Here is a 72,089-nt window from a genome sequence, read left to right as displayed (position 1 = left end):
ACTTGGTTTTAGTCTTAATTTCTTCCTCTGTAACATGAGGTTAATGCTAGTCCCTTCTTCAGAAGTTTCTTATGAGGATCAGAAGAGTTAAGATATTTTAAACCACACAGTTGATGCCTGTTAACACGTGTCTGGCACACAGTGTGTGCTCAAATCCTAAACTATTATTATTTTTAATGAAGCCTACTTTTTACTTGATTTGCACGATGTTGGAAAGAATCTTATGAGAATTTTTACATTTTTGAAATTGTAAAATATTATTTTAAGTTTAAGATATAACAAATTTAAGATATAATTATTCATTACATAGGGGATTGGTCTAAACATAGTTTGAAGATGGTAATTTTGAGCACGCCAAGAAGCCATACCAATCTTGGATTGTTGGATCACTACATAGCGTTATAACTGACAGTGAAAGATAAAATGCAAGATATTATTTTATTAATTAACTATATTATCAGTCAAACTATAATATCATAAAATGTCCAGTTATTCTAGTTTTTTAAATCACATTTTTCTTGATTATATGGTTTGAAAAGTAATATATAGAGGAGCATACCATATTTATATCATCTAAATGATAGTTTCAAGAGTTATTCCACTTTACAAAGTTACTTTAAAGTCTTTAACACATAGTGGGTGTTTAATGAATATTAAAATTTTCTGACTACATAAGTGAGACTTGTTTTGGTCAAAATTATGGCATAAATTAGGAATCAAGCACACAGAAATAAAATCTTAGTTATTAATCATTTTTAAGTAAATGAAAGTCTTTGTAAATATAAATCATACGTCTAGTTAAAAAGATGAACAGATTTTGAGTATTGAATTGAGTTTGTCCCAAGAAAAAAATCATGACACAGTCCACATTCTTATACCACAGCCCTGCCCAATTCCCTCCTCCAACAAATTAAGGTTAAGCCAAAATCTATTCTTGTTTAAAGTACTACATATTACTGTGGAATTTTCTTGCTTAACCTTAACAAGTATGATTTTTGAGTCAAAACATTGAATTGTTTTCCTATTCTTTATTCCTATTTTCTCTAGAGTCTTTGTAGAAAAATGTCTGAGATATATCTTTTTTATGGAAAAAAGGCAAAAGGATGAATGTATTGGGGAGTACTTACTAGAGGTCATTGAGGCTGCAATGAGCTCAGAACATCGGGTGTGGCTCCGTAGTGACTTTCCTAGTCCTTGCGACAGCACAAACTGGTAAAACATGAAGAAATATTTGAGCTGTTTTAATGTAGAACAATATCTATTCTGTATCTAGAACATCTGTAAAATTAATTCAATGTTATTCTGTCCTTATGTCCCTGAATAAAATGGCATGTGACACTGTCTCACTATAGAAGTGGTATTACTTCTAATTTGAGGTGTAAGAGGGAAGCCAAATGGATCTCTAATTTTAAAAGACCACCAAGTGATGCTACTGAATACTCCTTTTGCTGCTGTCTTCCTGCTAAGAATCTCTGGATGAAAACAAGGACCTCAAGGGTGTTAAATGGGAAATGCATCTTATGAAAAGTCATAAACACACGCACACACACAAGCATACAAAAAATATTTAATCTTCATAAGCTAAAAGTTACTGAGCACTTACTTTGTTAGATATACTTTTGAACACTTTACATGTATTGCCTCATTTGGGATTCAAAACAAGGGGGTGGTATAATTTCCAAATTTATAGATGAAGTACGTAGGCACTGAGAGGCAAAAAGACTTAACTAAGATTGTAGAGCAAGTTAGTGGTTGAACTGAAGTGTAAACTAGGCTGTCTGGCTGCACTCTAAACCATGATGCAATGTCACAGTGAAAAATGTGTTTTGGTTAAAATATGAGTAAATCTGATTATTTTACATAAAACACATAATTATGTTGCTTGATACCACTCTGTTCTTGCTAAGGCTGCCACACCTGCCCTTCTCTTTTCTTTCCTTGCCCAACTTCTATCCATTCTCCAAGACTCACCTGAGTCACAGCCTGCTATGACACTTTCAAAGGATGAACAACAGGCTCTGTCTGAATGCCCAAGCAAACCCACGAGTAACTGCATCAGAGTTCTTTATTCACTCCTGTTTCCAACAAAGTCACCGCAGCTGCCATGAGTCAGGCTCTGTGCTAGGCATATATATCATTTAAATTGCTTGCTTAAAAATCACTATTTTCAATGGAAAGTCTTTATTCAATTTTGCATCTCCTGAGTCTGGCCAAATGGCTGGCACATGGTCTGCTTATTATTTTTAAAACTAAAATAAAGATTAATATATTGTATCTAGGAACATCAATATCAATGATCCACAGTAATAGATAAGGCCTATTCAGAAGTCCGAGAAAATGTAGGTAGAGATTCAGGCAGAACCGTAAGCCTCTGCTAAACCAGCTTCCTGTCATTTGTTTAATTAATATGTCCAGCATTTTAAAGTACTTCTATATGTCAAGTCCTATGTTAGGCACTAAAGAGAATATAGATGCCAAAAATGAATGAGGTCTATTCCCAGCCCACAAAGAGCATATAGCTTATTGTAGAAAATAGAGCATGCAGCAGCCCATTTAAAATGAATGTGATATGGACCATCTAATAAAGTTAGGGAAAAAAAGGCGCTTTAGATTAGAGTGATTAAAATGTACTTCCAAGATGAGGAGGCAAACAAATTCCTAACTGAGCATATAGGACTCTAACCGCGGCAAAGGGAACTTACCGGGACAGAGAGGAGCCTAAACAGAAACATTATAGAGGAATAATATTTTGAGATATTAACTAAGATTTACCTCCTCTAATACATTTCCTTTTACTTTCTGTCTTCTTCCCTATCCCTCCTCTCATGTTAGGGGAGAGATACAATATAACAATATTTGAAGAAAAATCTTTTGATTTTCAAAAGCTAAAGCTTTTAAATCTCCAAGGGCAAGGCTTTTGCATTAGAAGAAGCTACGCCCTGAGCCATTAAAGACAAAGTTTATGCTGTAAACAAGGAATAAAGAGCCAGACCTCTCTACTCACAGGACAGAAAGATTCTACTGACTAAGGCAGATGGAAAATAACCTGGGAGGAAGCTAGGGTTTAGATGCTGGTAGGTTCCTGAAAAGCAGCCTGAATTCTGCTCCACCCTAACTTTGGAAGGTATAATTAAACCCTTAGATAGGATTGGGACACCAAAAACAGGATGGGACCTATTCAGAACCAAGGACAAGAACAACAAGAGCCAGCCTTGGTTAAGCACTTACTAGGGCCAGGAATTATTCTTACCAAATTTTATTTGAATGAAGACCAGATTATGAAGGACTCACCCATTATAGTATCACTATTTTTATAGATGATAAAACTAGGTCACTGGGAAGTAATTTTCTCAAAGTCATTCAATTAGAAATAGCAGAGTTAGGCCAGGCACGGTGGCTCACGCGGGTAATCCTAGCACTCTGGGACATGGGAGGATCGCTTGAGCTTAGGAGTTTGAGACCAGCTTGAGTAAGAGTGAGACCCCGTCTCTACTAAAAATAGAAAGAAATCAGCTGGTTAGCTAAAAATATATAGAAAAAATTAGCCGGGCATGGTGGGGCATGCCTGTAGTCCCAGCTACTCAGGAGGCTGAGGCAGGAGGATTTCTTGAGCCCAGGAGTTTAAGGTTGCTGTGAGCTAGGCTGATGCCATGCATTCTAACCTGAGCAACAGAGCAAGGTTCTGTCTCAAAAAAAAAAAAAAAGAAAGAAAGAAAGAAAAAAGAAAAGAAAAGAAAAAGAAATAGCAGAGTTGGTATTTAAACCCCAGTAGTTTGATTCTAGATAGTGTAAGGGCCAAAGGAAAACTTCCCCTTCAGCCTCTGAAGATTCACTAAAAATGAACTGACAATAGACAGACTAATAGGAGAAAAAGGCATAAAAATTTATTTGGCATATGCGAACATGGGAGCCATAAACAAAATATGAGACTTAAACAAGGGCCAGGTGGTTGAGGCTTTATAGGGAAGAGATGTATGGACCCAGCAGGCAGACATTGTTTTTAAAATAATTCTCTTTGGAAGCTGGATGGGCCTGGCTGGTTAGGGAAGGGCAGGGGTGGAGCTGCACAGTGACAAGGGTTGTCTTATTATGCAGATCAGGTTTCTCAGGTCCTCTCTCAAAGCTGATCTCAGAAAAATAGGTTGACAGTCTGAGCATGGTGATGACTTTTCATTCTCTTCTCCAATGGTTAACATTTCCTGGTTTTTTGATGAGATTCCTTGGGAGGGGAGGTCTTAAGACAATTGCATTTCTTTTGGAAAGACTCTTTCTTAGTCAGATAAGGAAATTTCAGACAGAGTCCACTTGGTGTTTCAGGAAAGTAAGAGGACCAGAGAGACAGGGAAGTGTTTCGAGGTATTGTTTTCTAAGCTCCAACAATAGTGGCCACAATCATTGTGTTATCTGAAGAAGACACAGAATTACCTAAGATCTAGTTTCTAAAACCAGCTAGGATTAAGGATCCACATGAAAACAATAAGTTTGTTATAGAAAAAGAAAACAAGGTACATTTTTTTCCAAATGACTATCCTATGTGATCATTTTGAATGACTCATCTGTGGACATCATCACAATGGCAGCTCTTACATGAATGAAATTTTTATTTGTTCTAACTGCCTCTAGGAGTGAAACTAGCATTATCAATTTAAGTATGAAAAAGTGCATAATATATATTAACCTGTTTAAGATTTCATAGTTAGTAGGTGGCCCGGCAGTATTTGAACTTGGACAATTTGACTCCCAAACCAAGTCTCCAATGACTGTGCCGTTGGCGTGTTTAGGGAACGACAGCTGCAGTGACCTCGGGAACGCGACGTCTACACCTCCTGCAGGGCAGACGCCAGGGACCCGCCTGGCTGCCGCCCTGCTCGCCGCTGACTCTCCCGCTGCTCTTCCTGCCCGCGGCTTCCGTCCAGCCACTGAGCTCGAGAAGTCGGCAGGTGGCCCCTGAAAGGTGGCTTTTGGCCCATGGAGGCTCCCAGTGGCCTTCCCAGATCTTCGTTGGACTGAGCTGCAGTCTGAGACCCTTCCTGCCCGACCCCTCCCTCTCTCCCCCCGCACAGGGTCTGAAGTCCACGACGCATCTCAGACGCCCAGCCTTTCTTGATGTCTGCTTCTCCCTAACCCAGAGGTGGGGTGGCCTGTAACAAACGAAGCCTGACCATTTATTTTAAATAATATATTCCATTTAGATTGAAATCATTCGTTGTCACAAATAAAAGAAAGCATAAATTTCGTACAAGAATATTTAAATGTCATACTACTTAGATTTTTCATGGCAGTGTCTAAACTATTCGTGTTGAAATCTATAATAAAGTTCCACCTATTTTAATCCAAAAATTTGTTGCTTACTATTTGAATCTAAACAGAAACCTAAATTTTTTAGTCTGTTCTTTCTTAGCATTACCTATCTTAGATGTTTTATTTTTATGCATCCATGTTTTCATCCGTCTACATGTCTATATTCTCGTAAATTATCTAAAATTTTACAGTTTCTTTTCTATTCCAAATTGAAGAGCATGAAGAAGTAACATTTATATGTACACAAGAGCCGTATCTTCATAAAGCAAACATATAGTTTTAGTCACTCAAGGAATTTTTTCCATGTTAAATATTTGTATGTTGAGCAACAAATAGAAAATGGATTCAAACAGTTGTAAATACTGCTCTGTTTTTCTAGCAACACCACAGGGCCCACGTATCGTGTGCTTACTGCCGCACTCTCTGCTCCAGAGATCTCAGTGACAGCAACATGGTGAGTTTCTGCCTCCCGTGTGAGGACAGGGACTGTGTTTGCGTGCCCTGTGTCCCCTCCCCCTTATGTGGTTCTGACTCTCCACTTTTTCTCCAGACATTGAGCCTCCTCTCTTCTCAGTCCCTGTGTGTCAGGTGGACTGATTTCATACCTGTAGCTTTGCAGGTAGGGAGTGGGCACATTTTACCTGCCCCTCCTGATTAATAAATATATTCCATCTGCTTGGATCAGTGATTTGGGGATAGGTGCAAGATTCATAAGGATCCCAAACCAGGAATTTTTTTCTCTTTCTCTTGGAAGCCACTGGAAAAACAAAAACACCTTTTTGCTGAGTTGCCAAAACGGAATATGGTCTGACTGGAACAGCTAGCGACCATGTTGCCACCAAAAGTGAGAACCTGACTGAAAATGAAATTTAAGAAAGTAAAACCTGGGTGAAAGACAGAAGACACCTGATGACACACCCTAAACACCCGGACTCAGCCCTGTCTACTGCTGGGCTGTTCAGTTACACAGGCCAATAAAATCTTATTATTTGTTAAGCCAATCTATATTGACATTTTCTCATTTTAAATTTAAAGAGGTCATTTTAATTAGGTTCATCTTTAGAAAATAAGGAAAAAAGGAAAGGAAATAATCACCCAACAAACTTCAGTGGAACTACACCATCTTTGTGTTGAAACTCTTCAAGTTCAGCATTTATTCCTGCGGTAAAGTAGCATAAGTTAAATGCTTCCCTTGTCTCTTTGTGGCTCAGTGCAAGTTGACAGCTGTCAATCAAACAAGCCACACATGCCTGAGTTACCAAACATTAAGTACCCAAACTACTAAAGAAATCGCTGTGTCTTGATTTTAAAGGAGATTCTTGTATCTGCTTTTTAAGCTAGAACCAAGTCATTCAAATATTAAAGACAGTTTTCTATTTTATACATGTGAGTTGGCTGCACTCAGCCTTTCATACCAAATATTATATACTGTTATCTCGAAATATCTTTTGTATGTTGGATTTTCTGTTTTTCCCCTTTCTCTGGTTCAGTTTGGGAAGTTTCTAGGGATCTTTCTTCGTCATCATTGATTCTTCTTCAGCTCTATCAAATCTACTGAGGAGCCCATGCAAGGCATTTCTTTTTAGTGCAGTAAAATATATACATAACAGAATATTTACTATTTTAACCATTTTTAAATGTACAGTTTTTGGCATTAAGTGCATTAATGTTGTTGGGCAGACATCACCATCATCCACCATCAGAATATTTTTTTATCTTCCCAAACTGAAACTCTGTACCCATTAAACAATATCTCTCCATTACCTCTTTCTCTCCAGCCCGACAACCACCAATCTATTTTAAGTCTCTGAATTTGTGTGTGTGTTCATTTTTTTTTTCAAAGTATTAAGGGAATACAAATGTTTTGGTTCCATGTATCGCTTTTTTAATGCTTGAGTCAGGGCTATACATGTGCCCATCACCTAAATAGTGTTCATTGTACCCATTAGATTGGTCTTTGCCCCTCCCATCCCCACCTCTTCCCCTGCTTGATTTCCACTAAGTTTTACCTTCCTCTGTGCACATGTGGGCTCATCAGTTAGTTTCAGCTTAACAGACAGCGCATATGGTGTTTGTTTTATGGAAGACATTCTTAATCTGTTACTGTAGGTATCATTTCTAATATTTCCATCTGATCATTTCTTATAGTTTCCATCTCTCTGCTGAGATCACCAGTCAGGCCTTGCATGTTGCCCACCTTTTCAATTAGAGACAATGTCCATCTACACCTTGTCTTGGTGAGTTGGTGCTCAACGTCTCTTCTGTCTGTAGGCATCTCTCCTTAGATTGGAGGCCAGGTGGTTGTCATGTGACATCAGCTCTCTGATAGGCTCCAAAGAAGTTTATGAGTTTGCTGTTTATCTAGGGTTTTTTCCATTATAAATTAGGGAGTTATACTCTAAGGCACTATATTCTTAAGTGGAAACTACAAGTTCTCTATGCAGGCTTTAGACTTTGGCCTATTCAACAAAGAATAAACATATTAAGCTAGTTAGCACTACCAGCCACGGTTCAGCTTCTTCAATTTTGCCATCTTTGTCTTCATAGCCATGCTGGTATAGTCATTAAGTATTGTATTACATATAGTTTTATTATTTGATAAAATAATAATAAAATAAATAAAATAAAAAATAAATAAATAAAATAATAAAATGAGAAGACAACTGTTGTTCCAGAAATAATAAATAAGAATTTTCTCATGAGCATAAAGTCATTGAGCTCAAGGCGAAAAACAGTAAAGTGTGCTGAAACTGGTAAACCTTTTGCTCCAATCATCCTCATTGGGCTGAACCAAGTGAAATGCAAGGTCAAAGAAGAGGCAGCAACTACAATGAAAGAAACTGTGTGAAACGCATGTAAAGCTGGTGGCTAAAGTCTGATTTGTGGTTTGGGATTTTGTGATCTTCTTGTCTTAGTTCTCTTAAAACAAACGCTTTTGGCTGGACGGGGTGGCTCAGGCCTGTAGTCCTAGCACTCTGGGAGGCCAAGGCGGGCGGATCGCTCGAGGCCAGGAGTTCGAAAGCAGCCTCGGCAAGAGTGAGACCCCGTCTCTACTAAATTAATTGGCCAACTAAAAAATATATATAGAAAAAATTAGCCAGGCATGGTGGCACATGACTGTAGTCCCAGCTACTGGGGAGGCTGAGGCAGGAGGATCGCTTGAGCCCAGGAGTTGGAGGTTGCTGTGAGCTAGGCTGACGCCAGGGCACTCTAGCCCAGGCAACAGAGAGAGACTCTGTCTCAAGAAAACAAAAACAAAACAAAACAAAAAAGCTGCTTTCATATATAAGCATATTGCTCATCTTTTTCAAAATCACATTTGCACGCATTTCTATAAAGAATGAGGTGATATAAAGCATAGAATTTTGCCGGAAAGCCTGCCAGACTCATCGTAAACTGTTTTCTTCATCCCTGAAATCGTATTGTGCTCAGCTCATGTTGACCCAATCATAGCTAGAATGGTATTGTGCATGCCGGTGTGTTGTGTGCGTGTGTTGATGCATATACATGACTAATTAATAAAAATATATCTTTCCAGTTAACCAAATAGAGTTATCACATAATTATACAGAAATTAATGATCCTATTAGAATTCCAGCTAAGATCTCAGTCCCTCTGCCTCCTCCCTCTTGCTGCTCCCGGTAACCCTTTGATATAACACGACGCGGGAGCCGTTACCATTTCCCTCCCTCCCTCCCTCCCTCCTTTCATTCTTTCCCCCTTAACCTTATTTTCTCTTTCTCCTCATTTAGTCCTTTCTTTCCCTCCTTTCACACACTTTCTCCTGCCCACCATCAATGTCCACTTCTGTTTCCAATAGTCACATCCTGATTTTCTCTGAACAACCACTCTTCTTTCATTTTCAGTCAGTGTGGTGAGGAGAGCTACTAGCTCCACCTGGATTTTCGGGACAGGCTAAGATTAACCAAAACTTTGCTTAGCCCTCCATACAGCTGGCTACGGGTTGAATACATGATCCTATTGGATCCACCAAGAATTAATTCTGGGATTTTGGCTGAACTTGCCAGGAAAGAACCTTTTCCCTATATAGGAATTCCTAGCAATGGAAAAAACACTGGAGACACTGAAGGCCACAACGTGCACAGAAAAAGCCTCAGAATCAGGCCGACAGAGCGCTGTAGGGACAAAGGGAACAAGATAAAGCAGCATTATTTTTGCTTTAGCCTTTTCTTAGAACTTTCAGTCATCCTAGATAAATTTCCCGTTTATTGTTTAATCCATTGTGAGCAGTTACATGTTCCACCTTCTTTACAGAATAACTGACTATGAAATAAAAGATTCTAAATAGTTCCACTCTCATAGAAACCATTTAATCCTCTAGAAAACAGGAAGGCTGATTATTTGAGTCTAATCGTCTGATTTAGTGGTTCTATTTTAGCAAATCAAGAAAAGATTGGTAAAGTTGAGAAAAAGATTAAGATAAAGATAAATTCATTTTTTACTGTTTTTTTTTTCATTCTTTCACTTCACAGCCCTGCTGTACCTTCTAATTTCACATAGGCATCAAAGTTAAAGAATGACACACTTTATTTCTTTTTAAACACTTTAGAACTTCTAATGAAATGCCTTTTCAAACTATAGCCCATCATTTAAAAATGTATTAACTCACTATTCTATAAACCAGGCGTCCTCAAACTACGGCCCATGGGCCACATGTGGGTGTTTTTTTTACTTCAAAATAAGATATGTGATAGTTTAACTATAGTCCGGCCTTCCAACGATCTGAGGGACGTGAACTGGCCCTCTGTTTAAAAAGTTTGAGGGCCCCTGCTCTAAACAAACTAGTAAGTAATCTACTAAATAAGGCTCACCTAGAAGTCATTTGTTACTTCTCTTTTTAAAAATAAGTAGATGAGATAGTCACCTACAATATAAGTATCAAAATGACCAAAATGGGCTATTTTAAGGGAGACTCCAGTCGCATTGAATAGTTTCATTGCTTAAAGTCCATAAAGTAAGATATATTAACTTCGTGAATAGAATGCAAATTTATATTCCAATTACAATTGATATTTTAGAGTTTACTACGGGTGGCAGCTGTAGGGACAATTAAAGAATTCTAATTTAAGCTACTTGAAGTAAATGAAGGCTATACCAGATTCCTCAATCTAATAGAATTTCTATCTTTTAATGACAGAAAAGGATCAAGGGTCATTGTTCATCTAAATCAAGGGTGGGTTAATTTACCTATTAGATGCTACTTCCACTAATAACATAAGGGAAGTAGACATAGACTATGAAATGGAGGATAGAAATGCACAACACTGGCAGCGTGTGTGATGATCACTGACAAGAATTAATCAGCATCCCTCATGCCATACACAATGCAGTCAGAATAGAAACAGCAAATCTGTTCAAGGAATGCAAACAAGCTGCATAAGAGGCTAAACAAGCAAAAGTATATCATCAACTATGACTCAAATTACATCTTTAAATTGTGTGCCAGCTTCCTTTAAGTTAGCTGTTTAAGAATTTGGTCCCCAACAGACTTTATAAACTGCAAAGTACTACATCTTCTCAGGTTCACCATTTTATTATGGCATCGGTGTAGGAATACATTTAATAATTCAGCTTGTAAATTAACCCTTACTTGATGCAACTGATATATTGCTGTATATTTATGTAATGTTTTTCTTAGTTATAGAATCTGTTGATAAGACTCAGAAGTTCTATAGCCACCCCTGGAAATAATGTTAATGGGATGAACTAATTACTATGTAGTTTTTTGGTTTTTTTTTTCCAGATTTGTAGCTAGTTTTTCGTTAGTCCTCAGAACTCTGGTTTTAAGGATTCAACCGAGATCTTGAGGTATGTAGAGGCTTCTGTCTTATGGTAGGTTTTAAACTGAAACTTAGGTCTAAGGAAATTCTCGTACAAAATGCTTTTTCTCTTTGCACACAAAATATAAAGCAGCACTTCTCACCACGCTTCCTAGAATGCATGTTGGCTATGAGTGAAGATGTTTATTAGTAACTCTGTAAAGAATGAAGGGTATGGCCGGGCGCTGTGGCTCACGCCTGTAATCCTAGCTCTTGGGAGGCCGAGGCGGGTGGATTGCTCAAGGTCAGGAGTTCAAAACCAGCCTGAGCGAGACCCCGTCTCTACTATAAATAGAAAGAAATTAATTGGCCAACTGATATATATATATATATAAATTAGCCGGGCATGGTGGCGCATGCCTGTAGTCCCAGCTACCCGGGAGGCTGAGGCAGAAGGATCACTTGAGCCCAGGAGTTTGAGGTTGCTGTGAGCTAGGCTGACGCCACGGCACTCACTCTAGCCCGGGCAACAAAGTGAGACTCTGTCTCAAAAAAAAAAAAAAAAAAAAAGAATGAAGGGTAAAAGAATGAGAACAATAACTGATGAAAAAGTTACACTAATATTTTTATAGTCATGAAGGAACTTCTCTTGTGAAGGAAAGTTTAGACACATTTGAAAGCCCTTGAATCCCTTTCCTGTGCCTGGAAGTACACCGAAAGTAATTTCAATTCTCAATTTGCAATTTTTAACATCTACGCACTTTCTGCTCAGACATTTTAGTGCCCAGAGATTTAAAAAAATAATGATCTCATCTCCATCAGCGGAATTGCCGACAAATTGTGTTGTATCAAGTTCAGTACAGTTGTGCTTAATTTTTTTCAACACACAATTTATAGTCAGCATTAAACTTTTAGCTCCACTTATTTACATATGTGTTAACAAAAAAGGTTGTCATGCACAATCTATGCTTGTTGCATCAGAATATTGTGTGTGAATAAACATAAGAATGAATGTAAGCCTTTGCATGCAATGGAGAGGAAATAAATTGAGGGTGATAAACAGTCACCTGCGGATAAAGGTTAAAGACTGGGGTAACTAAAGATCAAAACAGTAGGGTCATTGGGAAGAGGGGGAACTGGAAGAATTCACTTACAGATTTTTTCCCTTGGGTTTCCATTTGTGCTGTACCTTGGAGAATGGCCGAGATGGGCACTGATCAGATAGTGATTATGATGAGGGTCAGGTGATCCAAGGTCTCAGCCTTCAATCTTCCTCTCTTGCATCTATCCACAATCACTTCTTTAATAATCTCACCCAGGCTCATTATTTTTAAATATCATATGATTCTCTGGCCTATAAATATACCTTAAACTCCACACCCATACATCCAGTTTTACACTCGATATCTTTATTTGAACATCTAAGCAGCAGCATGAACTTTGTACGCCCAAAGCCAGAATGGAGTCTTCCCCGTCTTAGGAAACAGCAACTTCATTTTTCAGTCATTCACATCAAAAACCCTGAAGTCCTTATTACTTCTTTTTCTTAATACTTAATCCCTACCTATCTACACATCCTATTGCCTTTATCTCATATCACGTGCTGGATCAACCTCTTTGCGCTCATAGCCTGCAGTGACTTCTTGGACGTGATGGCAGCAGTGGCCTCCTCAACCCGATCTCCTCCCCTCATCCTCCACCTTCTGCAGCTTAGTCCCAACACAGCAGCCCAAACAGACCTTTCATAACATATATTAGATTGTGTTTTCTTCCAATCAAACCCTCCAACGATTTCACTTCTCACTCTGAGTAAAAGTCAAAGTCCTTAACATGACACTACACGATCTCATCTCTCTTCTTTAACCATATTCTTTTTACTATTCTCTCTTACTCACTGCGCTTCAGATACAACGGGCTTCCTGCTGGTCCTTGAAAATGACAGGCCCATCCTTGTCACCAGGGTCCCTCCTTGCCGTTCCCTTTGCCAGCTGAGCTGCCCCTAAGATGCCCATGTGGCTACTTCCCTGCCTGCAGCGGGCCTTATCTCTAACGTCACCTTCTCAGTTGCTTTTCCCTAAATACTCATTTAAAATTCCAATTCTCTTCCTTATCTTCTTACTGCACACGCCTTCCTAATCTCATTTCTCCACCTAAATTGTATTCACAGGACATACTACCATGTGACATTTATATATGTATTGACTTATGTGTTAACAACTTCTTTCCTTCCACTGGAATATAAACTCTATGAGAGCAGGGACATATTCTAGTTGCCTACAAAAGTGGAGAGCACATGAAAAATATTTTCTTATTGAAATAATTCATCAATAATTGCTACGAAGAGGTACAAGGTACTCTGAGAACCTATGATAGATAAATTTGACAGTCACGAAAATGAGACAGGTCTTCCTTTCAAAAAGTTAATCTTTTTAGCGAAGTTCTGAAGAAGGAAGATGCATTATCCAGGGTAAAAGAGCAGGGAAGAAGATTCTGGGTATTAAGAACAGCACAAACAGAATGTTCTGAGGTGAGAGGAAAAACCACAGTTGTTATTTATTTGTGTAAATAGGGATTCATAAGGAGTAGAAGTGACTAGAGCTTAGAGAGACACAGGGGTGACTTCATATGTGATGAGAACACAGGGCCAGACCACGGAGATCCTTGCGGGACCACATTTAGGGCTTTATCCTGAGAGCAATGGGGAGCCATTGACAGTAAGCGTGCGTGCGTGTGTGTGTGTGTGTGTGTGTGTGTGTGTGTGCATATGTTTCAAAAGGATGACTCAGGCTGCAGCATAGAAAATATATTGAAGAAAGATAAGAAGTAATGGCAGTAGAATCCTGCGGTAGGAACTAATCTCCATGAGAAATGGCAGCAGGTAGGACCAGGGTGGTGGGACCTCTCAGGTCTTTGGGTCCATCCTCTTTTCCTTTCCTGCCATCCTGATCTTGTTGCCTTCAGTACTTTACCCTCAGGTTTCCCATGCTGGGAGTGCTCCAGTCTTGCTCCCTTCTCTCTGCTGGGGGAAAAAGTTTGAAATGAAAGAGCTTTACCATTTCCTGCCACTTCTCCATGATGCCTGCTCCACTCACAACAAATGTTTTCCACAGGTTTCATCTGGATATTTATTTTGGCCATTTGACTGAGCTCCATGGTGATGGTGAATGTATCAAGAATCACGTTTTGTTCATCATGATCTCCCCAGTAGCTGGTACATTGGAGATATGCAATAGTACTTGTTGAATAAATGAGAAATTAAATTAACTGCTGATCTGCCAACCCAGCATTCTTCTCATTGTGCTCTGCAGACACCATAAATTCTTTTGAGGTAAAGCCTTTTTCTGTACAAAGTATATAAGCTACAGACCAAGTTATCTAGTAGTGATTGTGCACTTGAAGTTCAAATATGCAAGTAGCTCAACAGAATATAAATATAGCACACATTTTCAAATTATATGAAGATAAACAATGAATTTAGGAAGTAAATTGTACATATTATTTTCAACACAATTCCTTGCATGACTAAAAGGGGGACACAGTGAACTGAAGTGGTAACTCATTAAAGAGCATCTAAAAAGCCCAAAAGAGTTCATGTAGCTCCCTCAAGTTTTCTGATTTCCAGAGAACAGGTTAAGTATTATAAAATGCTGAATCATCAAATTGAATAGTAACTGTATAATAGCGACAGAATCATTTCCATTAAAGATTCTTAATTATCTACACTGATCCTTAGCTATTCTTGAGCATGACCTAAATTCTGTCTACTAAACATGCACACACGCATAGATTGATCTACCTACATACACAAATACATACACTGTATGTGATGACTTTATGTGTATATATATATGTATATACACAAATATACACATAAATTCAATATTAAAGTTAAAATTGTAAAGCAAGTCATGGAAAGGTGAGAAAAGTTCTTAAAGGGCAATGAATAAGAATTTTCACCTATATGTGTTTTTTTTTTTTTTATTTGTTTTATTTATTTATTTTTTTTTTGAGACAGAGTCTCACTTTGTTGCCCAGGCTAGAGTGAGTGCCGTGGCGTCAGCCTGGCTCACAGCAACCTCAAACTCCTGGGCTCAGCAATCCTACTGCCTCAGCCTCCCGAGTAGCTGGGACTACAGGCATGCGCCACCATGCCCGGCTAATTTTTTGTATATATATTTTTAGTTGGTCAATTAATTTATTTCTATTTTTGGTAGAGACAGGGTCTCGCTCAGGCTGGTTTCGAACTCCTGACCTCGAGCAATCTGCCCGTCTCGGCCTCCCAAAGTGCTAGGATTACAGGCGTGAGCCACCGCGCCCGGCCAAAGAATTTTCACCTATATGTGTTTTATGGTCGTATTGAAGGTTAACTAGTACCATTTAGATGTTCTTTTTCAGCCTCCCTTCCAACTGTGCAGTTTCCTGAAGCCACAGACTTTTAAATAGAAGATCAATTTTCAGAAAAGTTGTAAACGGAAGGTCATAATTCAAACAGTGCAACTGGATTTTCCTACCATCCAATTATTGATAATAAGGAAGTAATATAATTCAGTTCTGTATTAAAAATGGCTTTCACTTGTTAGATATGATAAGAGTAGCTTTTAAAAGTAGTGTTCTTAGAGAGAATATGTACATTGCTTCCAATTTATGAAATTGTAACACTTGTTAACTGGAATAATTTTTGTCACATAAGGAACATACAAAGTACAGACCTGACTAAAAGGATATTTGGTTGATGCTTCATTTTATATAAAGAAACACTGACCTAAAACTGGCCAATAAATATGATTTTAAAAGACACAAAAATAGAACTCAAATCAAAATATTAGAATAAAGGATTAGAAACAAAATTTCCAAATAAAGAAAAAATGCATGCATGACTATGCTAATTATGTAGTATATGCAAATAAAACCTTAAACTTGTATTCATTGTGCTTACTTCAAATAACATTTTTCTCCATGAAAACAACATAAAATAACAAAAAGAGTGGACCAAATGGAAAAACATAAAACACAGAAATAAGACCAACTTTCACCAATGAACATACTTGAAAAAATATAGGCTTGTGGAGAAACCAAATGAAATTATTACCTGGTTCAATGTCTCAATAGGTTATAGATATTCCCCACACCACCCCTTGCTTTTTTGGTTTATTGAAATTGTCTTAAAGAATTATCCTTTTATCATTACACATGAACCTCCAAATATTTGTATCTTTCATAATCTCAAGTAAAAAAATTATCTATAAAAATTCAGTTTAATATATTTGCCATACTGTTGCTAAAGCAAAATACAACCAAGAAGCACAGTGACTCACCTGCAAAGCTGCTGCGGATTCAGGAGTTCCCTGAATTCAAATCACCTCATTCTTCTTTCTTGCCCTATATAATCCAGTTCCGTTGCTTTAGACCAGATATTTTATATTTGTGATGTTATACTAACAAGACACAAGCTAATGGTTAACAAATTTATAAAAATCTTCTAATATTATATTATATGGATAAAAACTCTTTCAATTGTATAAAATTCTGTTTGTTATCATAGTAAGGATTTCCAAGATATAAAACCATGCTCTACATTTCTTGTAGTTTATAAAACATTAAAAACATAAGCCTTGTACTGAGAAGCAGTGAAATGAGGGTTAAGCACATTCACCACCAACTAATAAGCAGACCACAATATTCCATAACTAAACACAAACACATAAAAATTTCATCTCAGGGTATTGCTGAGAGTGGCTAAACACAATTCCAGTGTTTCACATTTCTTCTTGCACATTAATGCTTTGAAGTATCAGCACCAGGACTTTTCATTCATGGTATAAGGAACGCATGGAATATTTTCTCTTAGCACACGTATGACAGAGAAGGAAGGAAGAATGTTTGGGTGCATACAGTTCTTCCTCTACTTAGGAAGTAAGTTTTAAGGAAAATATATCCTTTAGAAATGTACAAGGAAACATGTTTTTTTTCTTTTCTTTAAATATATGAGGAAGAAAGAATATGTAAGGAAAACCAAACATGAACATCATTTTATGAAACCAAAAATAAACATATTTTATGAAATATTTTTACACAGCATTCATTTCATGGACATAAGGGCAAGTGGAGAATTATAAACTTTTTATCATAAACAAAATAAGATTTTCATAATCATAGGCTCATTACTTAAAATCCCACAAATAAAATTTGTCCATGGAAAAATAGATATTTTGAATACTAAAGTCCTTTATTCAACAACACAGAAATTTCACAAAAACAACTTTACTGGGCAAATTGAATGTGATTTTTTAAAGTTTTTTTTTTTTTTTTACAGTTTTGTACATGCCCCATAAGTGATTTTCTTTAATAAATACACTGTTTTCCAAAACTGCTTTTTAAATAATTGCACAAGCATACATACACCTTACACAAATATCTATTAGAAAATTTAATAGATAACTGCACAGTTCAGAGTAGAACACTGTGAAACGAGTACATTTTGTGGCCCATGTTCTTAGAAGATCTCTATTTTGCAATTGTAAAAATGGAATCCCTCCTAACATAGTAGCTGTATTTTATTCGTGAGGAATACAGATCTCAGTGTAAAATGCCAAATTTAATAAAAACAAAATCTAAAACTTTTAGCTGTTACATGAGAACCAACTGTTTGATATCACTGTGACTCTAACCATGATCAAAGACCCACTACAGCTTTTTGAACATATTTGACCCTGAAATGTGTGTTCATTTAACTGCTTTCTTTTTTTCATTATTTGGTCACAGATACTATCAGCTTAAAGACTTTATATGCTTTAGCATTAATTGCACAACTTGCATGCCAGGAGTTCTGAATGAAAGTAAAGGAATAATCCTTTCTTTTTTGTGATTGCTTAATATTAATTCATAGCAAGCCCACCATCTCTTGCTCCCTATAAATGTATTCAGAAGAAGAAATTTGAATGTTGGGATTAGGCAAGAGACATTTTTATATACTCTTACATTGGGGGATGACTGTTACTATTTTCTCTCCCAAGAATGGGTACATTTCTCCTCTGTGAATATGCCCCGCTTGTCCACAGACAGGCAGAGTCCACCAGAAAACCATTTTGGTCTGAAGACCTGGAAAGAGAGAGGTTTGCACTACGATATTCTTGTGATGTCAGGGTGGCTGAGTATCAGCCGAAAAGGACGCTGGCTCACAGCACCATGTGCCAACATCACAAGTCTTTTCCCTGTTCTTGCCAAATCCTGGCAGGGCATGGCATCTTCTTGACTGCACCTACAGAAGACAAGACCCTGCCTATGTGGACCTCTCTCACCAAGTGTTTTATTCAGATGATCTGATATATGATTTTTTTTAAGTTGTACAGACAGTCCACACAATCTGTTGTATAGTCAGTCCATACAATCTATATTTTGAATCTTTTTGATATTGAATATGTAACATACACTGAGGAATTTTTAAAGGCTACATTTCATTGGTATTTTAGAATTACAAAAAATGTAAACCTTCAAATGACTGCCTTAGGATAATGATATGCTTTACAAATTTTCATCACATGGACATAGTGGGGGGGTGGAAAACTAGAGGGAGGCCAGAAGAATAATATCTTTCTTCAACATCACCAATGAGAACTTTATATTCACCCTATATGACATAAATAGAGTTTAATCAAAAACATTAAAAAGTGGGTGATATAAAAGAATATCAATAAGAAAAACATAAGAAAATTAAAGAAAAGCTACACTTTCCCATTTCAGTAATCAACAAATTTTCTTTCCTTTAAAAAAATGAATTGACAGGTAAAACACCACATTTTACAATATACAAATTCATTAGTTCTTTTAAAAAGCAAACAAAGAAAAACACATTGAGACATGCAATACTAGAATGTATTTTAGATTCTCAGTACATTGTTATGAGATCTGTATGTCTAACATAGCCTGAATAGAAGTTTGTTTCACTTCTGAAATAACAATCATCGTTTTCCAAAAAGCAAGGCGAGCTTACCATTCAAGTGTGAAAGTAAGTTTTCACTTACTTCTAGTTAATTAGCAACTTGGTAAACAAAAGAAGTACAATAAAATAAAAATGGAACAAGAGAGAACTCATATAGCTCTCACTGGTCCAATAGCAGAAATAGAAATTCTAACTAGAAACCCTCCAAGGAATATACAAGTAGAAAGTTATCACAAAATTAATACAGTATATCGCACATTTTAGCTCGTTATTACTTAATTCTCATCTCTAAGTATGGACAGGAGTGATACATAATGAATTTTTCTCAAAGAAGGCTTTTGACCATGACTGTAGACCACATACTCATCCTCTGGGCAAGGGAAATCAAACTTGTTTTCACACTGGCATTCGTCCCTGCTTTGATCCATCCCTCCCCTGGGCCTCTAATGATGAAGCGCTCCTTCTGCTTTTTTAAAAAATCTTTTCTGCCACATCCTTTCCCATTCAAAACTACAACTAGATTTTAAAAAATATTCACCTGCTAGTCTTTCCAGCATTTCCTAGCTCCTTTCACTGTCCCATCGCTCTCTTCTCAAATTATGTTCCTTCTAACGATCTGCTTTGCTAACGTCTTCAGAGGCAATGGATGTGGGGGCGCAAACCACTGGCGAGTGGATAAGGAACAAAAAGCTGCAGTAAAACGTCATGTATTTTTGCTAGCCTCTGTTCTACTCCTAAAACTGAAAAAAGTTTTTATACTCTGGAAACAAAAAACAAAATGCAAATAATATCTGTCTTACTGGGACAGATTTCAGAACCTGACTGTGATAAGAAAACCAAATCCTACATGAAAGGTAGCACAGGTTCTAGGAAGCAGTAGATCCTTTGTGTGTCTGTGTTTGGCGCAGGGGCCGGGGGTGCTATCTTGCATTTATCAAATTCCACAGACTGTGGCCCTGCCTTCTCAGGAATCAAAGCATCGAGGGACAAGAGCAGGAGTGGGATCAATGGAGCATTACTACAGTAGAGGAAGACTACTGGTCCAATAGGGAGGCTCTGAGAAAGAAAAGACCAAAAAGAGATAAAACACTTCACTTTTACGAATGTATTTAATTCTTTTAAATTAAAAATATATCCAGCCATGCCTAAAGGCAGAAGGCCTCAACATATTTAAGTGTTAAAACAAAACTACCCATTTGATATCACACATGGAATTAAAACATTTGGATACTCTTTATTTTTCCTACCAAAAAAATAAGCAAAAAATAAAGAAACAAAGAAAACGTATACAGCTCCTTTTGGTCTGGGAAAATAAAAGTCAGCCATGGATTTCTCCCCCTAAGATATGAGACTTTATTCTTTAGTCTAGAAAACACTGTTTTTTTTGTGTTTTTTTTTAAATCATACAACTGATTCTGCATTTTCCAACTACTCTGAGTACTTCGCCTGACAGTGCAACCCAAGACAAGTCAACTACACTAAGTATTCGGGAGGTATACCCTTCTGTACAGCTCGTTTTGTAAGCAATGCAAGTGCATAACCACTACTCTAATATAGTGCTCAAAAGATTAATTGAAACTTTCATAACATCTTCCCCTCTTGTAACAATACAACTGAAGGTAATTGCCGGATGCGTCATAATCTTTCAGTCTTGTAAAACTTGGCATCGAGTCTCTATGGAAAGATACATGGCAAAATGGTGCCAGTGCTGTTGCTCCTTCTAGAAACAACTGGCAAAAAATATTTAAAGCTAAAATTTATTGCTCCAGATTTAACTCGCAGAACCATACCGTCGTGTACAAACTGTTAATCTCCTTAGATGCTCAGACATGATTGTCTCCTTGTGTCTAAACACACAAAATACAAGCTGCTATCTGTACAGTTTACAGTACTGAAACACATATATTTGAAAATGAAGTATAGATATGTACTTTGCAAAGATACATGATTTTAAAGCAGGGGTTTACCCAAACTTATTTTTTTACAGCCACTTTCAAAATAGACAACAACTTCACTAGCATAGGTAAATTACATCAAAGAAAGAATCAGTGTATGGAGAGTAAATAGACTGGCCGATTCCCCAAACTCCCACGTTATTTTTATGTGTCTTTTTTTCTTTTCCTCTTTTTTTTTCTGAAGAAACCCCTATACATAAAATGAAAATAATTTCTGGATATTTTCTTCAGTGGTGGACTAAGCAGTTTCTTAAAACAAGACATTAGTTTGCCCTTCATTTCCAAATGCCTCGAAAATAAGATCTACTACTGCTTTAAAAGAACCATCGGAATGCTTCAGCGCTGGGAACAGGTGTTCTCTATAAAAAAAGAGCAAGAAAACAAGTTAAGCTTTCTTTCTATGCTAATATAAAATTAGATTTTTCTCCTTTACACTTCAGCAATATTTTTAGTTAGCAATATACCACATAATGACTTATCTATTTCAATATTTAATAAAAATAATGAAATGTTCAATCTTAAAACATTACAAAAATTAGAATAATGAATTTAATGGTAATTTTACTGAACATAATGATTAAAACAATTGGTTTAAAATATATAGGGAATAACAGCCTGCAACATTCATAGATAGCAATCAGAATAAAGGGAAGCTTCAAGCTCTCAGCCAATAGCAGGAAGACCAGATAGCAGATGTGCTCAAGATCTGTCTCTGCCTTGCAGGATGCCCGCATCAACTTAGTGTCAGGGTGACATGCCCAGAGATGGCACAATCACATAATGAGAAAGGAAATAATTCATTTCTGCTGGTTAGCTCTATTAGTCATTTTTCATGATAAGTCTTCATTTATCTGTTTTTGTATTTCAGAAGAAATAATCAGCTATGCACATAGTCTTCAATGTGAGGCATACAAGTGTTGTATGCAGTTAAAATGACTACAATTGACTCACTCTGCCTCCAGCCACACTAAAAAAATGCAGCCAAAAAATTAAACTGAAATTTAGACCACTGTTTTTATGTATAAAAATCACAATATAAACATACATATGCAATCTATGTAAAGCTGATGTTCTGAGTTCAGTGAAGTAATTTCTTTACTCTGGAGATTTTTTTTAATGACAAGATAACAACAAATATTACATCAATATTCCTCCATCATTTATCAATTACTAAATGCTAAACACATTTCTATATATAATCTAAGGAGAACTATACTGACCAAACATATCACTATTTTAAAGTGAATGAATTTTTATATTTTCAACAAATTAATATATGTATAAAGTGAACTGACACTAATCAATGGAGAATAACTACCCTTTTGTACCATAAAAATGCTATAAACGGTTTTCCAAAGGAGTAACAAGCTAGTACCAAAAGTATAAACAGTCCTTTTAACAAAAAGTTCATGGTTACTATGAAGTTTTTTTTTTTGTTTGTTAGGCAAATGGTAGTTAAGCTTGAATTTTCCTCTGTATATTAACAGTCCAATAATTCATCATGCCATATTCTCCTTTAAAATAGCTCATCCTGTACTGCTGCATTTATTGTAACGGTATACATAAATAATCACATTAATACACAGTGAAGGTGTATAAGAAACAACAAGCTAAGAATAAATTTTCCATGAAGGCCAATGGAAGAGCTGACATGACTTAGGCCAGTCCAGCAATCCGTACAGGCTATAAGCTGGCTGTGTAGGATGAGTAGGTATATGCACTGGCGTGCTAAATGCACGCTGCCAATATGTCGAGTAGACACACAAAAATACACGAACACACACATATATACCTTGTAAATACATCTTAAAAGAATGTTACTAGCACTTGAATTTCATATTTCAGAAAACACATTACAAATTCTACTACAAACATTCTGAGACTAGCTTTTATTTGCTTCCTCATACGTGAGTTAGTTGGCCGACACTGTCCTATTGTAATAGTGTCATCTAAGAAAACAAGTGCATTCATTGATTAAGATGTCAATTAGAAATTCAAATGAATAACACAGCCATTTTGGAAAGCAAACAGACTTTTCACCACGTGCACTAAAGAGAATTCCTAACCACTTGGGCTTTGGCGGCCGCCCTGCAGCGGCGGAGCGCGCTCCGCGCAAGTGACTGCGACCCGGCCTTCCAGCAAGCCCTTCCTAGGAGTTGCTATAGTATTTTCCCGAAGCTGCCTGCAAAGTGACCGAGCTTTCAGTGCCTCCGAGCTGCCCGTCCCCAGGGCGCCGGGCCCGCGGTTAAAACCGTCCTCAACCAATACAATAAATTTCAAACTTTAACTGTATTAAGAACTTATCATTGATATACTATAATTTACCTAATCTAAGTTTGTATATATGGATATCAAAAAATGTAACTTGTGAATTGTTTTTTAAAAGCACAAACAAAATGTTCCACTATTCTCATAAAGATAGTACTGATCTTATTAATATTTTACTCCGTATCCCTGATGGTTTAATCAGTTTTTTCCTTTCCAGCTCACCACGCATAACTGAGTGAATCCCCATCATTTGATTCGGTTAGTGAGAAAAACCCCTTTACTATTTTCTAAAATTAACTTTTGAGTGGTAAATGTAATAATTATATATCTCCATTGCATTTAATCATTATTAAAGGAACCATAGGAAGTAATAAGAAACATAACATAGTCATTCTAATATCCGTATTTTATACACACACACGCAGTAAACGAAAACTTAAAAGTTTATACCAGATGCTAACTTGCTTGCTGATGCCAAGAATAAATTTTATATAAGTATGCAAACTTATATAAATGTAGTCATTTTTAACGAGATAAGTTACATCCAAGCGTATCCATGCAATTATAGATCTATGGTTACAGATTCACATATGAAAAATAAACATGTGCATATATATTCATATATATTCACATTTATGTGTATATGTATGACATAGAGATGCCAGCTTACTCTCAGATGCCAACTGGAAACAAGATTATAAATATATACTTATGTAATCTTGTATCTTGATAAACATATATGTTTACAAAGATAAACAGCAAAAATATATGGAGTACATTTTTTAAATGAGATGAAGTCCTTATGTCTTAGATATACTTTTAAATGCTTTTCCAACTTTCTGCTGTTCATGTGCCCCTTTCAGCTACTCTATTTTATTTGCAATATTTAGAAAAAACAAGCTTATAAAATTTCAGCCATGGTCAAAAGTCACTATTGTAAGGAAAAAAATTAATCACTTCTCAATGCATGTTAGCTCTAAAAATCAATTAAACAAGGCAAACATGAGAAAAGCAAAGCACAGATTTTTCTACATTAACATGATCTGTCCCAGAATAGCACTGCTATCACAGTATTATCTGTGATATTACTGTGCATTATCACATTACTATGCATATATCGAGACCAGCATATATCCCAGATATAAGAATATGGACAATTTATTGCAGGGGAAGTCGGAAGGTAAACAGGGAAGAAGCTTCTAAAATTATTTCTTCCTTATGTTAAGATCTTTGAGGTCAAGAAGCCTAAAAATGATTAGTTGGGAAATCACGTAAAATAAAATATGTGAAAAAAAGTAAGAAAACCACTGGTTCATTAATTAGAACAAATAAGGAATCTACTGAAATTTGTAGTAAGGTTTCTCTAACAGTTTTAGTTTAGGTTTAAAAAGTAACAGAACTCTTTAGTGTCCCATAGAGCACACAGAACAGATGCGCCCCAATCTTCTCCCCAGCTGTCATCAGGCCTGGACTGAGTTCTTTCCAGCCAAGCTGTATGAGGGAACATTGTTTCCATAGGTAAAATATTAGGTTAAATTATAAGTTTCTAATTATGCCTGTACTAATTTGGGAACACATCTTTCCTAATTGTCCACTAATGAGGTCATCTTTATAAGAAGACTTCAATTTTAAACAGTGCAGAAGCTCAGCACACCAATCAGGGGGATGAGATACCCTGACCAGCTACCTTCAGGTTATATAAAGTCAAAACCCCAGCTGGGGAATCACATTCTTGATGAGATTACAGTGACTTTTTGGATCTCAGTGATGCTTGCAGGGATCTTTATCCTGAATGACAGGAGAGCCAGATCCCCGTGGAAGAGCAGGGGGCAGGAGCTACAGGGCAGGACTGAACCGAGCAGCACTGTTTAAGGCAGCCTCCCCGTCCATGCAGGTGCCAACATTGGCAAAGGGCAGCCTTGCTCCCAGGAGGCCTCTGGAGGAACCTGCAGCCCCAGCGCTCTTTCTGGTACTGCTGTAGAGCATTGTGTTCCAGAGAGTCCATACTACAAAAAGCCAGATACAAAACAACCTTCACGCTCACAGTCTTCTGTTTTTCCCCTGAGTAACTTTTAAAAACAAAGGAATTTCCTTGAATAAAGGAATGATATTATATAATCCAAGCCCAAGTACATTTTACATTTACCTTTTGAGAATAAATGCAAAAATTATTAATGTCTTTGGCAGGTTGGTATTTCCGTTTGATCTTCATTAAATCAGCAATGAAGAAATAATTAAACAACCTAAAATAATTACCAATCCTCAAAAGCTGCCACCTTAAGAATTTGAGTATGTTTCTCTTTTTTGCTACCAGATAAGCAGTTATATGGAAGATAGTATCTTCAGGTAGAGGACAAACCTACATACTCTTGTTAGAAATGTCAAGTGTAATAAAAATTCAGCTCCTAAAAGCTGAAAATGGGACATCTATAACTCTGAACATACGAGGATCTGCAGGTTGGCCATTCATATCTAGATACAGTATGTAAAATGTAGCAGTTCTCACAACACTAAACATAAAACTAATCTTTCTTAATAAAGCTAGACTTGAAGTTTCAAGGAGAAAATTAATAACTCTTGATGCTGAAATTTACCTCAGAATGCATACAATTTTAAATTGAGATAATGAGTATGACATTAGAAACTTCTATAACTATCGTTCCAATATTTATTCACAATATTTCCTAATCTAAAAATTTCACTGACTTATCTAGGCCTTAAGAATTCTACTGTGAAACAAGTTGGCCCTAATATAATGATTTTCAAGTGGAACAAGTAAGTAAATCTACTATAGTATAAATGGTAGTTCACTTATTAAAATGTTCTTGGACATATAAAAATGGACACTGTGGTAAGCAGAGAGAAGAAAATCTTTCAATGATCCACAAATTAAAGAGTTGTTTTTCAATGCTCAACATCTCTAATCATCAGGGAAATGCAAATGAAAACTACAATGAGATATCACTTAACTCCAGTGAGAATGGCCTTTATCAAAAAGTCTCCAAACAATAAATGCTGGCATGGATGTGGAGAGAGAGGAACACTCCTACACTGCTGGTGGGACTGCAAACTAGTTCAACCTCTGTGGATAGCAATATGGAGATACCTTAAAGCGATACAAGTGAATCTACCATTTGATCCAGCAATCCCATCGCTGGGCATCTACCCAAAGGATCCAATGACACTCTACAAAAAAGACACCTGCACTTGAATGCTTATAGCAGCACAATTCATAATTGCAAGGCTGTGGAAACAGCCCAAGTGCCCATCAATCCAAGAATGGATTAATAAAATGTTGTATATGTATACCATGTAGTACTATTCAGCTCTAAGAAACAACGGTGATATAGCACATCTTATATTTTCCTGGTTAGAGCTGGAAACCATACTACTAAGTGAAGTTTCCCAAGAATGGAAAAACAAGCACCACATATACTCACCAGCAAACTGGTATTAAATGAGCAGTGGACACATAGGTACTACAGTAATAGGGTATTGGGCAGGTGGGAGGGGCGAGGGGGGCGGGTATATACATATATAATGAGTGAGATGTGCACCATCTGGGGGATGGTCATGCTGGAGACTCAGACTTGGAGGAGGGGGGAAATGGGCATTTATTGAAACCTTAAAATCTGTACCCCCATAATATGCCGAAATAATAAAAAAAAAATAAAAAAATAGTTGTTTTTCAAAAACAATTTTATATAGTATTTTTTAACCTTTATTAAAATTAGGTTAATAATACTAATCCTATATTGTCAAGAATGATTAAAATAGTTTATTTATATATATTCATGTTTATATTTCATTTGCATATGTAAGTATATATAAGTCTATATGGTTACAGAATCTAAATAAATATGTACATATATGAAAATGTATGTGTATGCAAATTCAATAATTCAATTTCCTCTTAAATTCATTCTAGTAGCTCTTGTTGAATGCAACAATACCTCTAAGTGAGAGCATTGGTAATTAGCTGTTAAAAAAACAACCAGCACTTTTTTTCCTGACCAAATTATTGGACAATTTAAAAACTTTTGGTTAATTCTAAAGCAGTCAGTGAACTGCATTAACTTTATCACTTTTTTACTGAAGAGAAGAAATATTCATATAAAATATGAGGAAATGGGAGCTGTTAACCTATCAAAGCTATGATCTAGACAGCCTTTAATGTATGTTAAAATAAAATACAGTAGGTACACCTAACATCCGTAAGTAATTCAAATTATGGAGATTCTCTTTGATTACTGTAGATCTGAGAATCTGAAAAATATTTTTAACATTATGTAAAAGTGAAAGTAAGTCTGATAGACATTTTTCTCTTAGGCTAAGTCAAGCAGCATTTTGGCTGTAGTCGCTGAACTTCATTGGTTCAGAATCTGTTAACATACATCATATTCGACCACTGGGATAGTACCAGCCTAGCAATCACAGCATACTTTATGCCCATGAACTACTGAGAGGAATTTGGAAAACATTAATTTCAAATATTTCAGACAATTAGATGTTACACCAAAACCTGCTTAAACTATACTTCTTAAAGTATGCTTGCTTAAAACTATACTTCTAAGACTAGCATATCGATTTGGGAGACCCTCCTTCCTCCCTCCACCCTTTCTCTGGTGGGGCTGCTACGAGCGCACGCGCACTCTCTCTAGCTCTCGCTCTCGTTTTTGCTTTCGTTCTTAACTACATTGCCATCACACCAAATGCTCAAAATCACAGTCACTCCAACTTTGACATTTTGGTCTTTCCCCTTAATTTTCTTTTTACATAATAAAATCGAAATGTGTACAATCAACAATTATTTTAATTTAATCTTTATCAAATTATTACATGTGTCTTTAGCTATTTAGAAATATCTTTTGGTATCTACCATCATTAAAAAGACATACACTGTCAGGCATTCTCCCTCACGTGACATCAGCATATTGTGTGCTACAGCAGGTCCCCAAGTTTCAGATTCTGATTCCTCCTTGGGAAGTTTTCATGACTCCCTCTTCTCTGTAAGTACCATGTGCTCTATCTTTGTGCAAACAGAGTCACATGTACATAGTTAACTAACTAGCAAAGTAAATTAATAAGCCTAACTTTTTCCAGTCATATAGTTTATAAGATGTAGCGATTAATCCTCTTTCTATTGTCATGCTTCTGGAGACTTTTCTATATGCGTAATTCTGTATTTTTTCAGGAAATTCTCCTTACAAGCACTTGAAAGGGCACTGACACTTCGAACAGTTAGCTGTCTATGGATGCTGGGTGGGCTCTATATCCCTCACACCATCATTAGATTTGAGCATTAGTCTTCCCATTTTGGCCTTTCTATGCTTCTAACTGCAGACTTGAGAATTAGTCTTAAAGAGAATTTTTTTTTTTTAAAAAAAGCTAGTTAGAGTCCCTGAAACTAGTTTTTCCACTATGGTAAATGAAAAGAAGCAATGCTGAGTGCTTCTACTGGGCCTAAACTGAGAACCTGTGACATCTTCCCATAAATTCTGAGACAGTCACTATTTCTACCCGTTTCTTATTTAAAACAGACTCAAGAAGACCTTGAGCAATGCAACCCTTTCCGCCCTTAAATCTATAGCAATACTGTAGCCCGCCTGCATTTCCTTCCTTGCTTCCTTCCTTCTCTCCTTCTTCCTTCCTTTATTTTGTCCCCTTCCAATATAGTTTTTCTTTTATTCAGATGAAGCAAAGGTTTCCAGTACTCAGTAAAACATGCCTTGAAATAAAACAGAAAACTTAATACTACACTTAACACTACACGCATGACTAGAGAGCAAATCAGTCTGTATTACTTATCAGGATGTGGAGAACTAAACCAAAGATGAGTCATGGAATCTTTTCAATAGACGTGAGATTGCTTCCAGAATTTTCTAAAATTTCAACATTGCTATTTTTAAATGTGTCCATTTTTTGTGGCTGAGAATTAAAAATAAGAATAGGGAACTAAATACCTTGGATGAGGGACCTAGAGTTAGAGAATTACATGGGTATTGAAAAAAAGGCAGTTAGGAATAAAAGTTTGGTTCCTTAAGCCAAGATGTATGTGTGTATGTGTACATGTGTATATGTATGTATATGTATGTGTGCATATATGTATATGTGTGGCTATTACAAGTCTTAGAAGATAACAGTTCCTACCTAAGATTTGTTAAATTGATTTAAATGTATTAAGGGTTTACTATGTGCTTAGTAATGCCATGAATTCATGAATATGACATGTTATAGACCTGCCTGGAAGAAGTAAAGACATACTATTTACAGAAACACATTTAAATTTTACTCTTTTATCTTATCAAATGTTCAACAATGTTCTTTCCTCACTACAGACTTGTTCCTCACTATAGACTTGTGATGCTGCAGGTGCTAAACTAGTGTTTTCCAAACGTGACCTCAGTCTGTAGTTACAAATACATTTTACACAGAAGCCCAGCACACGTGTGCTCATACATGCATGTAAACATACATAACTGAAACAGAAGTTTAACAATGGTTACTCTTACTACATGTGATGAACTCATATTTTCTGCTTAATTCTATTATACTCTGCTTTCTACAAATCATGGTGGTAAGCCAACACATTGGGTTCATGAACCATTGATGTAGTCACCTGCCATTTGAAAACCAAACCTCACACCATACAAAAACCGTTCATATGAAAAGAATCACATAAGGAAAATCAAAAACCACTCTACCTCATAATGAATTTAGCTCTACAGATAGCAGCCTTACAGAGAAGATCCAATGCATTTCTTCTAGGATGGAAACAGCCATGTTCTCTATTTTGTTTTTCATCCACTAAAAGCAGACCACACAAAATATTAAATGTTTAATAGGAGATTCTGTATCTTCTCACTTCAAATCCATCTATGTGCAACTGCTCATTTTATCTTTTTTTCTTATTCTTGACTCTATTAAAACCAATACTTTAACCTATAAAAAAGAACATGACAACAGAGAAGTCACTCCACACCACAGTGTTTTTCTTACCACTGATTCACCATCACTAATTCTCACCATTTCCACATAATTAAATTTATATGATCTTTTATTCCTTTTAAAATGTATTTAACTCCTTTTTACTTTCTAAAGTTTTGGAGAAAATATATCTTCCCTGGAATTTGACAGACTTGCTGACATACACAGAAATGTCCAGGACTCTTCTCGATCTATAAACACATGTCCCTTTCTCTTCTCCTTCCACTTGATCTCTAGCCTTTTGATACCATCAATCATCCAGTTGTAGTGTGGTGGTGGTAGGGTTTTTTTTCTTGAGTCTTTGAACAAAAAACAGCACTTTCAGCACAGTTTTCCCCATAGTTCGACACTTCACTTTCTCAAGAATGTTTTATAAAATATATATTTAAAAGCAGAAGAGACACAAATGGGATGCCATTTTTCCACCCATCTTGGAAGTATTCTCTTTTAGTTACACTTTAGAATTATTCTACCAAATGTTTCAAAGGCATAAGTAAAAATAATAACATCAGTTATAATATAATCTGCTTTTCCTTATCTCTAATTCATCTGCCACTCCACTTAAGCCTCAGCTTTGACTCTCAAACAAAAAGTATTGAGTCAAGTCATAAAAAAATTATCTTTCCTTTATATATTTTCCATTCTCCACAAAACTTTTATAACTGCCAAAGCAAAGCAGACGTCATATCCCATCTTGTCAAAGTTCCTTCTAATAGTGCATTGCAACTTGGCTTGAATATTCCTTTTTCATTTGTTTGTAATCTTTCTTGGTTAGTATTGCAAATCTTTTAGGACCTATCACTATTCCTATTACTGCTTAATTACATTTTACAAATACTCTCTTCCTATTTTTTTTCTTTTTAGAAAGAAAATCTCTTCATATTCACTTTACTTTTCATCTCAAAATGCACATCTACCTGTTTTATTTCTTACCAATACTAATATATATGTATTTCCAATTTTCCAAATTTTTAAAATATTTTCAACTTCCCACATTTGTTAAATGTATTTCCAACATTTCTTTCTTACAATGATTCTCTTGAACTCACTAATTCAGTTAGAATAACTCCCTATGTCTGTCCAAAGAAAGAAAAGAGGAGCCAAAGGAAGGTACCAGGTTAGTAACATGAATCACACACACACACACACACACACACACACATCTATTATCTATTAAAAGGTACTGAATTAACAGTGGTGGTGTGCCTGTGCTCAGGAAGGAGAAAGAGCACTCAACTATCTAAATTGGCACACCGCATTGACTGACTTCACTAGGTAATTTGCTCAGTTTCCCAGGACATTTGACAACGCAGGTGTGGGACCAAGAAAACTTGTTTGTCTCTCTCCAAGTAAACTCAAACCAAGATCTTTGCCAACATGGATGATTAAAACAAATATTTAGGAAACACATGCCACAAAATAGTCTACCTGGGTTTTAATGTTTAAAAACTGTAGGTGACCCGTTGGTGTGCTGAATTATTTGTAAATATGATTGCCTTATTCTCCACTCTTATTGATAACTTGAAAATAGTGCTGAGACACTGTATAGTGTCTTTTAGTTTGAAAAGAATATTAAACTGCATATATTAGTTGTAATGTAGATTATTACCCTCATGTTATTCATGAGGAAATACGAAATAATCAGAGAAGTTACACTGAGGTACCTAACACTGTTTACCTGTTAAGTCACCTGATGCTAGTGGCTCTTTCCATACGTCTTACCTAAGTGTGTGGTCACATGCCCCAAATATAATTTTTAATTAGACAGAAATGAAAAGCCAGGAGGGGGACAGTACATTTCCTGAATACAATTTATATCTTGTTTTATGTCTGCCACAGAAATACATCTTCCATATGAGTTCTCTGAAAAGGTACTTCTTTGCTTGGCCACTATTTAGTAAGAAATATAATGTGAAATAGATGGGTTAAATATTAAGAAACGGAAAAACAGAAATCAGCAGGCTTGATCTCATGGATTCTTATGCTTTTAAAATAAATTAACAGAAAGCCCTGAAGTTTCAGGGAGGAAAAAATAATTCTCATAATGTTTTAGAGTAGAAGTTAACAAGCCTGCTGGGATCCTTTTAGCCCCTGCAGAGCTAAGTCTCCAACATTATTAAATGGCTGTCGCGTCTGAAGTCCGGAGCAACAATACACAACAGAAAACATACGATGCAGGATGGAGAGAGGCTCTTCGATTATACCCTGCAGAATAACTCAATTTCAGGACAGGTGTCTGCATGTGATGAAACGAGATATGACTGGAGGATAAAAATCACTGCTGTGCCCCCCCCCCCCCAGTATCTTGAAGCTTCTAAGGAGCACAGCGCTAGATTACAAAGTAGGCTAAGGAGGAAGCACACGTGAAAGAACAAAATTACAAACGCACAAAATCCTCAAAGTTTACACTGATTACAAAAAGATACTTTCTTGAAAACAGTTTTCATTAAAAATGATGCCTCCTAGACTGTTCTACTTTCCTAGCTAAGATCATCTGACATTCTGATCAGCGGCAGGAAACCCCACTGCTCAGGAAGACTGGACTGCACCATGTATTGTTGGTTTATTTTTGCTTCATAAAAACTAATCTAGGAACATGAGGAAAACTAAAAGAGCAGTAGTCCTTTCTCCAGTTTGTATATTTACACGAGCCTTTAAATAAATCTTGATTTATTTAACGTATTACTTTTAATACATATTTCTAAGTGACAAATGCAAGAGTTTACTTTTAGTATTTTGTATGATGTGAGTAAAAATAAATTTAAGAATATCCACTTTTATGAAATTTTTTGAACACTAGGACATTTTGCTCGTCTTTTTCAAAGTAAAAATAAAGTGAATTGTTTTCTGGTAAAAGTGAACTGTATATTCAGACAATCTGATCAATGAAGCTAAGCCATAAATACTAGGAGCACCAACAACTTTAGAAGACTTTTAAAAAACACGCTATCAACCTATTCTTGGGAAATACTCAGATAATTTCATGTTTAACTGTGTTTCCAGAAAGAACATTCCAAGAATGGCTTCAGGGTTACCCCAACATAGATCTTCAGGCTGGAGCTTGACAATGTTCCAACCGGAGCAAATATGGATCAAATGCCTATCCTTTTTAAACACCTTTAAATTTTTAGTTTTTTAGGCTATTTTATTAAATTATTATATATTTATCAATCTCACTAAGCAAAACATAACTATCCATCCAGAATAACAGATGGCTTACACTAACCAAATATGCAACAGTACTTCAGTAATCAATTCATTAAAAACTTTAAAATGTAACAGTTAAATAGCCAACATTTTCAATTCTTAAAATATCCAGATATTTTTATCTATGTTGAAGCCTAACGTTTGTTATTTAATTTGTTCTTATTTGTTTTCTGACTGCTTGTATTTTGTTTGATAATGGTTGAATTTCAAGCAAACATTCTTACATTATAACTTGTGAATAAATTTTAATTGCTTTATTTTACTATTCCTAATTGCCATCTAAAAGATTACTTAGAACTTACATGATGTTTAGATGGGTGAGGGTATTGTTTTCATTTTGGAATTATTAAAAATATATGCTTCTTTTAAAAATATTTTTTAATTAACAGATAAAATTGTATGTATTTATTGTGTATAACATTATTAAATGTTTTAAAGTGTCTAAAAACAACTTTAACTTCTTTGTAATAAACTTCATGATAGAAAATGAATCTCACTGGACTGGTATTACAATTGATGCCTTAGCCACAAATCTGTTTTGTGGCTTTAGGTCTCAACTTTTCTGAACGTTTTTCTTATCATTTATAAAATTCAAAATCTTTTTCCTACACTCTATGTTACATTCTAATGCTAATATGCTGTCATTTTTTTGAATTTTATTGAAAAATTCTTCTTCCCTCTTTATAGTCAATTATATATTTGCATTTTTGGATTAAACAAAAATTTATATTTTTCTACTGGCATGTTTTTAATTCTTGAAACTAAAAATTGAAAACTCATTTTTAAATTATGATGAGATAAAATGACAAACTGGTGGATGTTTACATTTAAGACATGAAACATTTATATTTTATCCACAAATTTTTTTAAAGCCACCAAATTTCAAAAATGTATCACATGTTCAATTATTGACTTATTTCACTACTTAGCTCTCTACAGGCTCTGTTTGAGTGACACACCTACCTTATGCCTGGCCTACAAATGCATTTCCTCAGGAGGCAGGGGCCATCTCCTGCACAAATTGCAGACAGTGCTTTGCCCGGAATCTGACAATTGCTATTTATATGTTTGGGTTCTTAGAATTTAATAGCATATCTAATATGTCCCTCCTCCTCTAAAACACTTCTGAAGCAAGTCACCACATTTGGGACAGTGTCTGGATGTTTTCCACCAAATCCCTTAGAAGCTCAGTCTCACTGTGGGGAAATAATTGTCGGCCTGTACCATCAGCAGACAAATATTTAAGAGAAAGAAAAGAAAAGAGAGAAATAGAACGGTTCTTTTCCCTAATTTTCCAGTTTCTCAGTGCCTTCACTATAACCTATCCTCCCGCTCCGGTCGCTCCTGCAGCTCCCCAAACCCTGAGTGGGGGCTCCTAGCACAGAGAGCCCCGTGGTGGCAGGGAACCCTCCTGAGGCACCGCTGACTAACGTGATTCCATAAATCAACTAATGGGAGAGAAACTAGATCTGTGTGGTCTCTAATGCTGTCCCACAGAGATCAATCATGTCACCTGAACAATGTTAGGGACCCACGGGCCAACTTGATTCCTTGAGCCATATCAGATTGGGATATTTTAAAAACTTACATTTTAGCGTCAGAAATGTAAGAGCTGTGAATGAAAAAACTGAAGGATTACTTTTGCAAGAGACAAAGTGTTATTATGTACCTGATTAGTATAAGGATCTCCTATGCAATCCCACGTTTCTTAAAATATCTAGGCATTTAACATTGATCATTTAGAATACATAAATTTTTTAAATAGGTTTTGTCACATAATGGGCATACCGCATCGGCAATGACTGCTTTGAACAATTAGTGGCTATTTTTAATAGAGTAATAGACTAAATGAACAGTGCCATATGTGAACATATAGTGCAAAATACAGAAAAATGAAATGCCTTATGTACATTATCACATTGATTATTATTAAGGGGTGATTTTATAAACATTTTTCTAGCATTGAGATGCTGTTAAAGTGAGACTAAGCATTAAAATGTATTATAGAAACAACTAAAGCAGTTTTAAAAGTAATGCTAGAGGTGAAGCTTTAAAAAACTGTGGGCAAGAATCCCAACACATCCATGTAAGTCTGTCTTAATTTCAGTTGACCCTGAAAAAATCCAATTATGACTCCAGCCTTTGGGATGAGAACAAGTCAATGGGAAGAAGGACACAGGGGGTTTCAAGTGGTAAATAAGAATATATGTTATGATCACCATCCAGATGTTCATTGATGCTCGTCATTTAAAGCCAACAAATATTAGCTACAAAGTTTACACCGGAAATGCACAGGTAATAGCCATAATGAGTCACCAAATCACTACCCTCACTCAACCAGGAGTCCAAGCAATCTCTAAGACATTTCCTCAGATGATGATGAACCAAATTAGGAGGGAAGCCAGGTCGGCAGGCGGACTTTTCACCTCCGTCCAATCCCTGTTCCCACCTCAGCTAGTCATATCAACCCTATCCCTCTGACAGCATGTGGCTGCTCTCTCACAGCCATGCCTGTGTGGTCACACGTGGGTTTGAGGCAGTCATGCTGCCATTGCCTCTTTTAATGACCTAGACAGAATCCTAGTCAATTTTAAGAACTTTTTTTCTTCTTTCTTTCAGGCAAACAGTGTTCCATTAATCATCTTAACCTTGATTTGCAATCCATGCTCTCTCATAAGGAAGGAGTCTGCAGCTAGGAAAAGATCTTGAGAGTTCTACAAAGGGAGAAATGTCCTTCTCTTTTTCACACCTCATCTTCTGAAGATCAACAGAATTTCATGTATGAGAATTTTAAAAAAGAAGAAAAGGTGATTTTATGGGATTTTGTAATCAAGATAATTGAGGAATCTGAAAATCACAACAAACTTGAGGGAAAACTACCAAAACAAAAAAAAGGAAATTTATGAAATGTGTTTAGACTGACACCAGCATAGAAACTTGTGCAGAAAACCTATTGGTCTTCATGTCAACTTCCTCCAGAGTGGTTAATTACTATATAAATAAGAATTATTCAGTAGTCATATCCACTACGTACCCTAAGTTGGACTACACGTAGTGCCATGGGTCTAACCAAAGATCAGGTTTAATGCCAGAACCCCATCTACAATTCTAGATACTACATTTCAATATGAAAAATAATAGCATGTAGTCCTTATCAATTGGGTACTAGTAGGAAATTTCAATATGAGGTGAATTTTAATTTCCAATGGTCCTTAAGACCCAGAGAAGCTACGAGAAATGAATCCAGAAAATAGAATTCAAAAGCTAATGCCACCTAAGAAACTACATGGATTTGCATTATAGTTGCTATTATCTTTACTTAAAGAGAATTGCCAAAGGAAATGTAATAAGTCACCCTGGAGTAAAGTTAAAGTTTCAACAAAGAGATGATTTCTCTTATTAAGAGAAATAAATGCAACATTTTGAAGGAGCTGATCATAATCAATAGTCATATCAATATAATTCTGATATTTTTGGAATCCTAAAGTGTTATCTGCTTTGATTTATACAAATAAGATATTTTAAGAAGTATATTTTCTCTGTGTTTAAACCTGTAACAAAGATCTTTAACCCTTCTCTTTATCCTTTTAAAGACCACTCCTCAGTTCTTCATAGTGAAAACTCCTCTAAACAGTGCTCACAATTTTTAAAACAATGTACAAGTAGCCTTCTTCTGACAACTTATGAGCCACTCTCACCCTACAATCCAGTCCATGGAATGTTCCCAGATGCTCAATCCACCGTCTACAGTTTTATGTATATATGAACATTTAACATCCACTCTGTGAATTTTTATCAAGGGATTGACTACAAATATTTGTCTATATGCCATCAAAACCATTTACCTGTGACTTTTCACCTTTTCCCCTTTATGTTTCGGTCAGGATATACCACATGAAATTTTCATCAAACACATCAATCTTCGAATTTAACATAATGAAAAGCCTAATTTAACGATTACTTCAGTGATCAATCACCTGTACAATGTCTGTTTTAAGCACATATAGGTAAAAGAAACTATTATTGACTATATTAGGTATCAACCAAAACTACACTTAGTGTAGAGAACAATTTTGCAACCATAAAATGGTTACTTTGTCAAATGCAGAGCCCAAAGGAAATACTTTTTGTTTTTTGACAACTTGAGTCTCAGAAATCATTCATTTACAAAACTATGTAAAACAGAATTCTTTCACCAGAATCACCATCACCTGTCCTGAAATCAACTAATTGTATCCCTTTATTTTAAGTCCCATCTCCTTAAAAACTGCAGGTGCAGATCAGCCTTCTATACTATTTCCACTTGCTCAAAAAATATCAGAGATGTAGAAAATACCATAAGAAACAGAAACATTCTGTCATGGTGAAGAGGAAAACTATTCTAGAAGGGATTAGCAAATCCTCTTTTGAATCCAGGTATTTCAGCATCAGGGATCAGCTGTATTTTTTTTTTTTAATGACAACATAGGCTTGTGTGCCACAAACTGTGTCTTCATTATTATAACTGGGCCACTCATAAGTCTTTCTTAGCCAATAAATGCATGCATGCAGGGTGTGATGGCATCCACCCCTCTGGGCAGAGATGCCCCCTCTTTTTTAGTAAGGGGGGGCATTTTAAGCCACCAAAGGGAAATACTGTGCATAGTGAGTGTGAAACTTCTGATGCTTCCAAACAATGACACCATTTCCCCCCCAGAGATACAAAGGAGGGCGGTGCCACGTGCAGAGCACGGGTGGGGGTGGCGGGGGGAGGCCATGCCCTGTGCGCCCCCACCCCGCCACCTCACAGCCCGAATGCTTCGGAGAAGGGGCGCTGCCTCTTGAAGCCAGACAGGAGTCCCTGCAGGGGAGAGGAAGTGAGCAGGGGAGGGGGGAGGCTCGGAAACAAGAAATCATCTCCTCTGACCTCGAGCGAAGTGCCAGGTTTTTTCTTTAGCTCTTCACATTTCCTAAATTTGCAGATCTGGTGTCCGGTTTTGCGGTTCCTGCAACTGCTGCAGACGCCGCAGTTGATGAGCCTCTTGCAGGGCACGCAGACCCCGCACCTTTTCCTCTTCTTCTTGGCGGGGGTGGCGGCGCCGGCGCCCCCCGAGGAGGACGAGGAGGAGGAGGAGTGGCTCTGCGGGCAGTCCGCCAGGTTGGCGATCTGGAAGGCGCTGTCCGAGACGGCCGCCGAGGCCGCGGCGGGGGAGTGCAGGGCCGTCATGACGATGACGCCCGGAGGTAACGAGAGGCCGCCCAGGGCGGGGATGGCGGAGAAGGTGCCCACGCGCTCGGGCAGGTTCATGAGCTCCGCGTCGGCCGCGCCGCACTTGAGCTTGTTCATGCACTCCCCCGCCAGCGGCCGGCAGTGCTCGGGGGCCAGCGAGGAGAGGAAGTTGGAGTTGGCCATCTGCAGCGCGGGCTCGGGCGCGCAGCCCGCCTTGCCCAGGCGCGCCGCGTCGCCGCGGGGGTGCGCGCCCGTCCTGCCGCCGCCCGCGGGCAGCACGGCCGGCGAGGACGCGGCGGCGGCGGCGGCGGCGGCGGCCGAGGAGGAGGAGGAGGAGGAGGAGGATTTCCTGCCCCCGCCGCCGCCGCCGCCGCCGCCGCCGCCCCCGCCGCTGCCCCAGAGCATGGCGGTGGCGGCGGCGGCGGTGGCCGCGTTGTCGCAGTTCCAGGGGGACATGCCGATGCGCGCGGCGGCCGCGGCGGCGGCGGCGCTGCCCGGGAAGATGGGGGTGGTGATGCGCGCGATCTTGGCCGCCTGCGGGAAGGCGCCGCCGCCGGTCTTGTAGAAGGAGGTGGCGAAGGAGCGGTAGCGCTCCACCTCCGAGTTGTAATCCACCAGGCTGTTGAGCGCGCCCTCGGGCAGGTGGCTCTCCTTGGGCAGGCCCGGCGCCTCGGGGCTCGGCCCCGGCTCCACGCAGACGTTGGTGTTCATGGTGCAGGGCGGGAAGAAGGGGTGCAGGGTGGAGGTGGGGACCGCCGGTCCGGCCGGGTGCAGGGGGCAGCGGGGGAGGGGCGGCGGTGGCGGGGGAGGGAGAGCGAGACGAGGGCTGCTTTTATTCCTCTCCCGGGCGCATTTCCACAGACGGCGAACCCCCAGGCAGCGTCTTCCTTCGCATTATCCTCCAACTGTCACAACTAAAATAAAGAAAGTCATTCCAGCGCGCTGCGCGAGGAGAGAGATTAAAGATAAACAAACAGCCGCCGTCGCTGCCCCACCGCAGACCCCGGCCGCTCCCCCCGGCGGCCGCCAGGTCGTTTGCACGACAATCGCCGAGACGCGACCCCACTCCCCTCCCCCGCGCCGGCCCCCGCCCGCCGCGCGAGCGCAGCTCCTCCCCGTCCTCAGCTCCCTCCCGAGAAACGCGTTAATGGCCAGGGTACGGGAGCGGGAGCGGGGTGACAGGCGCCGAAGGGAAAGGGCAACCCGAGTGCTAAAGACATGCAAATCACGGGCGGGCGGGCGACGCCACCTATAAGCAGAGGGCATTTAAACGTTATGAAACGTGCGAGCAACTGCTGCCTGGGCATGCAAATGCTGGGAAGTAGAAAACAGCGATGGCCCTAGGAGGAAAATGAACAGGAAATTAGCAAATGAGGTACTGAGAAAGTCTACAGCACATCCGAGTATCAACTGTAAGCAAACACAATACAACTGAGAGCTAAGAAACTGCCACGTACAATCTGAACTAAAGAGGCAGGGGGAAAAAGAACTACCAGCTGCCACAGTGTCCTTCTGTGTCTGCAGTCATTAGTGTGAATCCCAGCACAGCTGGCTCTGTTAGGGTCTTAATTCAATGGACCAAGGACAGGTCTCAATTGTACAAGCCATTTGGTTGTGGGGCTTGGGGGAGGGGGTGGAATAAGAGGATGGTGTTCTACTTGTTTAAAAGAAAGGAAGAAAATGATGGACTAGATAAAATTAAAAAATGAAAAATATAAGCAATGTCACAGGTTTTAAGCCAAGTGCCTGCCTACAGGCGCTGTAAGAATATTCGCAATCATCCCTAATGAAGATTGCTATCTCTTCCCAAGACAAGAGGGAAGCATGGGGCTTTTAAAAAAGAATTTCTCACAATCACTGATTTTTTACACTGAAAAAGAGGGAGAAATCTCTTAAGGCATTGTTCATCTGAAGAAATGACCACTGAAATGATTTTCTTCTTTTGCTCTCTTTAGGAGGAAAGTTAATGTTAACTGGGTATTTGCATCCAACTGTTTGCTTCCAGGCCATTATTATGCTTTAGGAAGAGGTATTTTAGTTGTTTATTACAGAGGGAGAAGCACATCACAGTCTTTTAGGAAGTAAAGCAAAGACATAAAGTGTATATTCACCTAAAAAACCAGTTTCTTTGTTTCCAGATTTTTTTGCCAGAATATCTTTTTGTGACATCTTGGAAGTCCACAGATTGGTCTAGAATGTGGAGTGCAGGGAATTCCTCATGGGGGCCCAGTAGTCTCTGTCTCAAATATTCAGAGTTCAAAATGGTTATCAATTATAGTAATTATGCTGCTAATTAGATTAACAACGAGCAATTTGTGCCCAAACTCGAAGTGCAAAAACTTCAAGACCTACTGATGAGGTACCCTAAAAAGAGGGGTTTATGTAAACAAATCCCTATTAGGCAAAGTAAATCAAGATAAGGAACCTCACCCTAGGCTGGATTAGAAGCTAGCAGGCATCTTTCAATCACAGCCAGTCTCTAATCACTCGGGAACCACCTCTGTGGTTTCCCATTAGGGAAAACTGCTCCCTTCTGAGGTCTGATGGCTATACAAAGCGCGCCCCAAAATGCTCCTGGCTAAATATTCTTGATGCCTAGAAGGGGTAGGGGAAGACACAGCAAGAACATGCTTGTAGCTTCAGTTTCTGAGAATCACATTGTAAATGCAAGACCACAATAACTGCTACTTAGTAAAAACTAGTTATGCCAACCATGCATTAAATATCATCACCCTGAGTAGAGGGGGAAATTTCAACATTTTAGTCTTTGACCTTGTTCCAAATAAAGAAATAATTCGATGTCCCTTTTTCAGAGTCTTAGAGTGGTGTTTCCAAACAGAAGCTTTCCTTGCTTTTCTGATTGCCATCCCCTCCCCCTTTGCTACCTCAAGGTTTAATGCCAGCAGAAACTGTAGAAAATGATTATGCCCAGTATCCAGGTCATTATTGTTTAGTCAATGCATCTCTGGAGCATGAAAAAAGGGTACCTATCCCACAGCTATTGTTTGGATTTTATTTAAAAACAAAATAAAATACATACAAATAACTATAGTCCTATGGCAAAGCTAAATCAGAGATCCACACTTCATGATCCTGTTTTGCCTTCACACAATGTAGCTAGCTGTACATGCCTGTATGTCTGGTCTACCAGAGACACAGAGATCAAAGGTCATATTTAACATTCAGGAGGAGGGGCGGGTGCAGATTAATTAATAAATTAATACAGCGACGCTTTTTATTGCTGGAGTCCAGCATTAATATCTACTTTCACAATCCCCAACGGACAGCAAACATTTAAGAGAAAAAAAAAGCCAGAGAAAGAGAAAGAACGATCACTTACCAGTCTCTTTTTATTTGGGGAAGCCTTAGAATTTGCAGACGCTGCCAGTCTGCCTTTAATTAGTTGCACATCACCCCTAACACAAAGAAACACAGATCCAGATCTGTCTTGGCAGCTCCCAATTACAACTTTAATACTTGTAAACAAACTGTTGGGGACCAGGGGTGGGGGGTGGGGGGGATAAATAAATATGCGGATCAAAAAAAAATACCTGTAAATGGCTTTTTTTTTCTTGTTGCAGAGAGGAGGAGGAGGAGGAGACGGTGTGAGTGGTGGGGGCGGAGGAGGAGGAGGTGGGGGCGGACGAGCCGGGCGTGCGTGTGTGCGAGCGGGGCTGTCGCCGGTGGTCTCTGCCGTCCCCGCGCGCTGCTCCCGTCCGCCGCGGCCGCCGTGTGCGGGAGGAGGAGGAGGAGGAGGAGGAGGAGGAGGAGGGCGCCGCGCCGCTCCCCCGCGCCCTGCGCTGTTTGTGTGCGCGCGGCGGGGGAGGGGCGGGGGGAGGGGCGCGGGCGCGGGCGGTGCGGGGACGCGGGGCGCGGGCACCTCCGGCGATTGGCTGCCCGCCGCGCGGGGCCGGGGCCGGCCGGGGCTCGCGGCGCGGCTCCTCCCAGGCGGGCGCGGAGGCCGCCGGTGATTTATGCCTCCGCTCCCGGAGACAGCGTGCGCAGGCACGGGAGGGCGTGCCGCTTGGGCGCCCCCCCCTGAACTGGGGGAGGCTGCCCATAAACTTGTCTGCGCGTGCAGAGGGGCAGTGCGAGAGACGGAGTTTTAAAAAGGTCATGTTTGCAGAGTGCTCTCAGTTCACCCCCTGCCTACCGCATAGGGCTTTGAATAATTTCCCTGGTGTGCCTAGGAAGACTTTTCTTTTTTTAAATCATGATCCTTTAGATTTTTTAAATAAGGGGAAGCGGATCTGTGTTCCAGTGGTTCAGACCCTTGAAATATTATGAAGCCAGAACGTTAACAAATGGATGACGTGGGGGCTTGCCCCACCTCACAGTCTCCATCTCGGTCCCTGCCTCCTTCCCCGCCCCCGACTGCTCCATCTGGGAGTTGCAAAGATTCAATTAGATTTTTTAACTCACTGCCCGGTTTTTAATTCCAAAGTTTACTTAAGCAAAAACTACTTTTATATCTAACTCTTAAGTTATCCCAGAATGTGATTAGCATTTCACTTCTTGTCGCTTGGGAAAAAATGGTTTTGTTAATGGAAACATAAGTCATTTTACCAACAGGTCAAAACTCATTCATAAATGTAGCCACGAGATGTTTCTGAATACGTGTTTCCTACTATTAAACTATACTGGAGTAGAAATCGTTATAAAATAAGATATGAATTATGAATATCTTAAAATAATTTTCTCTAAGAGAAAAAATCAGTGGCTAATGATGTTATAGAGTAGGAAAGAAAAAAAATCAGTGCTTAGTGTTATAAAACAGAGTAAAAGTTTCAAATCAAAACTAGATTCCAGGGTAATGCAATAGCGTAGTTTCAGAGAAGGAAGAAAAGTGCCCTCATGGCTTCTTTTTAAAAAGGAACAAAATGCTTTAAAGACATTTGAATTTTCAAAAGATTGACGTTGACCATACCAAGATTCTGCCAACTATAGACGATAAATTGTTGACAAGATGTGAAGAACTGGGGTGTGTATAAATGGAGGTGCTGTTTTGAAAGTGGGCAACTATTGTGATAGAGGACAGATGTGTTTTGTGACTCACTGATAATATAAAAATGTTTTGTCATTTTTTAAAACATAGACTATATTTGATTATAACTGGTTATTTGGCATTTATAGACCAAATAATGGGATAGTTAGTAGTTAATTCAGTTAATAAGATATTTTTATACTTGTATTAATGCCTTGTAAAAGCAAGGAAGGAAATTTTCCATTTGATATATATATATATATTTAGCTGAGAATCATAGGAAATTTATCAGGAAAATGTAGTCACTTTTAATGAGTGAAAACATTGTAGAAAGATGATAGATTCTTAAACATCTTTTCAAAATATTTAAAATATCAGTCCAATGTTACAAGTTTTGAAGTTTATAAATAAGCAATGTTTTTAATTAAATAAAGGCATCATGCTTTCTCATGCCAAATTTTCTTTTCTGGAAATTTTCCTTTTTGGAAATTCCTTTTCTCGTGCTTTCCATTTTGGGATTCTTCAAGCTCAATTTCAAAATGAAATCTTAAACAAATGAGAGAAAATATGCTCTAAATTCCAAAGAATTTTACTTTCTGGTTGATAAAGGGAAACTACAGAACACTTAGTCTTAATAAGAGCTACTATTAATGACCCATGTGTCAGACACTGTACTAAGTGATTTGCAGATATTTTATTTTGTCCTTGCAACAATCCTGTGTGGTAGTTACATATATATATATATATATATATTATTTTTTTTTATTTTATAAATAAAGAAATTGAGGCCCAGAGAAATTAGGTAACCTGAATTAGGTCATGAAGTTAGCATGTAACAAGTGTGAAATTTGTACCCAGTCTGTCTACCTCCAAAGCCTTGTGCTTATAATCTCTACCCTAGTCTCACTACCAGTAATTATTAACCTTCTCTGGATACTAGAACCTTAGGTTTAATTCTGACTGTAGGCCCTTTATTGATATGACATTAATTGAACGTATAGAACAAATTATAAACAATATACTCCATGGCTCTGATACAGCATCCATGGCCTTTCCAGTAGGGGACCAGGCTAAGGATTGCATCCTTAGCCAAATGTGATAGGGGAAAAATCTCTTTTCTGCTTTACCTCACAGCCCTTACTTTTTTATACTAGTGTAGACACTTGCAAATCTACCATGTCTCACACTAGTCTATGTCCTATATTATCTGCTTAAGGATGATACGTGAGGGTTTTGATATAAAAATTGCTGAGAACAGTCAGTTCTCTGTTAACTCTATTAAGGATCCACAGTTCTATGAAGCACTAAAACATAATAAAGTTTGTTTCCTCTGCAAAACACCCACTACAGCTTCCAGTAATCTGGGATTGGTTTGTGCCTTTACTCTGCTTTCTGTGTTTTGTTATCTGAAGTAAGAAACAGTACAGGGGTTTCATAGGTGTCATGATAGGGAAATTAAAAAAAAAGAAAATCCAACTTAAGTCTCACCTGAGAAAGTATCCCCACTCTGCATAAATTCTGTGTTGTGTTATGAAATACCTTTAAAGTACGGCTGCTTTCCATCATGATCATGATCAAAATTGTCATCATTATCCCGGAATCTCTAAAAAGGTAGCATATCCTGTTGTCACAAATAGACTCTAAAATGTATCAATGCAAAAACCACAGGAGCTTATTTTTTGCTCATGTTAAGAGTCTAGGGTGGGACTTTCAGGTCAGAGGCCACTGTCCTGCATGAGCTATCCATGCATCTAGTTTCCTTCTCTCTTGGGGCTTTGCCATCCCCAAAGACTGTTCATCAACCTATCAAGCTGACAGAGGGGCATGGAGGAGACACGATAGTTTCTTAAAGACCTTGGTCTTGAAGTGGCTTTGGAGGTAGACAGATTTGGTACAAATTTCACACTTGTTATGTGCTAACTTCATGACCTAATCCAGGTTACCTAATTTCTCTGGGCCTCAATTCCTTTATTTATAAAATAGAAATAATAACCACCTCATAGGGTTATTGCAAGGACAAAATAAAGTATCTGCAGATTACTTAGTACAGCACTGCAGCTCACATGCAATTGTCATGAACTAGTTAAACCCCACCCCTAACTGCAAAGACTGCTGGACAGCTGCTTCCTAGATGCCACTCCACTGCTATGGAGTTGAGACACAGTTTTGGTAGACAACTAGCCATCTTCCAAACAGAGTAATAGTAGGAGAATAATCTGCTGAAGACATTAAGCAGAGCACAAAGCCCTAATCTGACTTTGAGAATCTTCTTCCCCCCTGGGAGTAGTTTGGTTTTTTTGCTGTTTACTGCCCTTAGAGATTACCACTAAAAGCTAAAAATAGTTGTAACGACTTTACGGAAAGTTTGGCAACTATGAACAAATTATGCTTTCTTAAAGACCTATAGGGTAGCCAAGCCAAGGTTAGAATATTCAAACAAGAATTTACCAAAGAATAAAGAGAGCAGGAGTCATAGAATCAGAGGAAATACCATAAATCTAAAATAAACTGACTTGGAGATAAATGTTGGGCACTGGCAGCTTGTCTGCTGGTGTTTTCAAAACCCAGAGGTCACTTTTAACCACCCCCTCCCTCCACCAGCACCGATGTCCTGCTCCCTATTAGTCACAAGAAAATATCCAATGTGCAGGTCTGTAGAGGTGTGTGAAGCTCTCTCTCACCTCATATCTGAGAACCCCCATCCCGATTCATGCTCATGGGCCCTGAGGACTACCTCTTTGCATAGAAATTCACATATATATACTAAATAATCACACTTATCGTAGAAGGAATATACCAATACAACAAAATAAGAAAACATGTCTTTAACTCTTCTTTGACTATGACCAAATCCTCCCTGGAATTTTTTACTTTATTTCCTTACCAGAATTTGAGTCTTAAGTCAGGGATTGCGTGTTACCCAGCTTTGCTGCCAGCCACAGGGTGGGTTCCTGCGACATTCTGCGCCAGGAACATTGAAAGGAGCGTACACAAGGCGTGTGGAAGTGGCTCCCCTTCGTCTATAGGATCAAAGTGCAGAATTCACAAAATGAACTGTGCAGGACCCTCCTTCAACTGTCCCTGTCTTTCGAATCTAATCTCCTTTTACTCCTAGGAATTCTCTACTCCAGCAAGTCTACTTCTCTCAGAAAACATCATCTGTCTTATAACCAAAAGGGAAAACAAATCTTTAATTAATAAAGAACCATGAGCTAAAATGAAATACTGTTGTTTACGTAAAAGAAACTATTGCATATGATGAATTATTGCAATATAATGAAATATTTTTAAATCCCTTAGCTGAACATTTTTAAGGTTATTTTCAGAAGTTTTTGTGGTAGCTCCACAAATGAGATTTGTTGAAACTACTTCTTAAAGTCAATATATTCTGCACACCTGTTATTTTCTTTCACTTCTAGTTAAGTATGGAGACATCATTATCACAATGCTGACCTTCGTATTTGAAGCTGGCACTTTTAACCTGCCAGCACACTAGGTCACGTGCTTTGAGTGGCTTTTCCAGCTACCTTCATTCTCTTACCGTGTCTTTCTAATGACTAACAGAATGCATATATGGAATGGCTGGCCATCATCAAGTATAAAAACTGTGACAAGTGAGGATAATGAAAATAATGGGTTCACAAGGTTAAACCCATTATCTTGGCCTTATTAACACCATATTCAATCAACTAAAATAATCAAGTACCTCATATTCATATGTTTATATGTATGGTTTGGACACTAGACCGGTTATATGCCAAGTATTACCCTGCACATTCATATTTGGAATTGTTCCTCACCCAATCAAATTTGGTCTAGTCCCATTCTTATTTACTCATAGTATTTCTTCTCATCATATACATTTTCATTTATGTAAAGTTACAACTCTGATATTCGATGGCAGTATAATCGTGGCTGTCTCAAAACACAAAAATCCATACTTTCTAGAGTAGGCTAAAAAAAGGAAGTCTCTAGAAGAATGTTTCTTCCATGGGCTACCTAACTTAGCTTGATTTTGATTAGATATGGTCCTCCTTGTACTTTACCATGAATATTGGGTATGTTTTGTTCATTGGCTTGTTAGCAAATTCAAAGCAAATAATATTCCAGATATTTTCAAAGTGTTCACTCATGAAGGGAATAATGGGTCAATGTTGGTACAAAACACTAAGTCATGACACTTAACGATCTAAACACAATTTGCAATTCGGGCCCTCCATGCTGTTCTTTGGGGTCTTGCTTTTCCTCTGCGAGGCAGTATCCAGGCATCCCATGTTGGCCTTTTCCCCAGGAAAATTTGTTTTAGACAGAGGGCTACCTCTGTGCTTTCTAGAAGGTGAATCTCTTCAGAGTGATAAGTAATGGTAGAGTAAGGTGAAGTGTGGAAAGCTCATGGTGAAATTTATGATTAAGAGCTGACCAGAAAACACTTTGTCCTGCCCTGCCCACAAGCACTCAGTGTGACCGCAGTTTGGAATGTGCTAGTGTCTGTTTCTTCTGCTTTCAGCTGTTCTCTTCTGCACATAAGTCTTCTCGGAGAGGATGTATGGGATACTGGAAATCAAGTTAAGAGTCTGCTCTCTCAATCCTTCTCCTTTTTCTCAGTCAAATCTCCAGACTCAGTAACTCAGGTAACCAATCTTCTTTTTAGCTCAAAGGAAAGAGGTGGACCCTTTGTTTAAAATGAAGCTCTCATGCAGACACTAGACACTTTATAAATAGGTCTCTGACCTTTCAAATGACCACATAAGATGTTCCCAATTAATAAAAACAAATAACCAACAAAAAAATCTTCAAGAATTTTTAAAAATGGAGTTACTTCTAAAATTTATTTTTAAAGACACAAAATTAGACATAAAAATCATACTTTTTAAGCTCTGTAAAACTTCAAAATAGAATCTATTTTAAACCATTTTTTATCAAATACTAATTAAAATCACTCTTTGAATTTGCCATTTTTAAATATAATGAAGAAATTTCTATAAAATGTTTGTGAACATAAAAAAATTTTGCTTTTTCTTTCTGAAGTTGAAATTTTAGACTTTCAATGTAATCCAGATATGCCATTTGCAAATGTGCAGCTTTCTCGGTATTATTCTCCATATTTTATTTGAAATCAAAGTCATTTTTATGCTTGTTTTTTAAATATGTGTTTTCCATTTAGTTTATCTTCAATTAACCCTATTTTAAAAAAGGATTTCTATTTTTCTTTGTGGAGAGGAAGAATTCAAGGTAATATCCCTGAGTTGTTAACATTCAATCCAGAAAGGTTTTTTTTTTTCTTTCCAGTGCTGACCTTTGTTATGCTGTAGTTATAGCAACAAGAAGAGTTCCTTCTGTCTGTCTGTTGTGTTCTCTTTCCAAACTAATGACAGTGTTTCTATATGCTGTTGTGTACCATGGAGAATGCTTTACGTGCGTGGATTTCTTGATTTACTGATGCATTTAGCTAAACCACCAATTTGAATGGAAATTTTAAAATAAATGCAATTAATTGAAGTGGAATTTGCATATTACATATTTTATTTATGGAATATGGATTATTCATTTAGCCATTTGTCCATATTGTCTTTAAGCTTCCCAGATTAACTTGCAGTTTAAGTTCTCAGTGATCAAGTTTATTTATCCTATCATTATTATATCTTCTTAATCTAAACATGGAGAAAGAGAAAGGGAGAGTGCTCCTTCTAGGGCAGTAATCTGGTGTGAGAACATGTAGTTTTGTCTGCTAAACTGGGCCATACAATCTCCATGACCTTGGGTATTCTAAGTCTCATTTCATTGATCTGGAATATCAGTTTAATTACAGTAATTACCTATCTCACAGGGTTTGTGAGGTTTAATTAATGTTAGCAAAGTTCACTAGTACTATAAAAGGCAACCCACCTGAAAACCACAACTTCCTCTTCCCCACATAGTATTCATTTTATATAGGCCTTTTCTTTTTCTTCAGAGTTATAGGATCACAGTTCTTGACTTTTTCTTTCCCCTCCATATCTATATCTGTGGTCTTTCCTACTTGAGACTTATCTTGGATGCAAAATGTGGTTCTGCCCCAGTTTTCTCAGATTGTACTATCACCACCAAGAGCCCAGCATCCCGACTCTAACAGGATTGAGGTTAACAGTAGCGTCTGAGCAAGTAGCCACAGCTGCAGACTTCACTGAAGTCAAAGTTATAAACTGCCAATTCACAATTTGTATTTGGTCCTCAAACACCTTTTGTTCGAATGCAAGCTGAATTATACTTGGGGTTTCTTTCAGAAATTAGAATATCTGAAAACACATGTCTACATTCCCTCCTGGAAATAGTAGCTGGAACTACGAACAGTGATGAGTTTCTAGTTTGTCACATTTTCAGCACTGCCTGTTATCTAACACTTGTCCACTTAAGCACTGGAATTTACAACTCGAGTCGTCCGTGTACATTTGTGCGAGCTGTTCACTGCACAACAACACCTGGCCAAATGGAGAAGTAGGGGCTGGAATCCAGTCTGTTGTGCTGCTTGCCAAGCCAGGTTCTGGTGGGTCTAATTTGCAAAAAGGCAGTCTAGAGGCCAGAAATGGCCTGATTGGGATCCCAACGACAGGTCAGTTAAACGAAATAATGAATGTCACAGCCACCTTTGTGAGTATTAAAAAATTAGTATCCCATCTTTGAAATTATATCCCATAAGCTATAGCTACATTAGGATTGAAAGCATATTCAATTTTATCTTTACCCTCTTTTTTTGTGGACTCATTTCACCTAAAACACATTTTCATGTAAACTAATTTTCAAACAGGATACAAATTACATAAACATTTCAATTGCATGAACTCATTGTAGCTGAATCAGCTGCTATATTTCATTGAAAATTAACAAAATGACTCAAAGAGTAATGTGTATCGAATAGTCATGATAATGTATTTCTTTGGGAATAGCCACTCTTTGAAGGCGGGGTCTGCTGCTATTTGCACCCTAGTCTCTTTCTGCTATCTGCTAACATTTTATAATGGTAGCTCTGTTTGAAAGAATGGTTTTCTTTTTACCTATTTGTAACTTGGCTCTTTTAAAATGCATGACGATATGATGACATTTCCTTTGGAGTGTTTCTACTTTTAAAGATATTCTATTCCTGTAATTCTTGGCTACCTTATATTAGTGAAAAAGAAGCATGCTGCTACCCAATGGGAACAGTAATTGATTTACACACCTTTCTTTACCAAGTTTTAAGAGTCCAAAATTTGAATAAGTTCCAACCAAAGCTAGCCTCTAGATATTTTACTGCCCACTAACCTACGTGCAAGAGAAATCCAGATATGTATATTCCTTTTACAAAACAAAATATTAATAACTTTATTCTTCAACCATAGATTAAAAGAAGGGTTGCCGGAATTCTGCTGACTACACATAGGAGAAAATTACTCAAACTGGCTTAGATGCTGAGGTCTCTGGTAGGGCAGGCTCCAGGCAGGGAAAACTTGCAGGTATCACAGGTGGCTCTTCCCATCTCCTCCGGCGTCATCGTGATGGTCTTGGTTCTTCTGTCGAGCAGATTTCCCTCACAGTCACTGTGGCAGCCGTTCCAGACATCATATCCAGGCATAAAAAAGCATTCAGGGAAAGAAAAGGACTATGTATTTTTTATGTGTTTGCATCTTCAGAGTGAAGAACTTGCCTAGAAGCACTACCACTGACTTCCTCTAAGATCTAGTTGGCCAGAATTAGGTGGCAGTCCCTCACACAAGCCAGCCTTTCTCAAAGAGAATGGGACTGACTTATTATAAATCTACCACCTACCCTCTCTGGAACTAGTGATGGGATCATTCTAAAGCACAAGACAGCGTAGAGGATGGGAAATACCTAATATAATCATGGTTCAGTTACAAAGGAAGAAGAAGGGGGTCATGGGATGGTCGTTGGTGAGACAAGCAGCGGTGTCTATTGCCTTACATGACTCCATTACCATTTGATTTCTACGCCTTAGAAAAGCTCACCAGCCCTAAATCTCATAGATCATGCCAGATTACGTATAATAAAGAGCTGGCATCCATAAACTGACTTCCTTTTATCACAAGTGAATTTGGGAATTATAATTTTGGTTATGCACGTCTGTAAGCAGGGCTTGTTTTTAGCAATGTGATTTTTCTGAGCAAAGTTGTGCTATGTCTACCCATCTTTATTGAAACGTATGTTCACTATCACAGACCTCTTGTGCTGTGCTGCATAAGTCAGGGAGTATCTGAGCTTGAGACAGAAGCTAAATATTCTGGATGCTAGGAGAAAGCAAAGAGAATGAAGAAGTTAAAAGAAATTAAGAGAAGTGATAAAAAATTTGTGGCATGGCACATCTATTTCCATAATTCAGCCCATCTTGAATATTTTCATCTTATACCTTCTGCTGGCCCTTAAAACTATTATCTTAATGTATTTGCAAGTTATCAGAAGCAAAGTAAATAGCCAGTGTTTAAAATTTCAAGTTGATCCCCAAACTGACTCAAATTTGCAAAAATCTGGCATAATTTAAAAGTAAATAAATAGAAGCAACACTTAGCAGAAGGTTCCTAACATAAACAAAGCTGTGCACGTTTTGTTTATTTATGGGATCCATGCAAAGTGTCATATTCATTTAAAAATATTCAGCACGAGTGATTGATTTTAAAAATTGAATAGAGTTAAGAAACATAAGCATTCTTTAAAATTAAAAGTTTGTTAAAAGAAAGAATGGCTATTTTTTGTAGAATTATACTTGAAGAAAACATTTTTCTCCTTTATGTCTGACCAGATTTTTTTAAAGGTAGCCTGTGAGATAAATAACCAGCATTTTATTCAAAGGTGTATTTTAATTGGAACGTGACAAGCCCCACCATTCATATAACACCTATATGTTGCTCAAGGTTAAGTGTTAATATGTAAATGTGAAATATGGTACATGAATCTTTTTTATTCGCTACATGTTTACAGCATTCTCAAAAGACAAAATATGCTTAAACTCATACCCTTTTGGAACTTGCATTCTACTGTCATCTCTTTATTCAGCTGATAGCCATGCACTCTTCCTTTCTAGCCTGGATTATTCTCTATCATATTGTAATTGAATAAATATTTCTTGAACACTAGCCGTGTGCATGACATAGTGTCAAGTACCCAGGGAATAAGAAGATTCCCTCGAGAAACTAAGACTTTAATAGAGGTTACTTGGACAGGAAGCACACACACACAGATCTAATGACAATTACCCCACCTTTTCTATAAAAAGAAGCCTGTAAATAAATATGAGTATTCATTATCCATATGATGATGACAAAAACCAGACTCTGAAAATTTCTATAAGTATAAATAGAGTGCTATAAAAACAAATTGGAAGGATTGAGCGATTCGGAGGGCTGGGAGGCTCCTGAGGATGAGGTCATGAAAGAAGTCTCTTCCGCTAAAATGACTAACAAACAAGAAGAGAAGAAAGACACCAGACCTAAAGGGCGTGTGTAAGCCCAGCTGAGGGGTGCACTCAGGTGCGTGGCAGAGGGCACAAATGGTGCGTTGCTGAGTGTGGCTGCCGTAGTGGGACCTAGAGAAGAGAAAATGTGATGGGAAATGAAACCTAAGAAGAAGAATAACATTAAATTGCCGATAGCCTTTAATGTTATGCCAGGGAAAAAGACTTGCCTAGAAGTAAAAGGAGGCCACTAAATATTGTTTGGTCTAGAACGTCTATGATCTGTTGTATTTTTTGTTTGTTTGTTTTCAGAGGATTCTTCTTATATATACTGGAGAAGATGATTTGGAGGGAGAAGAAACATTCTATCCCTTAAGAGCATTTTAGATTTGTATCCCAGCTACAGAATGGAACGGGAAGGAGACCATGTGGACAATTTGAGGAAAGCTCACAGCTTAGGGGACAGATGAGCTTCAGGGGACAGATAGGGAAGGCAACTCAGAAAGAGTTACCAGAAAGGGAGATGGGGACAGGAAATTTCAAAAGGAAGGGTATTCCTAAAGTGATGAGTGGTCCATAGAAGTAATGATTCAGGTCCAGAAAGGCTGGAATGAAGTTTCCAGGGGCATATCCTAAGATTATGCTCAGAGCAGTTTTATTTTTATCACTAATTAGTTTGGGAAGAGGTGGCAGACACTCATTACTTCTGCTCTGAGTACAACCTCACAATTTTTTTTCATTCCTGTGCCAAAATTATGGTTATTTTGTCATTTATTTCATAGGAAATTATTATTTATTTTATGTGGAAAAAACAGAAACTAGAGGCTCTTGCTACATATTTGAGCTTGCCCCATATAGAAGCCAAGAAATCTGGCAATAAGAAAAAATATTTTGCCATTAAATGAAGAGTTTGAAAGGCATTGTGGTAACGTGGATATCTCTACAGTCACAACCACACCTTTCTTGGTCTCCACACTTCCATACAGATTATGAAGAGAGGTCCAGAAATTCTAACTTTTGCATGCTCCCCTACATTCACCTTCCCCACTATTGGCCAGAGACCATCAGGACTCACTTCTTTATGCACTTTATCAATATTCTTGTCAGTCACAACAAGAAACCTGGGTAACCAGAGCACTGGCCATTTTCCACATTTGAGTTCCCGTACAGCTTGTATGTCCGCCTTTCAGTAGCCATCTCCAACACGCCCCGAGCCCTGAGACCACTTGCCTGTTCTCAGCATGTTCTCAACAACTTCTCTAAAAGTTCCCTTCATTTTCTTGCTCTTGCCAAAACAGAGCTCTTTTGTGGGCACTGCATACCTGGTGGCTCTCTACTGCGGTGGTGATAGGGAAGGCTCATCCTTGCCACTTCCAGAACATTCAATGTTCCCCACACCCCTGGCTCCCCTGATTTAGCAGTGATATCATAAGACTACACCACTTGTTTCTTTTCCTCGTTTAGATTACTGACAGGACTGGGGGATTCTCTTTAATCTCTGAAAAATGTAGGTTGAGCTCCTGGCTTAACTTCTCCACAAAGTGTCTTGACACATGTGTTTTCAGTATTTAGGTTTATAATTCCTCCACTGCACTTGCCTGCTTGACCCCCTCCCTTCCATAATGGTTTCTTCCACCATACCTCAGTAGCTAAACTCTATGGTCACTCTCTAGACTCACTGTCTACTCATCACCTCCTATCTTTCTAGATCATTTTCTCAAGTCCTTGGCTTTCAAACATCCCTTCAATTCTCCCTCCCACCAAACCATTGATCCTTCCACCATTCCCTCACCCTCTCATGCCTTTGCTTCCTTGCATACTAAGTTTGGTCCATCATTATAAACATCCCCTTTCAAACTCTCAATTCTCTATGATCAATTATTTCCAATGCCTTCCTTTGTAGAACACAGTTCACTTGCCTATCTCTGACCTCAACCTGCTGGGCAGGACCTGGCCAGTGGAGAGCGAAAGCTGAAGATTTAGTATTTAATTAAAGAAGACCTCAGGATCGGTGGTGCCAAAGTCAGATCCCAGATCGGGAAGGTGCAGAACTTTGCAACTGGGATATCTGGATAGAAACACACCCAAACTTTGGCTCTCTAGATACTCCTCGACCCTTTGGGACCATCATTAATCAACACTCCTCCTTGTCAATTATGGGCTACCTGCCTTTGCTTGAGGCTAGCTTCCTCGTGAGACCAAATGCGCTGTCTTTAGGACATGCCGCCCTTCCCGTATCCCTGCCCGGCTGAGCCTGCGACCAGGATAAGTCACAACATAAGGCATCTAGAGGAGTGCTGGAGTAGCAAAGGGATTGTGACCTGGAGGAAAAGCTAGCAATATAGACTGGCAGGATTCAGGAGAGCACACATAGGATCATATTCTGAGGATGCTGGATAGAAGTAAGCTTATTGAAGTGAGAGCACTCTCCCAGGTTGCAGGATTTAAAACCCATGCAAGGTCCCTGGGAGGTGGGACAGACAAGGTACTAGGATGACACCTAGAAGCTTGGAGAAAGTAATGGACTATACTCTTTGAGGCCAAAGTACCAGAACTGCTTTATCTTACAGTTGTAGAGGGATCAAAGGGTTCACAGAAGCAGGCATGCTAGAGTGGATACGCTAACAAGGTCAGAAAACCTACCAGACCACTGTGATCCATGGGAGGAAATTTCGTTTACCAAAGGAAAAAGGAATAGGCTGGTGAGAAGGGCATGGGCATTACCGAGAAGCTCAGCAGTAGCTGTCTTCTATCAGCCAGGGATGAGGGTAAGAGATGCTGTTAATGACCAGGCTCATGGACAGCAACGGGGCTCACCGGATGTCTAATTAATAGAGACCAGGTGGCAGTGCTGACCTGTCAAACACCAGTCGGGGCAATTATCATATTAAGCAGCAACAGCAGAGTGGCAGCCAGGAGAGGATCTGCGGAGAGCTATCGAGGTGCTAACTGAACCCCGCAAATCTAGGGGTGAGACACATGTGCCACCAACAAAGGTAGGACGTGCACAACCAAAATAAAGGATGGGAGATGAGGAGGCTGAGGGCAGTTCCTCAGATAAAAATATTTCAACAGTGTTCCAGAATTCCAGATCTGAGCCAGTTTTCAGACCCAGAAGTTGCTGGTTTTACCTGAGAAAGAAGCCTGCAGCCGCACAGAAAGAGTCCACAGTAACGATTCTCCCTGTACCTCCCAATTCGACCTTCCATTTACTTGGATAATGGTAACTGGGGTGAGGGAGAAAGAGGAACCATCTCAGTATTTGTTAGACGCAAGGGCCAAGAGCTACCATAGAGGAGAAGGCAAAGTCTCTGAAACCTTCCCTCAGTGCTCATGCATGCATTGATGTTGAAACCAGAGAATACAGAGATTATTGCCACTGTACGGGTATAACAGACTCGAGATGAGTGACCTGTGTGGTTTCTCACGTAACTCTCCAGCCAGGTCTCTACAAACCCCAGGTGGATGCTGGGTTTAAGGCTTACTGACAACTCAACTTAGAGGAAACCCCAAGAGAGGTGGCTTTGCTGGGTGTGGTGTCCTTGCTAGAGCTATTGGCGGTGCTCCAAGTCCATGGTAGGTAGAAGTGATCTAGCCTGGGTGTCTTCTCTACTTCTTCAGAAAGGAGGGCAGGAGCCCGTTTGCATTCCCTCTGAATGGACAACATATGCTTTTACAGTCCTGATTCAAACCGTCTTAACTCTCCTGTCCTGAAGTAAGACATGGTCTGAAGGCACATCAGTTATAAGTTATGTGGTCTTAGTGGTCACGTTCTCAGAAAGATAATGGTTCCAACACAGGTCACAGTGAGCAACCCGGACCACTGGGCAGGGCGCTGGCCGGCCCCAGCCGCGGTCTGGCGACGGCCGCTCTGCCGGCCGGGAGGCTGGAGAGCACTGAGAGCTCGGCCACTTCACAGGCGGCTTTACTTGTCATGTAAGTCAGAATAGGTAACACGTACGTATATGTTCTCATTACGTTATTTTTAAATGTTCACAATTTTATTTTGATAAATGAAAAATTAGAAAAGTCAATTCAAAATTATAGACTAAAGTGGACGCGCGGCCGAGCGCCTTCATGTCGCGGCTGTCGCTGCAGTCCACGCTCGCTGCTTGCGCTCAGCTGTGGCTGTCGCTACGGTTGACACTTGTACTGGAGTGGTTAATCTTTAAAGTATGGCTGTCAATAGCCACCGGGGGCTACTTGTGCACATTTCCTTCCACCCTTTAATCTGTAGTGATCATCACATTTGCTATTAGTTTTTAAATAGCTTAATTACTTTTAAAATTATCTAGATAATACACATTTATTCTTTCTCAAAGAGAATGGAGATGTATAACGAAAAGGTAATGTCACAATAAATACTATTGGGTGACCAATTTTCTTTTTTTTGAGACAGAATCTCACTCTGTTACTCAGGCTAGAGTGCCGTGGCATCAGCCTAGCTCACAGCAACCTCAAACTCCTGGGCTCAAGCGATCCTCCTGCCTCAGCCTCCCAAGTAGCTGGGACTACAGGCATGCGCCACCATGCCCAGCTAATTTTTTCTATATATTTTTAGTTGGCCAATTAATTTCTTTATATTTTAGTAGAGATGGGGTCTCGCTCTTGCTCAGGCTGGTTTCAAATTCTTGACCCTGAGCAATCCTCCCCCCTTGGCCTCCCAGAGTGCTAAGATTGTAGGTGTGAGCCACCGCGCCTGGCCATGGGTGACCAATTTTTTAATACTTTTCTCTAAGTATTAAATCAACAAATTAAAAATTTTATCTACATAGTATGCCTTGTTATTAATATTTTTACCTGTTTTTTGTTTGGTTACTTATACTTTCCCTAGCCAATTTTTCCATGACCAAGATTACATCCTACTGTTCTCCACACATACATAATCATGTATAATTGTGTCTACACCTTTGGGTTTGGGCATAATTTGTTTTAGGTATTGTGATGGACGGAGACAGCACTCAGGCCCTTGCTCAGTGCAGGACTAGAAGCTAGGGGTGCTATCAGCAGATGCCTTCAGCTCTCAGTCCCCTCAGTGATGAGCCGCCTCCTCCAAGAACACACTATTTCCTGAGCATTCCGCATCAAATGACTGACCTAGGTCAGGCACGACTTACCCTGTTGGTCCAATGCAGGGACACTCCAATGGCCATGTTAGCTCTAGAACTCCCCATTGGGTCAGCCACGATTCTCATGAGGCTTGCCTCACAGCTCCATTTCACCCTCAGCCACACCTTGTGTTTTTCTCCTGCCATCAATGTTGATTCCAATACACTCCCTAATAAATATCTGGAAGTCTAAACTCCATCTCAGAGTCTATTTCCTGGAGAACCCATCCTCTGTAAGAGATCATATTACGTATTCATCTCTGCATCTTGTTTTTCTCTCTTTCTATAATCACAGGCTCTGTCCCAGACAATTGACGTAAATCTAATGCATTCTTCTGAATGACTGTGTAATTTTCTAGAGTTTTCATGTATCACAATTTGTTCAACTCTCTGTACTAGGGGACATTCTAGTAGTTTCCAAATTTTATTTTTAACCATAGAAAAAGTTCTGAAATAAATACTCCTGTCACAGACCAATTTAAACTCGAAACTACATGATTACTTACTTTCAAAATTCCTTACTACTTTTTTTCACCAGTTCTCCTTTATTTTTTAATAAAGTTAATAGTCTGATTATTGCTGCATGTACTTTCTGACTGTTCCAATATTATTAACACAGGTCAATAATTTAAGAACTTATGGCTGGTATGTATAGAATTAAAATCCTCCATAATTTTTTGGTCACTCCCCTTTTCCTAGTTTTTTGAAATGTATGAAAAAAGCACTATCAATGTTCTTTAGCTGGGATAAATTGCTCCCATTAAAGTAACAATGCTTTACTTACTCCTCTTCAAAATGCACTGAAAAAATATTAACACATTGACTGCCACTCTAGGACAAAATATTTTTTCCTTGGGACTACTGTGTTTTATTACGAAAATAGAATAAAAACTTCAAGAACAAAACAATTCTTTCTAATTGATTGAAAACATTTGTTATTTTTTATTGTATTCTGTATTTTCTCAAAAAAATAATATAAAAATTTGAAAATTAATAATGTAAAAAGTTATGTGAAAACTTGAAAAAAATTTCATAAGAGTAAAGTGTTTTTCTTGATTTGTCAGACTTACGTGTAATTTAAAGGTAAGTATAAATGGAAAAATAAAATTTATTGATGTCTATTTAATCCATATTTTTAGTATTAAATTGTCAATATTAATTGTAACTATAAGAACATCAACAAGTAATATTTTCACAAACCAGTTGCAGAGCTTTGCCCAGGTTTTGCTTCATGAGGCCCCAGGCTCAAAACTAGTGTGACTTAAATATAGCTCATATGATAGTTAATTTGCTAAAACCTGTAAGTTTTGAAATCACAAAGACTAAGAATCCTAGATATACAAAATATTGCATGTCCAATATCCAAGTTACTCAACCTGTCAATTTCAGTTTCCTCATTTGTAAAATGTGGATATCTTGCTGGGTTTTAGTGAGAAGTAAAGATTTTGGTAGGTTCTTTGTCAGTAAAGTGCTTTTCATAAAGAAGAGAATGTATAAATCATTATAATTATTTTATTCATATTCTTGGTTTTCCATGCAGGCATGTGTGTGTGTATGTGTATTTGTGTGTGTGTGTGTGTGTATGAATGCTATACTCACATTTTTTCTAAAAGTTGTTTCTTTTAAAAGAAATTCACCTTTGCTCTGCTTTATGAAAGTCAAGAATACTATCCCATTTGGGCTTTGCGATGCCTAATTAGATTCGTTTACCTTTTTATAAAATTACCCAGGTCATCAGAGTATAGTCTTTTGCCCACATGAAAAAGCAGAAGTGGATAGAATAAATTTTTGGACTTGATAAATTAAGTCAGACTTTAAGCTTCAAAACTGAAAAACAAAAAGAAACAAAGAAACAAAAGTACTATAGTCTCAACGAGCCAGGTCAGACCTAAATTACAGCTGTTGCAGAAGCTTCAGCGTGGAGTCAAGCAGGGTCATTTCTCCTCTCTGTTCCCTGGGCCAGAAGCCAGTTTCCTCAACTCTTAGTCCCTACAAGTCCTCTTTTCTTCTGCTGGCTGCGGGTTTGGTTTGTTCTCTTTTAGTTCCTTTAGATGTGACATCAGGTTGTTGATTTGTGATCATTGTGTCTTACTGATGTAGGCATTTTAAGGCTATGAATTTTCCCCTTAGGACTGCTTTTGCTGTATCCCATAGATTTTGAAAGTTTGTGTCTTTTTTGTCATTCAGTTTGAGGAATCTTTTGATTTCCATCTTAATGTCATCATTGACCCAAAGATTATTCAGCAGCTGGTTGTCTAATTTCCATGACTTTGTGTAGTTTTGAGTGTTTCTCTTGGAATTGATTTCTAGTTTTATTCAACTGTGGTCTGAGAAAAATACATGATATGATTTCAATTTTTGGAATTTGCTGAGATTTGTTTTGTGGCCTAAGATATGATTGATCTTGGAACATGTTCCATATGCTGATGAGAAAAATATATATTTCATAATTTGGGAGTAGAATGTTCTGTAAATGTATATTAGGTCCATCTGTTCTGGAGTCCTGTTTATGTCCAATGTTTCTTTATTCATTTTCTGCATCAGTGATCTGTCCAATCCTGTCAGTGCATGGCTGAATTCTCCAGCAATTAAGGTGCTACTTGCTTATTTCTTTGCTTAGATCTAGAAGAATTTGCTCTATGAAGCTGGGAGCTCCTGTGTTAGGTGCATATATATTTAGGATTGTTATATCTGCTTGCTGAATTGCTCCCTTTACCATTATCTAATGACCATTTTTTATTTCTTTACCATTGTTGATTTAAAGTCTATTTTATCTGAGAATGGCTACACCTGCTCACTTTTGATTTCAATTTGAGTGGAATATTTTTTCCATCCCCTAACCTTGAGTCTGTGTGGGTCCTTGTGGTTTAGATTTGTTTCTGGGAGACAGCAAATATTGGAGTTGTGAGTTGTGTTTTTTCATGTATTCTGCCCATCTATGTCTTCAGACAATTCATGTTGAGTGTTAGCATTGACATGTGGGATGCTATTCTGTTCATAATGTTGAATTATTGTTTTGTTTTCCCTCTTGTGCTATTATTTTATAATAGCTGTGAGCTATAATTTTGGGCCCTTTTATACTGATGGATATTTATTGTGCTGTTGCATGTGTAATGCACTTTTGAACATTTCCTATAGGACAGGTTTAGTGATGACAAATGCCCTCAGTATTTTCTTGTCTGGAAAAGTCTTTATTTCTCTATCATTTATGAAACTTAGTTTTTAAGGATACAGAGTTCTTAGCTGGTAGCTGCTCTGTTTACAAAGATTAAAAATGGGGCCCCAATCCATTCTGCTTGTAAGGTCTCTGCTGAGAAGTCTGCTGGTAGCCTGATGGATTTCCCTTTATAGGTGAGTTGTTGCTTTTGTCTTGAAGGTTGTAGAATTTTCTCTTTCATTTTGACTTTGGCCAGGTTAATAACTATGTGTCTTGGGGATGTGTTATTTGCTATGAATTTTCCCACTGTTTGGTAACCATCTTGTGTCTGTATATGTAAATGTCTGGAGGTGCCAGGGAAGTTGTCCTCAATAATTCCCTGGAACAGGTTTTCCATACTTTTTGGTTTTCTTTCCCTCCCTCCATGATGCCTATAATTTATATATTGGCTGGTTTCACATAGTCCCATAATTCTCTGTGTGAGATTATTCCTTCCTTTTTATTCTTCTTTCTGCATCTTTTATGGATTGGGTTAATTTGAAAGCCTTGTCTTCAAGCTCTGAGATTCTTTCTTCTGCTAGTTCTAGCCTGTTGTTGAAGCTTTTTGCTGAATTTTATAATTCCATAAATGATTCTTTCATTTCTTTAAGTTTGGTTGCATTCTTTCTTATGTTGCCTATCTCTTTGGTGAGTTTTCATTTTTTTCATTCATGTCCTGAAATATTTTTTTGGCTTCTTTGTTTTGGTTTTCAACTTTCTCTTCAATTCCATTCATCTTGTTTATCATCATATTCTGAATTCTATTTCTGACATTTCAACTATTTCCTTTTGGTTGTAATCCATTGCTGTGAGTCTGTTGTGATTGTTTGGGGGTGTCGAACTAGTTTGTTTTTTCATGTTTCCAGAATTTTTTTGCTGGTTCCTTCTTACCTGAAACCTCCTCTCAGTTCAGGGTCGATAGGTTTGCTGCACATATGTTCTCTTTTGCTGGGAACTTTCCTAATTTGGGAGAAGGAGGAGAGATCCCTAGATAATGCTTTTTTGTCTTACTCCAGAGGATTGACCTGATAGAGAAGGGGCAGATGCACTGAGAGCTTGTAAGTAGCTGTTCTCCTGTGTCATCTCAGGCCCCTGTGGTTGTCACAGTCCAAGCTGATGCTTGGGGATATTCATTCAGATTAGTGTATTGGTACCCAGTCCACTCAGGCAGGGGGCTGCACAAGTCCCTCTCCACCCATAGAGGTGGGTGGCGTGACCTTGGAGGGCACCTGGGTGAGTACTGCTCCTTGGCCAGAGCCTGGGTGGGGCGCAGGATCTGGGCCCCCTGGGGATCTTCATGTGGAATGCTGACTTGGTCTCTAGGCCAATCCCACTGTTGGAAGCTTGGGCAGGAAACTGGATGAATCCCTTTCACTGAGGTGAGCATTGCAGGAAATTGCTTTGCCCGGGTCTCTCTGCAGTGGTGGGAGTGGCTGTTTGGTGAGACTATGTGGGCAGCAGCGGCAGGTGTCTGGGATGCCAGTGTTCACTCCATATAGGTCTAGGTGTGATGGCCATCACAGCAGGGAGCAGCTTGCGGCTAGCAGGTCTGTGGTGAAATTCTGGACCACAGGTGTGGAGGTACATGGTGCGGCCTGCCAGGTGGCTTGCAGGGGTGGGGTTGGGGATTGTTCTGCTGGTCAGGTGCTTGAGGTCATGGGGGCGTGGCCTGCTGGCCAGAGCACAAAACCAAGGGGTGTGGCCTTCCGCATGGCCTGCGGCTCTGTGAGCTTATGCTGTGGGGTCATGGACCTCCACTCGGCACCCAGATCCGCAGAGGCGTGGGCTTCAGGGCTGTAGCGCGGGCTGTAGGGTGGGTGGGTCTGGGCTGGTTCCACTGGTCAGGGTGCAAGCTGTGGGGCAGGGCTGCAGGGTGGCTGGGGCACTTCCCCCACACAGGTCCTGCTGAGGTTGCTCTAGTGGGATCTCTCAAGCTCCACTGGAGTTCTCTGGTGTGGAGGGTGCCTGGTTCACAGCCACGCAAGTGCAGCTGCTCTACCTGCTCCCTCCCCAGCCTGTCAAGGGGCCATGTTGGGGCAGCTGCAGCCAGGCTGGTTTCTATGTAGACATGGTGCTCTGTGGCAAACAGGAACCATGACCAGCAGGTCCCTGCTGAGCCCGCTCTCTGATGCAACTTCACTAGCCAGTGCCCGAGGCGGTTCCCAGGGCAGCACGGAAGCCCAGAGTGGCAATCGGGGGACCCCTCACAGCCCGAGTTGCAGTGTCAGTGTGGAGAACTCCGGGCCTGGGGCTCCCTCCTTCTCACTCCCCACCTGCAGGGGCCTCCCACAAGGACCTTCTGGTCTTGCGGGAGTGTATCTCCCAGCCCCCTACCTCCTTTACTCTGATTGTCTCCTGTGGGTTCTCTGACGATCTACGATGCTCTCTCCAAGAGGGTCCATCTGTAGGTGAGCATCTACTTGTGGTTTTCCATCCTCTCCCAGAGAGTGGCATATGTGGGCTGCTTCTAGCCTAACCTCTTGGCTCCCTTCCCCCTAAATTTTAATTTCCTGTTTGTTCTCCTTTTCAAACTGCTTGGAGTTCCTCAAACAGGCCATACAGATTCACTGGGACAAGCCATTTTTTGTGCTTTTCCTTGCTTGAAATAACTTTTCACAGTAAGGCCTTCTCTTGTATTCCTATATATCTTTTTAGGAATAAGAAGTAATATTTATAAATACCTACTATTCATTAGGTACTGTGTTAGGGACATAAATCAACTATCTCAAAGAAATGTCACATAAACTATGTATTACGGGCATAATTAACCCCATTTTAAAGGTGAAAAACTGGACTTGGAAAGGTATAATGACTAGCCCAGATACACATCTTGTACATGGTGGGTTAGAAATTTTAATTTATAACTGTTTCCAGAGCCTTTGTTCTAGTTTCAGCTTAATTAAGGATCTACTCCTTTGTAAAAGCTCTCCTGTCCTAAGTCTGTGATTCCTTCTATAAGCAGTGGGGCAGACAGAGGATGGTTTGTATCACTACAGCTTAGTGTGGATATTACCCACCTTTGATACACAGGTACATCTTGCGTATGTCAACTCTAGCACTGAGTACACCACTTTGTAACATTCACAAGTAAACGGCCTGCTCTTGCAGGCAGTAAGGAAGCATGTGAGTGTTGAGGTAGGGAACAACATGTCAGATAGTTGAGAGAAAATAAAAAACCCATGTGCTAACAGGGAGGGTGAATTGGAAAGGAAAAGACCGGAACTGGAGAGATAACTATTATAACAATTTCTAAATCCAAGTGGAGAAATGATGACCTACCTAAAGATGCCATAGAGAGATTGGAAATGAGAGGAAATAATTGAAGGAGGCTTAAGAAGCAGAATCCACCGGAGTTGGCCAGTTGGCAGGGGGGAGAGAGTGATGACACAGTTTTCTAGCTGAATGGATTGAATGGATTGATGTATCTCAATGAAAATGGAAATAAGAAAGAGAGAACAGATTTGAGGAGGAAGTGTGGAGCCAACTATGAAATATGTGTGAGATATGGAGGAGGGGAAAGAGACCACAACAAAGAGATCCTGAGTCAGTATACTTACAACCAAAGCTCAGAAGCTTTACATTCAATACTCATTTGATCTACAGGGAGTTTTAGTTTCTAATTACTATCTGAGGGTTTTGACTCACAAGGAACTAGCAACCAAATAAATTTATATGCAAGACTTCTCAAAAGAACACTGCTTCTCAAAGTTTCCTATGGCCAAGATAAAGATACATTGCTCAAAAGTATTTCATTTTAGCTGGCAAAGAAGCTGTTCAATTGCTATTTTATGCGGTTTTGAGTTGCTGAGGTGCCATATTCAGTGTCCACAGCGTCGTTTCTGCCCGGTGGTCTCGTGTCTCTACGACAGTGACGACATAATCCAAGTGTTGCTTCCTGGATTTCTTTTGCATCTAACAACTAGGACAGTCCTTTAGGATTGGTGACAAGCCTTAGGGAACACAGACTTGCTATTTGGTGCAGGAGAAAGCCTAGCATAATTCTGGCCACATCGACCAGCATTTGAGCAGTGAAACGACCACATTCCACATGGTTATGTTTATCACTTTCCCTCTCTCAATGTTGCCATTTTTTTTGTAATTTTGAAGTCCTTTGATGCTATGTTGGAGCTTAAAATAAAAAAGACAGAAAGGTCCTATTAATAATTTTGCAATCTACCTCTGTATTTTTTTTTTTTTTTTTTTGGTGAGATACTATCATGACATGAAACCTTGTAGCCCTTCTCTCCTAAGGATGCTATATATTCATCACCATATGTATTGGTAGAATTTCTGCTTCTTCAGGAAAGTTAGTTGAAGTGGTGAAGGTGTATTGAGATTTATAAAAAGTGAAGTCATCTCTGCCAAAATTTCAGCAGTAAGAGTTTGGTCATTAGTGCTCTCTAGTGGAGCAGGAATTTTGTGCTTAACTATTCAGATAGGTTTCAGAAATCTGTGTTCCCAGAGCGTCTCTTACTCTGCTGAGCATGGCTGAGCTCAAGGCCATCCTCTGATGCTGAGCACAGGGCTGCAGGGTGTTAGAAATAAGGGCTTCATCAGTCTCAGATTTGTGTGAGGGTGCCTCTTTTTCTGTCTCATCTGTTTTGGAAGTGAGTGGTGTTTCATCCTGTTACTTCATGGAGGATGATATATTAATATATGCACACTTGTAATTTCTAGGAAACACTGAAATGATATAATATTTTTTACCACACCTTATTATTTTAGCATTCCGGATACTCTTCCTTTATTAGTTTAAGTTATAGGTAATTATTATTCTAAATGTATTAAATTATAGGCATTTATTACTCTTAAATTATAAATAAGCAAAAAATAGAGCAAAGAAGAAAGAATAACTTCTGATTTCAAAACAAATTATCTTGACAAAATTGTTTCTTAGATTAATCTGAGCCTGAACTGAGAAAAATATTCTGAATCATTTCTTGCAAGTAACATAGGTAAAATTATCTGGGAGAATAGCACTGGTGCTAATTTAACAAAAATACTCCATTTTCCCCAAATTGACTGTAATTGGAATATTTCATAATTTAGCACATTGGTAAAAAAAAAGGAAGAAGAAGGAAAAAAAAACTTGAATGGTTTGGAAACAAAAGCATAAAGGTATCTTTTGAAATATTTAAAGAAATTTGTGTAGAAGAATCCTGGTAGGGAAACTTATATTTTGGATACTTTAGGTAGTTTACATATTATAAAATTAAGTGGTGAATTTGCATTTATGTGACAAATTTTGATGCTTACATTTCCAACTTAGTACAGTATTTTCCCTACTCCTTCTCTTTCTCTCTCTCAGTATGTATATATATTACATCTCTCTCTCTCTGTCTCTCTCTCTCTCTCTCTATATATATATATATATACACACACACACATACATATAATTTTGAACTAGTTCAGGGTTCCTTACACTCTCATTTATAGCATTCATATTCTGTACTGCTATTATTATTAGAGCTTCTCATAACAGCTCCTACCTCATCATGCATCAGTGCAAAAGTGCAGCTTCACTCCTTTTCTCACATGCCTTTTTCCTTTCACTGAGAAGCTACTTTAGTCCTTGCTTTGGGGCAAAAAAATTTATTCTCTAGAACAACGGTTGTCAAATAGAAAGTAATGTTGTGTAATGAATTTGAAACACAAGGCAGATGTTTAGCAGGAATAAAGAGGTTGATGGTTGAAGAACTAAGATAAAGAGGAAGAGGTGCAAGTGAGGCTTGGGTTGGACCTTCCAAAAGGCAAAAGTCAGCAAAGGACAAGGGGGACAGGGAAGTGGGGTGCAGCCCGAATGAAGCACAGCAGGGGGAGCTGTTTCAGGGAACACTGCACACCACGCAGGACATCACTTTAAAAAATTAGTTTCCCTCTACATCAGCTGACAAAGACCAAGGATCCTGGACCTCGGACCTCCTGTGATTTCTATTTTTTGATGACCCTCATAGGTACTTCTTCCATGTAAAGGCTAGCTTCACTAGATAAGTAGCACGCAAGAATAGTCCTATAGTGCTATATTTCATAATGACGGTATGGCTAGGCTACTTTGCCAACTACCATGGTTTTATTTTATCAACAGAGTCTATACCTCAACTCAAAATATCACTTTCAATAGTTTCTATGATTTTCAGCCCAGGTAATTCACCTGACCCACATCTGCAATTCTACTATAAATAATTACCTACAGGAACATGGTCCAGATCAACCCTCAGATCACACAAAAGACTATTAAAGCCACGATTAATAGGAGTAGAACCCCCAGAGAGCTTTTCTTAGCAAGAAATTTTCTTCTTGTCTCCTCTAGCTTACTCAGCCATATGAAAAACCCCCATGATGGAAAATTATTAATTCTGTGGCTTCCACCCACAGCTCCCGCCATCTGGAAAGATTTGCTCAGTGCTCTAAGCAGGACCAGGTGGGAGGGATCCTGTGCTCCTCCTGCACAATGCCTATGAGCACCAAACGTTTCCTTGAATACAGGATCCTAAATGAAAAATGTTTTCCATCTTGTTCCAAGAACTTGACAAGGTTTCACATACCTTGGTACCATGATTTATGGCAGCCAATGCCGGGGCAGATGCCTCTAGAACCTAGTGATAGAGAGGAAGAACTTATCCAACAGGTAGACCTGGCTGCAGTGCTGAGTGCCATCTCTGACCTGAGGTTTGCTTCCAGGACCAGGGGAGAGAGAAGTCACAGTCTCAGAGGCAAACCGTCCCTTTAGAAATCCCCAGGGGAAAAATGGTTTACAGTGTGCAACCTCAAAAATATGCTAGGGTGAGAACAATGATAAGGAGAACTTATCTCCTGAGAATTACTCTTCTACAGCCACTGATCTTGGTTTCTTCTTGTATTAAATGGTATGGGGAAACTGCTTGAAAAAGGAGCCTGACAGCTTCTTCTTCATGCCTACTCTTCAGTCTCCTTCTTGCTTCATGAATTGAGCTCTTCTGTTCATGGTTCATGTGAGTATTATATTGCATGTCCTAGATTTCTGCCTCTGTCCTCTTCCCATATCATAGAGGATTTAAGAATCCATCCATAGAATTTTTATGAAGTAACTCTGGAAATTTAAAATAAGTTGTTTGGAAAGATAAATAATAACAAGCACCATTGAAATAGATAAAATACACATTAACTATTAAAATACCTATCTGGATAATAGAAACTGTAGCTGCATATATTATACAAAGAAGCACCAATGAACTTTTTTTTTTTTTCAAAGTGGAGTTTCACTCTGTTGCCCTGGCTAGAGTGCCGTGGCGTCAGCCTAGCTCACAGCAACCTCAAACTGCTGGGCTCCAGCGATCCTTCTGCCTCAGCCTCCCAAGAACTTTTTTTGATGTTTCTGAGATTGCTTGTTTCCCAATTGAAAGTTGGTATACAAATATGTGTACAAACTTGGAATTGTTAAAATAGTAGGTATGAGATATATTGGCAGGATTTTGATAACAAATGAGCATAGTTATTGTCATTAATATATTGGATATTCTGCTCTTGGCTAAACTCAATAAAGTGGTAGAGCTTATTGATATTGATGTTACGTTAAGCAGAAAAATCTCAAGGGTTTGCATATGTAATATAAATAAGTTTGTGGGACTGGAAGAGGAATAAAACAAATGTAAGTTTTGAGAGAAACAGAGTGAAGCCATTTATGCTTCTCGTGATTCAGCTCTATAGACACAAGGAAGTAGGGTTTCATTGGCCATGACATCCATTCAAAAATTGGTGTTTCTGTTCATACAAATGGGACATTCTAATCTCAGGGAAAGATGGTACTCATGCAATTGATTGACACAGCTTGTTAAAAAAATTAAGAAGACAAATGCATGTCTAAGATTCAAATATAACAACAACAACAATAATAGTAACAAAGTTCCTAACATGTTTTTCCCCAACGATCTTGAAATACTTGATTGTATGATAATTTCATATTAATATGCAAATACAGTGTTAATATGAAATGCTACCTAGCTAACTCTCCCCTTCCTCAAAGTCCCCAGTCATCATCTAATTTGAGGAAAAGGAGGAGGATTGAACTTTAATTAAAGGTTAATGTTTTTGTGACCTGTGTAAATGTTATTGTGAAGGAACACTTCCCAGAGATAAGGGTGAACCTAAGAAGAGAGATTCCTGATGAGGGTTGTAGGCCCAGATTGTCCAGGCACGCTGGTGATAACAAATGACAGAGGAATCCCCTAAAGATAAAAGTGAGGCCAAAAGGAGGAAGAGGGATAGAAAAGCAAGAGGGACCTATCCAGGGAGATGTTGATTGTAGTGGAAAATTCTACTTAGGGAACTGAGGAAGAAGCTCAGAAGTAAAAGTGTAACTACCGTGTTTCCCTGAAAACAAGACCTACCCATAAAATAAGCCCTAGCAGGATTTCTAAGCATTTGCACAATAGAAGCCCTACCCCGAAAATAAGCCCTAGTGATGGGCGTGGCTACGCAGCGCATGTGCACAATCCATGCATTTTGTCGCAGAGCGGTAAAGAAGCTGAGCAGCCCTTCTCATCTGCCCCATAGTGACAGCTATTATCCCAGAGGTGACCAGAAAGGTGCGGGCAGCCCCACCAACAAGGTCGGCTCCCCTTGTCAGGTCCCAGCCATCTTGTGCATGCTGCAAGCTGAGGCTTTGAGGGGAAAATAACACATGCCCTGAAAATAAGCCCTAGGGTGTCTTCTTGAGGAAAAATAAATATAAGACCCTGTCTTATTTTCAGGGAAACATGGTAGTTTGGCATTCAGTTGTCAAAGGCCTAAAAATTGCAATGTCTCAGCTACTAAGTGGGTAGAAGCAAATAGATCATTGCAAACCTGAAGTGGTAGCAAGGGGGTAGCATTTAATACTTAGACAGAATAGAAGTGAGGAAATTACATCCTGAATTGATTGCCATAGTATCTCTCCAAAAAGGATTCTTATACTTCCACAAATGTGGACCTCGTCAGAGGCAGAAATCTAGCATGTGCAACTCAAGAACTAAATAAGCTATGAGCAAAAGAGCTAATTCAAGTGGCTAATTCAAGTACTCAGGGAAAGAGAGAGAGTTGTCAAATAGAATCTAGAAATAGAAGTAAATTAGGAGGAAAGAGCAATGATATAATGAAAGAGAGTCTGGAATATGTTTAATAAACCTGGGTTACTAGAATTAATTAACCTTGGGGGGGGCTAGAGAAACAAATAAACAACAACTATGTATATATTTACATATATATATTTACATATAAAACTCAACTAGGTATAGGAGATTTGCTTATGATGTTCTGATATATTTATTATCATTTTTCTTGTTAAAAATAAAGTATCTTTCTGATTATGAGAGTAAAATATTCTCATCGGAGACACTTTGAAAAATACATAAACCTTTAAGAAATCAAAATCATCTGTAACATTGTTGTACTACTCAAGCTACGTTTTGCTATATTTCCTGATATCTTTTTCCTACACATGTTTTTCCTGAATTGAAAGAAGACTGGCATGGAACCACGAATGACCCTGAACAGCCAAAGCAATCTTGACCAAAAAAAAACCAAAACAAAGCTAGAGGTATTACACTACCAGATTTCAAAATATATTACAATGCTATAGTAATCAAAACAGCATGGTACTGAAATAAAAACAGACACAGCAACCAATGGAACAGGTTAGAAAGTTCAGAAATAAACCCACACATATATGGTGAATTGATTTCTGACAAAGGTGCCAAGAGCATACAATGGGCAATGAACAGTCTCTTCAATAAATAATGTTGTACAACATGGATATCCATATGCAGAAGAATGAAAATGGACCCTTATCTCGTCTCTTATACAAGAATCAAAACAAAATGGATTAAAGATTTAAACACAAGACCTAAAACTATAAAACCACTACAAGAAAACATAAGAGCAAAGCTCCATGACAGTGGTCTTAACGGTGATTTCCCAGATGTGACCTCAAAAGCACAGGCAATAAAAGCAAAAACTACATCAAACTATTAATAAAAAGCTTCTGAAAGCAAAGGAAATAATAGAGTGAAGAGACAATTCACACATTGGAGATAAATATTTGCAAATTATATATCAGATAAGAGGCTAATATCAAAATATACAAGGAACTCCAGCTACTCAATAACAATAAAACAAATGACCCTATTTAAAAATGGACAAAGGACTTTAGTAGACATTTCTAAAAAGAAGACATACAAATGAACAACAGACATATGAAAAAATTCTCAACATCTCTAACCATCAGAGAAATGAAAATTAAAATCACAATGAGATATCACCTCACACTTGTTAGACTGGCTGTTACCCAAGAGATGAAAGATAACAAGGGTTTGCAAGGATGTGGAGAAAAGGGAGATCTTATCCACTGTTGGTGGTATTGTAAATTAGTGCAACAATTTTGGAAAACAGTATGGAGTTTCCTCAAAAATTGAAAATAGAATTAACATATGATCCAGCATTCTCACTATTGGGTATATACCCCAAAGAATTGAAATTAGTACATCCGAGAGATGTCTGCACTACTGTGTTTATTGCAGTGTACTCTCAATAGCCAGGATGTGAAAATGACCTCAGTGTCCATCAACATACAAATAGATTAAAAATACAAATAAACACAATGGAGTATTCTTCTGTAATTCTTAAAATGTACAAGGAAATGGATAAATATTTGAGATTATGGATATGCTAATTGCCCTTATTTGATCATTCCACAATGTTTACATGTATTGAAACATAACACCG

The 72,089-nt window shown here is 38.6% G+C and overlaps 1 protein-coding gene across 1 annotated transcript; it reads right to left on the bottom strand.

The window, feature by feature from the left end:
• Positions 1–15,407: 15,407 nt before the first annotated feature.
• Positions 15,408–39,684, bottom strand: CXXC4 (CXXC finger protein 4). The gene is made up of 2 exons (XM_020284488.2): positions 38,344–39,684; positions 15,408–21,334 (listed from the first exon to the last, which is right to left on the bottom strand). Exons 1-2 carry the CDS (start codon positions 39,355–39,357, stop codon positions 21,290–21,292), a joined length of 1,059 nt encoding a protein of 352 aa, XP_020140077.2. The 5' UTR covers positions 39,358–39,684; the 3' UTR covers positions 15,408–21,289.
• Between the last annotated feature and the right edge of the window lie 32,405 nt (positions 39,685–72,089).

The sequence above is a fragment of the Microcebus murinus genome, chromosome 27, assembly GCF_040939455.1.
Source record: "Microcebus murinus isolate Inina chromosome 27, M.murinus_Inina_mat1.0, whole genome shotgun sequence".
NCBI lineage: Eukaryota > Metazoa > Chordata > Mammalia > Primates > Cheirogaleidae > Microcebus > Microcebus murinus.
Note: the sequence above shows the minus strand (reverse complement) of the source record. Positions and strands in the feature narration are given on the sequence as shown.

Excerpts from the sequence above, each read along its gene's own strand:
- CXXC4 (XM_020284488.2), bottom strand. The coding sequence starts at position 39,357 with ATGAACACCAACGTCTGCGTGGAGCCGGGGCCGAGCCCCGAGGCGCCG. Across the intron at positions 21,335-38,343 it reads AACCTGGCACTTCGCTCGAG|AGAACACCTGTTCCCAGCGC; the intron begins GTCAGAGGAGAT and ends CTTTTTTTATAG.